This window comes from Musa acuminata, chromosome BXJ1-8 (assembly GCF_036884655.1).
Source record: "Musa acuminata AAA Group cultivar baxijiao chromosome BXJ1-8, Cavendish_Baxijiao_AAA, whole genome shotgun sequence".
In the NCBI taxonomy this organism is placed as follows: Eukaryota; Viridiplantae; Streptophyta; class Magnoliopsida; order Zingiberales; family Musaceae; genus Musa; species Musa acuminata.
Window position 1 is genome coordinate 37,400,400 of NC_088334.1, and position 72,089 is coordinate 37,472,488.

Here is a 72,089-nt window from a genome sequence, read left to right on the forward strand (position 1 = left end):
GATTTGAGGAGTATTATCGCAGCCCTACTATGTGGATCACCAGTAGAGAGGAGGGCACTTGACCTCCTTCACCCTCTTATAGAGATCTACAGGGATTCAAGGATATACGATCTCCCTAGGTAACACAATTTATCTTATACATAGTTTTAAGTTTCACGGATTTTTGCGCACTAATCTTCGCACGACGATGAACACATATTTAGGAATTTATTTTTCTGTCCTTCCGCTATGCATGTGATGTCGCCCCCAAAGATTTCTCTACACATGGTAACTGAGGACAGACATGTCCAATGGATTGGATTCCCCTGTATTGTCTAGGGATTGTGGCGTAGTGGCCTAGTACGTCCGTAGTCGATGAGTCGAGTGAATTATTATGGAGATAATAATTCACTGAGCTAGCTCGATATTGGGTATGTATGACTCATGACCAGCTCGATATTGGACCTAGAGGGTCATACACATATGATAGGTGTTGTGATGAGTTGAGGTTCGGATAGGAGATATCCGTCGGAACCCCTATCTTATTGGATATCCAATAAGCCCCTGAATTATTGAATCCTACGGATGAGATCCAATGAGATATTATTGGATAGAGATCCACTAATCTAAGAGGCTTGGGTAGTTGGATGGAGATCCAATACCCAATAGGGCAGGATCTATTAGGGTTAAGTTGACAAGGGACCTATATAAATAGGAGAGAACCAATAGTTCATGAGCTAGAGCCTTTTAGGTTACCTCTCATATTCTCCTCCTCAGATAGCAGGCTTGGAGTTTTGAGGAGGATCATCGTAGCCTTGTTGTATGGATCACCACTAAATGGAGGACACTTAACCTCCTTCACTCTCTCCTAGAGATCTGCAGGGATTCAGGGATATCGATCTTCCTAGGTAACACAATCTTTCATATACATAGTTTTAAGTTTCATGATTTTTGCGCACCAATATTTGCACAACGACAAATACATCTTTTGGGAAATTGAGGGTTTTATTTTTTTTTGTTCTTCCGTTATGCATGTAATGTCACCTTTTGTGTTTAAAGGCGAATCGATCTCATTATCATGATTTCATCATGATTCAATTTCCATTGTATAAGTCTATGAACATCACAATATATATACATATATGCAACAAGCAATATAAGGTGATAAAAATACTAAAATATAATAAGTAAAAAAGATTACGTATCATTTCATATGTGTCATCACTCACATGATTAGCTTGTAGGGCACCTATGACTAGCAATCTCCCACTTGACCTAAAGTCAATTACCTATATGTTTGATCCCTATTAGACCCCTGTGATGCTTAAAGATAATATGAGACAATGACTTTGTTAGTGGATCTGCGTTATTATCTTTGGATGGAACTCTTTCTACTACTACATCTCCTCGGGCCACGATCTCTCTAATAAGCTGGAACCTCATCAAACACTTCTGATGAGACCCAAGTTCTCTCATTTGAGCAATTGCCTCATAGTTGTCATAATATAAACGAATCAGCTCCTCGCTGTCCGGCACAACTCCTAAAATTTGTGATGAACTTTTTTATCTAAACTCCCTCCTTTACTACCTCTACTATAGCAATGTACTCTGCCTCTATGGTCTAGTCAGCAATAGTATCTTGCTTGGAACTCTTCCAACATATTGCTCCTCTATTCAGGGTGAACACATACCCCGAATTAGATTTGCCATCATCGACATTAGACTAGAAACTTGAGTCCATGTAGCCTTCAACCTTGAGGCTACTATCTCCATATACTAGTAAAAGATTCTTAGTCCTTCTCAAGTACTTAAGAATACACTTTACTGCTTTCCAATGCTCCTAGCCTGGATCCGCCTGATACCTACTCATGACACTCAGAGCATGTGCTATATCAGGCCTGGTACATAGCATAGTATACATGATAGACCCTATTGCTGAGGCATAGGGTATCCTATCCATGTTCGCTCTCTCTTCAAAAGTCTTTGGAGAAGTACTTCTAGAAAACGATATCCCATGCCAAACCTTTTGACATTGGTGTCTATATATCTGGACTAAGACAAGCCAAGCATCATCTTAGATCTATCTCTATAGATTCAAATCTCCAATATATAGGATGCTTCTCCTAAGTCTTTCATGAAGAAGTGTCTAGATAACCAAGTCTTTACTATGGATAGTATTTCTACATCATTCCCAATGATCAAGATGTTATTTACATATAACACCAAAAAGGTGATAGCACTCTCACTTATCTTTCTGTACACACAATGCTCATCTTCGTTCTTAACAAAGTCATAAGATCTGATTGCCTCATCAAATCTTATGTTCCAACTTCGGAAAGCTTGCTTTAGTCCATAAATCAACCTAAGCAACCTACATACCTTATCTGGGTAGTCCTTAAATACGAATCCCTCATGTTGTATCATATACACCTCCTTCTCGAGGTTGCCATTGAGGAATACAATTTTCACGTTCATCTAATAGATCTCATAATCATAGTGTGCTGCAATAGTCAATAGAATTCAGATGGATTTTGGCATGGCTACGAGTGAGAATGTTTCGTCATAGTCAACACCTTACATTTGACGATAACCCTTAGCCACTAGCCTTGCTTTATAGGTCTCTACCTTTCCATCTACTCCGATCTTCTTCTTGAAGATCTACTTACAACTAATTGGTATAATACCCTCAAGTATATCAACTATGTTCCAAACCTTGTTGGAGTACATAGAATACATCTTAGAATTCATGGCTTCTTGCCACTTCCCGGAGTCTATACTCATAATAGCCTCCTCGTAGGTTTGAGGATCAATATTCTCAACATCCTCTCCTCCAATATGCCCCACATATCTCTCAAAAGAATGAGATACTCTGCCGGACTTATGTAAAGTCAAAACTTGTCTACTAGGTACCTGGATAAACTCGGGTTATGGAATGGTGCTTGAGCTAGGTTCTCCAACCTCGCTCAACTTTAACATGCTCCCACTGTCTTTGCCAAGAATATGTTCCTTCTGAAGGAACACAGCTCTCTTATCTACAAAGACATTTTCATCCTCGGGATAATAGAAATAATACTCATTAGTTTCCTTGGGGTATCCCATGAATATGCACTATTCCGTCTTGTATTCCAATTTATCAGGGTTGTGTCTTTCAATGTAGGCAGAGTAGCCCCAAATCTTAATAACCTTAATATCGGGCTTCTTACATTTCCATATCTTATATGGAGTAGACACTATCGACTTAGTTGAAATTCTGTTCCGAAGGTAAGATGCGATCTCTAGGGCATATCCCTAGAATGAGACGGGGTGGTCGGCAAAACTCATCATGGAGTGCATCATATCTAACAGTATGTGATTTCTCCTTTCGAATACACCATTGAGCTGAGGTATATAATGAGGTGTCCATTGGGACAGAATCACATGGTCCTTGAGGAACTGAGTGAACTCTGTACTCATGTACTCATATTCTCGATCTGATCGAAGAGTCTTGATACTATTTCCAGTTTGATTCTTCACTTCATTCTTATACTCCCTGAATTTCTCGAATGCCTTAGACTTGTAATTCATCAAGTACACATGTTCATACTTTGGGAAATCATCAGTAGAAGTAATGAAGTAGGAGTAACCACTTATGACATGAGTTAACATGGGACCACATACATCACTATATATGATTCCGGCAACGTAGTGACTCTCTCTCCAGTTTCACTAAATGGAGAGTTGGTCATCTTTCCACGAAGGTAAGGCTCATAAGTTGCATATAACTCATAGTCGAATGGATCTAAATATTCATCATTTATTAACTTTTGAATCCTTCCTTTATGGATATGACCCAACCTATAATACCACATGTATACATTATTCACCTCATCTTGTTTCCTCTTGGACACACTTACATTCCTGATAAATGGAGCAGTGTCTAGCATAAATAAATCAGTATGCAATGTTCCTCTCATGATGATTACATCATCTAATAATATTGAATAACCATTATTCTCAAAAACTAATTTATATCCACTAACTATCAAACATGAAATAGAAATAATATTTTTGATAATAGAAGGAATAAAATAGCATTCATTCAATGTAATAATAGCTTCACCAAGCAGATGTAGGGTGACCTCGCCAACAACAATTACAGTAACTTTTGCTTCATTGCCCATTTTGAGGTCTATCTCGCCTCTCGCCAATCTCTTAGGTCCTACTAGAATCTGTAACGAATTGCAAATGTGATAAGCACTACCGGTATCCAATACCCATGTGTTATCATAAGATTCTAACAAATGAAGACTGATTATGAATATACATGAAGCTTCTACAAGCTTTTGTTTCGCCCTCTCTGCAAGGTACCTTTTGCTAGTCATAGGTGTCCTATAAGCAAATCACGTGAGTGATGGCACATGTGACTTGATACATAATCTTTTTGCTTATTATATTTTGGTATTTATCACTTTATATTGCTTGTTGCATATATATATATATATATATATATATATATATATATATATATATATATATATATATATATATATATATATATATATATATATATATATATTGTGATGTCCTTGGATTTGTGCAATGAGAATCGAATTGTGATGATATCATGATAATGAGATCGATTCGCCTTTAAACACAGATCCTAAATAATCCCGATCATAAATAACTCGAAAGGGACATCAAGATAACCGGACAAACTAGTGTGTTGTATATCCATCCATATGATAGATGCAGTTGGTCTCATAGCTGCTCATATATGGATATTAGGGATACAATACAGGTGCTCATTGGGGAATGAGTTCACTGATTGATCCACTTACGGAATGCTGAATGGTTGATGATGCCTTATTATTAGACAACGATTTCGTAGTCCCAATGGTGTATCTGGTCCTTAAACTTGAGACACTAAGGATGTCCTGTATGAGTACTCTACTATTTTATACCGGACTTATAGGTTTGGATGTCTTAGATCTAACACAATCGGTAATTAGGAGTGGTAGTCAATCTTACGAGGGCTATTGAGTGTCAATAGAGGATCATCTACTCTCGGTGTCATGAGAGGAATGTCTCATATGTTATTGCTCAAACAAATCCCTTGCCAAGATCATTCGGACAGAGAGAGAAAGAGTTCTTCGGGAGAATTCGATTAGAGCGAGACCCGAGTAGAAACCGTATGAGTCTGATGGCACCATGCCCGGTATACGATCTCTGGAATATTAGATAGATGAGAGACTATAGGTATATGATAACTGAGGACAGACTGGTCCAATGAATTGGATTCCCTTGTATTGTCTGGGGATTACGGTGTAGTGGTCTAGTACGTCTACAATCGATGAGTCGATTGAATTATAATTGAGATAATAATTCATTGAGCTAGAAGGAGTTCTAATAGGTATGACTCACGTCAAGCTCGATATTGAGCTTAGAGGGTTACACACATATGGTAGGCATTATAATGAGTAGAGGTTCAGATATGATATATTCGTCGGAGCCCCTATCTTATTGGATATCCAATAAGCCCTTGAATTATTGGATCCTATGGATGAGATCCAATAAGAGCCCATAAGAGATTATTGGATAGAGATCCACTAATCTAAGAGGCTTGGGCAGTTGGATAGAGATCCAATACCCAATAGGGGAGGATCAATTAGGGTTAAGTTGATAGGGGACCTCTATAAATAGGAGGGTTTCAATAGTTTATAGGCCATAGCTTTTTGCTTCCTCTCCTATTCTCCTCCCCCTCTCCACCTCAGAGGTGGCCTGGAGTTTTGAGGAGTGTCATCATAGCCCTATTGTGTAGATCACCGCTAGAGAGGAGGGCTCTTGACCTCCTTCACTCTCTCCTAGAGATCTACAGGGATTCAAGGATATACGATCTTCCTAGGTAACACAATCTATCTCACACATTGTTTTCTATTTCGTGGATTTTTGTGCACCAATCTTCGCACGACGACGAGCATATCTTTGGGAATTGGGGATTTTGTTTACTATTCTTCCGCTACACATGTGATGCCTCCCCTAAGATTTCCCAACACCTTTTGCAGTTCCCCTTCTAGTGCCCATCTTTGCCATAGTGGAAGCACTATCCTTTGTCCTTTACTGGGTCTTTATTAGCAATCTTTGTTTTACCTGATTTGCCCTTGCCCTTACTCTTCTTAAAGGACTTTTCTATCTTTCTTTTCTTTCTGGTCTCACTAGCATAGAGAATTGACTTCTTTTTCTTGATAATGCTCTCTACTTCCCTCAACATATTGAGGAGCTTAAGGAGAGTCACCTCAAGCTTGTTCATATTAAAATTCATTATGAATTGAGAAAAAGAATCTGGTAAGGACTGATGTACAAGGTTTACACGCTGGTCATCCTCTAGGACCATTCCTAGACCTGTGAGTTTCTCGATCCACTCAATGATCTTAAGGATATGGTTATGAACTAGTGTCCCATCAGTCATCCTAGCACGGAAGAAACTCTGGGATATCTCATATCGTTGAGTTCTTCCCTATTCCTTAAATAATTTTCAGAGATGTAGGAAAATGGATCTGATATCCATCTTTGCATGCTATCTCTATAATTTAGGAGTCATGGAGCCTAATATGTAACACTTATCAAGAGTGGAGTCATCTATGTACTTCATATAGCAAGCAATCTCATCCTCGCTTGCCCCTTTCTCGGGCATAGGCATCATTGTATCAAGGGCATACGCGATTGTTTTCGTCGTGAGAACGATTCTCATGTTGCGGAGCTAATCGATGTAATTTAGACCAGTGAGACGGTTGACATCAAGTATGTCACGTAAGGGATTTGAATACGATATATTTCTGAAAATGAAGATGTAGTAGAAATAAATAACATGCATATTTTGTGAAAAATAAATAATTAAGATAAGGACTTTTATCTTAATCTACTCCCACTATTTTCTCGCGAATCACACAACTCCCTCCAGTATGTGAATTAGAGTCTCTCGGCAGATCTCTAGTGGGAATCAGGATCCAATCGATGTCTTAACATAACCTCGAGTGACTCAACCAATTACACTAAACCCGTAAAGGTAGGCAACTCTTGCAAATCATAACTCCTTGTGATTCCCGTCCTGTTCGACCTTCGAACCACCATGACCTCGAGTGACTCGACCAACTATAGTGTTCGGTTAAATCATCACCATCATTACAAGATTAGTTTGATTCAACAATATACTCTCGAGTGACTCAACCAAGCATACCATATCCTCAGGTCACCGGTGACATCTCTATATCGTAGGCAAGATAGCGAATCACAAAATAGGTAAGCCTCGAGTGACTCGACCAACTCAACCTACGTCGGGAATCAGTCCCAACATAAGATTATAAAGAGAGGGGATTTTTTTTATTTGGTCTCCTAATATGATGTGTCACATATATACATATTTAATATATATCTACATCGCATACAAATATGTATACATATCTAGTAGGTGTAAAAGTAATCATACATCACATGAGTAATCACACCTAGATGATCATGGACCACACCCTATTTGATTAAGCCCAAGCCAAAGGGCCTAATCACTCACATCAAGATCTATGTGTGCGGTGGCGTATCTCCATGTCTTGTGATCATCCATCTCATCATCGTCGGTTCCGTCAGCATTTCGACACATTTTCATGCATTGCGATCGTCCATCTCAGCCTCATGGATCTCGCTATCGCTTCCATGCTCCCGTTGTATCTCCTCGTGTAATTACAACTTAATCATAGACACACAGACTCGACAATAAACAAGAAATAAATTAGAGGCTCACAGGCCCCAATAATAATAATAATCACATGTACACACACATCACACAGTCCATTATCATCCGTCCACATCATACATCACATGTAAATATCATCATCATATAGAACTACTAGATAATAAAAATAGTTAATTAAACTATTTAATTAACTAATATTTTTTTAATTTAGAACATGTAGGGAATTTCTTGAATTATGAAGGATATTTTGGTAATTCAGACAGAAAGGACAGACTCAGAATTTTTAAAATTCTGAGGGGCAAATCTATCTTTTGGTAATTCACTCGTAAGCGTTGTGGCTGCGGGCGGTGCTGCCCTTGTGATCGGGCGCCCCCGTGGGCATTTCTGCCTGCGGGCGGTTCTGCCCACAAGCGGACGCCCCTACGGGCGCTGTACCCGTAGGCAATGCCCGTGGGTGCCGCTGCTTGCGCTGCAGGTGAAGTGCCTGCACATAGGCGGCTTTGCCTACGTCTGCAACTACGCACAGGTGGCATGCTTGTGGGCACCGTCCTTGTAACTACCGCTGCAGGTGGCCTACCTACACATAGATGGCAATAAGGCTACCATCTTCGAGGGCATCAATAGTTGCTGCCCTTTCTTACTTTTATGTCAATGATTTTGATGTCAAAAACTTTTCTAAAATACAACACACACAATTCAAAACCAATTTTTCGCATGAATAATCTAGCTCTGATACCACTATAGAGAAATGTAGGGGCGATATCACATGTACAACGGAAGAACATAAAACAAAATTCCTAAATTTTTCAATACGTGTTCGTCGTCATGCGTATATTGGTGCACAAAACCCGTGAAATAGAAAATCACGTGTGAGATAGTTATATTACCTAGGGAGATCGTATATCCCTAAATCCCTACAGATCTATAGGATTGGATGAAGGAGGTTAAGCGTCCTCCTTTCTAGCGGTGATCCACATAGCAGGGTTGCAACGACGCTCCTCAAATCTCCACGCTTGCTATCTGAGGAGGAGAAATGGAGAGGAGAATAGGAGGTAGCAACTAAGAAGCCCCAACATATGGGCATTTAATTCCCTCCTATTTATAGAGGCCCTTAGTTAACCTTAATGGATCCTGCCCTATTGAGTATTGGATCTCCATCCAATTACCTAACCTTATTAAATTAGTGGGTCTCTACTCAATAATCTCTTATTAGCTCTTATTAGATCTCATCCATGGGATCCAATAATTTATGAGCTTATTAGATATCCAATAAGATAGGGGCTCCAACAGATATCTCATATCTGAACCTCTACTCATCGCAACACATACCATATGTGTGTGACCTTTTAGGCCCAATATTGATCTAGCCATGAGTTATACCTATCAGAACTTCTTTTGGCTTAGTGAATTATTATCTCTATAATAATTTACTCGACTCATCGACTATGAATGTACTAAGCCACTACGTCATAGTCCCTAGACGATATAGGGGAATCCAATCCTCTGGACCTATCTGTCCTTAGTTACCATGTACCTATAGTCCCTCATCCATCTAATATCCCAGAGATCATATAGCGGGTATGGTGCTATCAAGCCCATACAGTTTCTCCTCGAGTCTCACTCTAATCGAATTCTCTTAGACTCTTTCTCTCTCAATTTGAATGACCTTGGCTAAGGATTTGTTTGAGCAAGAACGCATAGGATATTCCTCTTATGATACCAAGAGCGGATGATCCTCTATCGACACTCAATAGACCTCGTAAGGTTGGCTGCCACTCCTAATAACCGATTGTACTAGATTTGGAACTTCCAAACCTATAAGTCTAGTATTAAAGAGTGGAGTACTCATATAGGACATCCTTGGTGTCTCAAGTCTAAGGACCAAATACACTACTGGGACTACGGAATCGCTGTTTGATAATAAGACATCATCAACCATCCAGTATTCTGTGAGCAGATCAATCAATGAACTCATTCTCTAATGAGCACCTGCATTGTATTCTTCGTGTCCCCACATGAGTAGTTATGAGACTAGTTGCCTTCATCATATGGACAAGTATACAACACACCAATCTATCTAGTTATCTCGATATCCCTCTCGAGTAACCTATGACCAGGATTATTTAGGGTCTGTGTTTAAAGGCGAATCAATCTCATTATCATGATCTCATCACGATCCGATTCCTATTACACAAATCCACGGACATCACAATATATATGCATATATGCAACAAGCAATATAAAGTAATAAAAATATCAAAATATAATAAGAAAAAATAATGTGTATCATGTTACACGTGCCATCACTCACGTGTTTGACTTGCAGGGTACTTATGAATGGCAGAATTACAGTTATCTTTGGATCCCAACCTTTTGGAAGAGAACTTAAAATTTTATTAACCAATTCAAGATTAGTATAATATTTACCAAGAGCTTTCAAAGCATTGACAATATCTATAAAACGAGTATACATATCACCAATAGTTTCACTAGGCTTTATTCTAAATAATTCATAACTATGTATCAAAAGATTAATTTTAGATTCTTTTACTCTATTTGTGCCTCCATGAGTTGTTAGGAACAAGTCGGAACTAAGAGGGGGGGGTGAATTAGTATAGCGGTAAAATACGTCGTGGCGAAAAACCTTTTCATACGATAAAAACCGAACTCGGAAAGATAGCTTGAAATCTCATTCGTATATGAAGTGAATGCAGTAGGCAAGTAAAGATTCAGTTTGCAGTAATGTAAATTGCTCAAATATAGAAATGCAAACCAGAGAAGAACACACCAATTTTATAGTAGTTTAGTCGTCGTGACCTACATCCACTCCTCTTATTCCTCTTCCATTGAGGTCACCAGCATCCACTATCGATCTTCCTTTAATAAGCAAAGATCAACCTCCTTCTTACACCCCTCTTCTCCTTTTACCGGGTTTAGGAGATAACCCTTACAAGCACGCACACTCCTCTCTAAATAGAATTTTAATACTTAGACTAGAGGAGGATTCTCACAAGAGATTTCTGTAGCGTTTTTCCCTTTTTAAATTCTCTGTGCTGGTGTTTGTTAACCAGGGATGAGAGGGGTATTTATAGGCTTTAAGTTGATTCAAATTTAGAGCCTAAAAAGTCTCATCCCAGGTTTCTTGGGTACTGGCGGTACCACCACCGTTCCTGGGTGGTACTACCGTCGTAGGATCTGGTACTGGGCAATACCTCCGCCGAACAGGGGTGGTACCACTGCCCAGGAATCCTAGGGTGCTATTCCCCAGGCGGTGCCACCGCCGGCCAGGTTTTCAGCACCCTGGTTGGGCCTTGAATCCGGCCCAAACCAGGCCAACTTTGGGCCCAGTTGGCCCTTAACAGAGTTGATGGGATTACCTCTCAATCCCAACTCTAATTATGTGTTAACTACGATTCCTAAGACATATTCTAAGCAGGATAAGTCCGATTTCTTTCGGCGATCTTTTCGGTGAACTTCCGACGATCTCTCGGTAATGTTTCGGCGGACTTCCGGTAAGCTCCTGGACTTCTCGGTTGGTTCCGGCAGAACTTTCGACGAACGTCCGAACTTCCGACGAACTCTTGAACTCCTAACAAAATCACGTTCTTAACTCCGGGACTTCATTTTATTTTATGCCTTGCTATCGTAGTTAATCCTGCACACACAAAAATACACTTCAATCTAGACAATTATTACTAAGCATGAATCATGTTGTCCGGCATGTCATTGGTCCATCGACGCTTCGTCTGATTCTTCGGTGCATCATCCTCTCTTGTGGCCTATTGCCTAATCAGTCAGTTGACCTCCGCAACTCTGATATTCTTGGCGTAATATCTACTCTTCTTGACCTGATGCCCAAATCCATGGCCTGAAGCCTTCTGTCGATACGTCGACCGATCCTCCGGCCCGACGTCCAATCTTCTGACACGTTTTCCTCCGGCCCAACATGATTCTTCTTGCTTTAATTGTCTCTCCCTGATCAAAGCATCCTGCATCACTCAAAACACAGATTAAATCATAAACACTTATCAATTGGTTTCATCATCAAAATTCGAGATTCAACATGAGTAACTTCAAGCGTATGCCAAATATCATATACATTTTTATATATAGAAACACGATTAAACTCATTTTTGTCTAAAACACAAAATATAGTGTTCATAGTTTTAGCATTTAAATAAAATATTTTCTTCTTAAGATCGTTCCATTCATTCATTGGTTTAAAGGATTTTTGAAAACCAAACTCAATAATATTCCATAAACAAATCTATAAAAAGTAAGAAAATTTGCATTCATGTTTTTCAATACGTATAGTTCGTCTCATTAAACATAGGAGGACGAGTGATAGAGTAACCCTCTTGATTGTTAGAAAAAGTCATTAAATCTCTCTTGGGTGTTAATCCAAATGAGAGAACTAGGCTCTGATATCAATTGTTAGGATCATAAAGGCACTAAGATGGGGTGCGGGTGAATTAGTGCTTTCGAAATAAAGTTTCGATTTGTAAAATTTTGATAAAAAAACACGTATCGAAAATGCATTTAACTTAGAATGTGAGTAGAGGTAATAAGTAACTAAATTAGTTACTAATAGTAAGGAAAAGCATAAAGAGAAATGCAAACTAGATTTACAGTGGTTCGTCATGTCGACCTACATCTACTCCCGATTCCTCTTCCCTCGAGACCACCATCTTTTATTACCGATCTTTTTTTCAATGGGTGAAGATCAACTACCCTTGTTATAACTCTTTCTCATTTGCATAAACTTAGGAGAAAACCTTCACACTTCCCTTTTACAAGAAAACCTCACACCTCCCTTAGAGTGACCTATAAACTTAAGGAGGAAGAGACTTAATACTTTTTAAGAGAGTTTATACACTTCAAATCATAAGATTTTCATACTTTCACTAAGTAAGCATGAGTGGGGTATTTATAGACCCCAAATGGCTTAAAAAATAAAGCCAAGAATTTAAATCCCCAGGTTTTTAGGTACTAGCAGTACTACCGTTTACATCGGGCAATACTACTATCATACAGAGCCTGGGAACCTAGGCTCTAGTGGTACCACCACCTGCTAGGTGGTACTACTGCTAACACTAGTGGTACTACCATCAGGATTCCTGAAAAAGAACAATCAGTACTTTCCAGCTCACAAGTGGTACCATCACTTGGCCCTAGTGGTACCACCACCCAGCCGAACTCTAGGTCACTGAATTGGCCTTCCAACATGTCCAATTTGACTCTAGTTCAGGCCTAATAGACTCCTAATTAAGTTGGCATAGTTACACCCCAAAACTAACTTAATTAGATTCTAAACGTCTTCGATCAAGACTCAATAACTATAATGACAATCATGAAGCTTTCAGCATATTGTCCGACATGTCTTCTGTTCATATGGCATATTGTCTGAACCTTTGGTACATCATCATTTCCTTTGGTGTATTGTCTGATCCATCGACATGTTGACCTCCTATAGGGAAATCTAGGGGCGATATCACATGCGCAGCAGAAAAATAGAAAAATAAAATTCCTAGATTTTTCAAAAAAGGTATTCATTGTCGTGCAAAAATTGGTATGCAAAATCTATAAAACTAAAAACTACGTATATGAAAGTTTGTGTTTTACCTAGGGAGATCGTATATCTATGAATCCCTACAAATCTATAGGAGAGGATGAAGGAGGTTAAGCGTCCTCATCTCTAGTGGTGATCCACACAGTAGGACTACGACATCGCTCCTCAAATCACTGCTCAAAACTCCATACCTACTATTTGAGGAGGAGAAGAGGAGAGGAGAATAGGCGGTGATAACTAAAAACCTCTGCTTATGGGTGTTCGGTTCCCTCCTATTTATAGAACCCCCTTGTCAACTTAACCCTAATGGATCCTACCATATTGGGTATTGGATCTTCATCTAACTACCCAAACCTCTTAGATTAATGGATCTCTATCCAATAATCACTCATTGGCTCTTATTGGATCTCATCCGTAAGATCCAATAATTCATGTGCTTATTGGATATCAAATAAGATAGGGGCTCTGACGGATATCTCATATCCGAATCTCTACTCGTCATAACGCTTGCCATATATGTGTGACTCTCGAGGCCCAATATTGAGCTGGACATGAGTCATACCTGTCAGAACTCCTTCTAGCTTAGTGAATTATTATCTCCATAATAATTTACTCGACTCATCGATTGCGGACGTACTAGGCTACTACACCATAGTCCCTATATGATATAGGAGAATTTAATCTTTTAGACCTATATGTCCTTAGTTATCATGTATATATAGTCTCTTATCCATCTAACATCCCAGAGATTATATACAAGGTATGGTACTATCAGACCCATACGATTTCTACTCGAGTCTCGCTCTAATCGGATTCTCTCGGCGAACTCTTTCTCTCTCAATGCGAATGACCTTGGCTAGGGATTTGTCTGAGTAAGAATACATGAGATACTCCTCTCATGACACCGAGAGTGGATGATCCTCTATCGATACTGAATAGTCCTCATAAGATTGGCTGCCACTTTCGATAACTGACTATGCTAGATCTAAAACTTCCAGACCTATAAGTCTGGTATTAAAGAGTAGAGTACTCATACAGGACATCCTTGGTGTCTCAAGTCTAAGGACCAAGTACACCAATATGACAACAGAATCGTTATCTGACAATGAGGTATAATTAACCATCCAACATTCTGTGAGTAGATCAATCAGTGAACTTATTCTCCAATGAGCACCTGCATTGTAGCCCTAGTGTCCCCACACAAGCAGTTATGAGACCAGCTATCTCCATCATATGGATAAATATATAGTACACAAGTATGTCCGATTATCTCGATATCCCTTTCGAGTAACCTATGACCAGGATTATTTAAGGTATATGTTTTAAAGTGAATCAGTCTCATTATCATGATCTCATCACGATCCGATTTCCATTACACAGATCAATGGACATCACAATATATATGCATATATGCAACAAGCAATAGAAAGTGATAAAATATCAAAATATAATAAGCAAAAAGAATGTAAATCATGTCATATGTGACATCACTCACGTGATTGGCTTGTAGGGCACCTATGACTAGCACCTCTCATAACATCTGATCTTCTTGGCACAATACTCGATCCTTTTGGCCCAATGCCCAAACTCATGGTACAAAGCCCATCCTCCGACACGTCAACTAATCCTTCGACTTGACATCCAATCTTTGACATTTTGCTCTCCAGCCCAACGTTTGATTCTCCTACTTCAACAATTTGCCTTTCGAAGGTTTAAGTTGTTGAATCTTGAATTTTAATGATGAAACCAATTAATAGTATTTAAGATATAATGTGTGTTTAAGTGACGCAGGACTAGCTTCGATCAGAAAAGGTAAATTGATTAAAGTAGGAGAAATCAGACGTTGGGCCGGAGCAAACATGTCAAAAGATTGGGCGTTAGGCTAGAGGATCGATCGACATGTTGGTAGAAGGCTTCTGTCCGTGAATTCGGGCATTGAGCTAAGAAGATTGGACATTACGCTAAGGAGATTGGATGTTGCGAGAAGACAACATGCTGATTGGGCAATACGCCAAAGGAGAGGACGATGCGCCGAAAGATTAGATGAAGTGCCGGAAGATCGAACGAAGCGTCGAAAAAACCAATGACAAGTTGGACAACATAAGATTCGCTTGTAATCGATTATGTCTAGATTGAGTTAGTTTAGAGTCTAATTAAATCAGTTTAGAATATAATTAGGCCAACTCAATTAGGGGCCAATTGGGCCCAAGTTTAGGCTATGTTGGGCCAAATAAAAAGGCCCAATCAATGACCAAATAAGTAGAACCGTCATGGCATAGTCTCCGAGATTGTGTCTAGCGATGGTACCGCCCAAACACATTCTTCTAGGTAGTGGTACCACTAGAATTAGGCGGTGGTACTACTAGAACTGGGTGGTGGTACCACCCAGTGTCATGCTGTAGGTGGTGGTACCACCCAGTGTCATGCTGTAGGTGGTGGTACCGTCCAATGCAGGTAGTGGTATTGCCCGTACCCCAAAATCACGGGGATTTGAATTTTGGCTCTAAGTTTTGAAGTCATTTGGGGTCTATAAATACCCCAGCCATTTCTACATGGAGTAACAAGAAAATTAAGCAAAACTTTGTGATGCTAAAATTATAAACCCTATTAGAAAGTTGAGTTCCCTCCTTCTAAAGGTTAGTGAGAGTTCTAAGAGAGGTGTGTGAGGGAAACATTGTAAAAGAGATGTGTAAAGGTTATCTCAACCTATGAAAAGAAAAAGGTGTAAAATAGTAGTTGATCTTCGCCTAATTGAAAGAAGATCGCTAGTGGACGTCGGTGGCCTCGACGGAAGGGGAATCAGCAGAGTAGATATAGGTCACAACGATCGAACCACTATAAAATGATTTACATTTATGTTTTGTTGTTTACCTTTACTACAAATCATTTTTCTTGCTTACTACTCTAGTTCCTCATTATATGCTTACAAAAGTGTTTTTAAGTTGACATCTTTCCGATCGATTTTCAATAAATGAAGATTTTTAAAATAGACGTTTTTACCACTACACTAATTCAACACCCCCCCCCCCCCTATCTTAGTGCCACTCTTGATCCTAATAGTTGATATCAGAGCCACGTTATTTCTCCTTTGGTTTAACACTTAAGAGAAATGGCTCTTTTCTGCTTTCAAGAGGGCTTTTATATCGTTCGTCCTCCCATGTTCAATGGGACGAACTACACTTATTGAAAAACTCGAATGAGAGTTTTCTTGCTTTCAATGGATTTGAATTTATGGAATATTATCAAAAGCGATTTTTAAAAGTCTTCTACTCTAATGAATGAATGGAATAATTCGGAGAAGAAAACTTTTTCTTTGAATGCTAGAGCTATAAACGCTTTATTTTGTGCTTTGAGCAAAAATGAGTTTAATCGTATTTTTATTTGTGAAATGACTTTCGATATTTGGTATACACTTGAAATGACACATGAAGGCACTAGTAAAGTTAAAGATTTGAAAATCAATGTTTTGATAAATGATTTTGAATTATTTCTGATGGAACCAAGTAAGACTATTGGATGCATATACACCTGTTTTATGGATGTCGTCAATAGTCTAAAAGCTCTTGGTAAAAGTTTTTCAAATCTTGAACTTGTGAATAAAGTTTTACGATCGCTTTCTAAAAATTAGGATTCAAAAATAACGGTAATACAAGAATCAAAGAACTTAAACCATTTTCCGATCGAAGAACTTATTGGATCTTTGATGACCTACAAAATGACTAATGTGGCACATGACAAACTTGAGAACAACCTTCCAAAGAACATGAAGGATTTTGCACTTAGAACAAAAGAAGACCACTCGAGTGAAAGCTCAAGTGATGGTGAACTTGAACTTCTCATAATAAAGATTAAAAAGTTTTTAAAACAAGAATCAAAAATTAAAAGTAAACTTAAAAAGAATGCAACTATTTGCTATGAACGCAATAAGAAGAAAGCACTTTGGGACGAAACGAGTACCTCCGAAGACGAGGAACAAACCAACAAAGGTGATGTGACAAATTACGTCTTAACGACTTTCGACGATGAGGTAACCAAAACCCCCTTAGTTTATTTTGAAATAACTTGATACTTTTCATGAGTTATTTTTTAATTAGTTAGTAAAAAATAATAAATAAACAAATATAAGGGGATCATGCTTTCCTTATGCTAGTAATTTTAAAAATATTAATTTTATGTATGTTTTAAGAAGCAATAATGTATATCTTAATGATTTTCATATTGCCTTCCAATTATAAATGATGATGCATGGCTTTTGTATGGAAAACTAAGTATGAAAAGTTATATTCACCTAAAAAGAAAAATGCATGACTACAACAAACAAAATGATTTTGATGGAAAATGCTTTATGTTTGATGAAATCAATTTTGATGATTTAATGATGCATAATGATGTAATTATGTAATGCAAATATTAAAAGTTTTGGTACCATGCTTAGTGATTTTATACATGAGATTTAGAAATGATGTATGATGATTTTTGTGATTTATGCCTTATTGATCTTTGTCATAATAAATATTGCACTTTCAGTTTTAAATATTGATGCATGTTTTTATTTGGTATAAATGAAATAAATCACATGAATTGAAACAACTAAAGAGAGGAAAGCATTTTTCTTGAAAATATCTTTTTATCTATCTTATCGATTTTTCACTAAGAGATTGATAAAGTTATTTATGTCATTTTGAATCTCTTGAAAGTGATTTTGATTATTTGTTGATTTGAATTTGAATAAGTTTCATCTAACCATGATTTTTATCTTGATTTCTCGATATTTATAACTTGAGATTTACCCTATATGAATCGAAATCTTTTATCCTCAATATTTCTTTTTGCTATCTACTATCCAAATGAATCATGATTTTTTATAATTATAATTTTATGATTCATAATGAATTAAGAGATATTATACATAAATCGAGATCCTTTATGTGTTCTCTCATGACACCTTTTGCTATATGAATGTCTTTATCATGATCTTGAATTCTCGATATTGATACTTGAAATTTTTCTATGAATCAAGATCTTATTTTTGAACTCCCATGTTTCTTTTTGTTATTTACTAAAAGGGAGAGTTGTCAAGATAAATCATGTCATTTAGTATTCATGACTTAATCATTCATGATTTTTGATATTTTATCTTTCATAATATGATTTTTATGTATAATTTCTTGTGTTCGTGAAGTGTTTATCTCATCACCCAATTAATTTTTTTTGATATTCTTCATGTGATGATATGAAATTATGCATGAAATACTCATGATATTATGTTACTGCATACAAATGAGAATTTATGATCATCATGTAATGAAATTTGACATTTTGATACCATCATGATGTGAAATATTTATGATTTGAAATGATGCATACAATACTATGATTTCTTTTGATAAAATGATATATCATAAATGGTATCATGTATGATATTCTCATAGTGATGATTTATTTTTAGTATCATGCATGAAGTAAGGATGAAATGTAAGGTTTTGAAATTGTGCATGTTTTAATTTGAAATTATAATGATGCACAAACATATTGAAATAAAATTAATACTTTACCTTTGTTATGATTTGAAAATTATTGTAAAGGGAAAAATAATTACAAAATTATATTCTTCTCTTCTTTTTATGACAAAGGGAGAGATAAATTCATTAGCTTGCACATTTTCAAGATAGAAAAACTTATTTGCTTGCACATCTAAAGAGAAGCAAAAATTGCAAACGTACACATCGCAAAGAGAGGCAAAACTTATTAGTTTGCTCGTCTCAAAAGATAAGCAAGAAATGCTATCTTGCAATCTCAAGAGAAGCAAAAGTGTTATCTTGCCTATCTCAATAAGCAAAAATACAAACATACAAAATTTACAATCTTGCACATCTTTAAAATTAATGATGATTTAGTGATTATGTATGCTATAAAGTGATGAAAAAATTTGTTAGCATATATTTTCTAAAATGATGTAAAAATTTACTAGTTTGTATGATGTAAAACTTGCTAGAATTGCTAGCTTAAACATTGTTAAGGAAGCAAAAATTGCACTTCTCAAAAGAGAAGAAAGAACTCATTAACTTGCATGTTACATTTCTTTTTATTGATGATAAAGTGGGAGAAGTATGATGATATTATGCATGATTTTATGATGATATGTTGCTTGAATTTTTGAATCTAAGAGTTTCTATCAATATGACATATTGATAGAGGGAGTTAAGGTTAACTCCGTCGTCAATTGGTTGTCATCATCAAAAAGGGGGAGATTGTTGAATCTTGGATTTTGATGATGAAACCAATTGATAGTGTTTATGATTTAATGTGTGTTTAAGTGATGCAGGACTAGCTTATATCATAAAAGATAAATTGATTACAGCAGGAGGAATCAGATGTTGGGACGGAGCAAACATGTCAGAAGATTGGACGTCGAGCCGGATGATCGGTCAACATATCGGTAGAAGACTTCCATCCATGAATTCGGGCATCGGGCCAAGAAGATCGGATATTATACTAAGGAGATCGGATTTTATAAGAAGATAATATACTGATTGGGTAATACGCCGAAGGAGAGGATGATGCACCGAAAGATTGGATGAAGCGTCGGAAGATCAAACGAAGCGCCGGAAGAACCAATGACATGCCGAACAACATAGGATTCACTTATAATCGATTATGTCTAGATCGAGTTAGTTTAGAGTCAAATTGAGTCAGTTTAGAATGTAATTAGGCCAACTCAATTAGGGACCAACTAGACCCAAGTTTGGGTTGTGTTGGGCCAAGTAAAAAAACCCAAATAGTGACCAAACAAGTGGAACCATCATGGCACAATCTCTGAGACTATGTTAGGCGGTGGTACACCCCAAACATAGTCTTCGAGAGATTGTTAAGCGGTAGTACCGTTAGTCTAGGCGATGGTACCACCCAGACATAGTCTTCTAGGAGGTGGTATCACCCAATATCAAGTTGTAGGTGGTGATACCACTTGTACCCTGACATCTCGGGGATTTGAATTTTAGCTTCAAGTTTTGAAGTCATTTGAGGTCTATAAATACCCCAGCTATTCCTGCATGGAGTAGCAAAAAAATTGAGCAAAACTTTGTAATGCTAAAATTGTAAACCTTACTAAAAAGTTGAGTTTTCTCCTCCTAAAGCTTAGTGAGAGTTCTAAGAGAGGTATGCGAGAGAAATCTTGTAAAAGTGGGGTATAAATGTTGTCTCCTAAACCTGTGAAAAGGAGGTGTAAAATGATAGTTGATTTTCGTCCGATTGAAAGAAGATCGTTAGTGGATGTCGGTGACCTCGACGGAAGGGGAATCGACGGAGTGGATATAGGTCACGACAACCGAACCACTATAAAATAGTTTGCATTTATGTTTTGCTGTTTACCTTTGCTGCAAATCATTTTACTTGTTCACTGCTCTACTTCCTCATTACACACTTACAAAAGTATTTTTAAGTGAACATCTTTCCGATCGGTTTTTAACAAACGAAGATTTTCAAAATCGACATTTTTACCGCTGCACTAATTCACCCCCCTCTTAGTGCCGCTCTTGATCCTAACATAAGTCTTTGATCGAAGTTTCTCTTGTGTCACTTATCTCAAACTCTTATTAGTTTATAAATTCATTAATTGATTTTATCATCAAAATCCGGGATTCAACAATGCTAACCTCCTCATGCAATTACCTTTTACTCCAAAGATCCAAGACAAGCTAATACGATTTATTTTTTGTCTTCCTAGAGATATTTGATGGAATTGTTGTTGTGATCGAGCATGATGATCTTCTTGTTAAATATTTTATTCTAAACAAATCCTAAAATTTAATTAATTAATTAATTTTTTTTTAATTATGTTTATTATTTCTTTAATTATATCTATTACTTTTAAATGATTTAATTATAATTTTAATTAAATTATATTGGCTATGATTACATATAACTGTTATGATTATTAATACTCCTATCAACTCCTCGATATAAAGAGGATTTGTTGTTTGGTTTTATACTATGAAAAATCTTTTGTCTTCGCCTTTGAGATTGTTTTCTCTAGGAAAATCTGTTTTCCTACCAAAAAAAAAGAAAATCTGTTTTAGGATTTTTCACAAAGATCTTCTTTGATTTTTGTGCTCTTTCTTGCGCTAGTGATACTGTATCTCACAAAGGAGGAGATGCAACCTCCATGCAGTTAGAATGTCCTCGTGACAATTGATTGCGACATGAGAAATTTCGATCTTATACTTTATTCTTTGGGAATAAATTCTGCACTAAGTGATGAAATCATTTATTATAACAACTGATCGCGATTTGTATGACATTTAATTATTATTATTTATTTTATTAATCAAATCATATTAATCTTTATTGCTAAGGTTTTACCCCCAACACTTTTTGGACCTAGATGATCATGTATAATTGTACAGCTCCTTTCCAACCACCCTCCACGAATGGTACTTTCATCGGCTCCAACTATCCTCGATCTCTTCTTCACTACTTCACTAATAGTTGTCGATCGATCGAAGCTTCCATTTAATAAGGAAAGAATGTACAGCATGGTCAAATATCAACGCGTGTCTACCTCGCTCTCCGGTTGTGACATCACTATCTCCTTCCTATATATTAGAACGTGCCATGATATCTTAGTAAGGCTGAGCCTTTATTTCTATAGTTCATGTCACGTGACTTCATTACCAATGCGACCATACAATTACATGCAGCGTAGCCCTTAATGTCATACGAATGAGATTTTTATCGTAGGTCACCTCCACGACACATGTTATGAGAAGATATATGCTAACATTGCATGATCTATGCAGATAATGTGCTTTCTGATGTTCCAAGTAAAATCACTTTCATATAAAACGCTCATGTCCACTCCAAAAGAGGAAGCTATCTTCTTTTGTTTTTTTACTTTCTCATCTGGACCTTCTTCTTTTCACGATAAAAGATTCACTCATCTAAACCCCAAAGACCCAAAAACTCACCGGTGAGGGCCAAAAGACATTAACTATCGAAGAAGAATTGATAGTTAATGTCGACAAGCCTTCTTTATCGATCTTGTAGAAAAAGGTTATGAGAATCCGAACGCGGGTGCAAAGCAGTAAGGTACGGAGAATGGTGTGATCGACATTGAGATTAAGGTCATAGAAGCGTTCCTTCTCGGGCGTCACAGGGATCGAAGGAGCTACCGAGCAGTGAAACGGGCCTTGCCGACTCTATCCGCAATCCAATGGATGCGTATCGTATACTTAGCGTGCAGAATCTGACACCTGTTACTGTTTTTGTTGTTACTAATATTGTTTTTGGTTATTATTGTCAATCGAAGTAGGCTACTACAAATCAAACGAGGATGGTTGGGCTGGCCGGTTATCAAACGGCTCAAATGGTGGAGATCACCCAATCAGACCCAGTCGATGAACGGCCAAGATCCACCGCCTCCAGCTTCGTATGCCCGACCTCATCTCTATAAGCCCCACTGGAAGTCCGCGACGCCAAACCCTAGCGCCGGTTCGCCTCGAGAAAGCATCTTTCGCGCTCTCCTCTCGCTCTCTGCTTTGCCGAGGCAAGATAGTCTTTGACCCAAGATGAAGGTACCTCTCCTAACTCCTGATGCATCTCTTAGATATCTTCCTCGATTCCTTTGATTCCTGCCTTGAGGTCGTCCGTGTGGCCTTTGTGTGATATTTCGCAGTTCAATATTGCGAATCCGACCACTGGGTGCCAGAAGAAGCTGGAGATCGATGACGACCAGAAGCTGTAAGTTCTTGTGGATTGTTTAGTCTTGTGTTTGATGTACGACGTTTTGTTCTTGGATCCGATTGCTTTTTGTTTGTAAGATTGTACTTCTATTCCACTATATCGTTCTTTTTCCGATCAACATATTCATCATCATCATCATCATTCTTCGTTCCACGGTTCTGTTATGTTCTTCCTTACCGTTTTATCCTGAGCAAATGGCTACGGCAGGATCTTTCTTTTGACCCCTATCTTGAGGGTGGATGTTGAATTAATCGTACGGCTACTAGTGTTTCTCGGAGCATTGTTGAGTGATTTGGATGCTTCAATTTTTGGTGGTATGAAATGAATGCATTATTTGCCGAGAGTATGCTGTTCTCGTCAAGCTCGGTCATTTGTGTCCATAGGATCGTTTATCAATTTGACTTCTCATGTTGCTAAATCTTGGATATCTCTATTCTTTCTTGGTGTTTAGCCTTTTTAGGGAATCAAGCATGATGCATTCAACTTGGTCATTGATCATCTGATTAAGATTATATATTCACGTAACGGGATAGAGCCAAAATTATCTAGATGTTATCTTTTCTCCATGAATGTGTAGGTCGTAGATGCTGATTATTACAAGTTGATAGTGAAGTACGCAGTGGTGTTAATTGGTACTGTTTGTTGTAGACTTATGCAACTTTTATTGTTTCTCTATTATGGCCTTTTTTTGGCTGTTTGTTACCCAAGGTTTTTTCCTTTGATTTTACTATGTTTCATCTGTCGTTTGCCTTCATTTTCATCATAAAAAAATTGTAGATTTAAAGAAACTAGTGTACAAGATCATTATAAAGTTTACATAACATCACTACATGTGATGAATGTTCCTCTAAAAATGGTACAACGATATAAGCTCCTAACATTGTGAATGTTTTGTTGATAAATAAATACCAGAGTGACAATGTTAGAGAGAAATTCTTTCCTTAGTCAATTTGGGATTGGGATTGCATGAACACTAAAAATTCTCTCTCAAAAACCATGGTAGTACTAGTTAAATGTAATACTGAAGTAGTGTTAGAAAATCCATATGAAGCAAAATGAAAGTTGAGAAATTTATATATAATAACTATTTCCTTGAGGCATGTGGAATTTTGAGTGTGTAAAGCTTGCCATGAACGTGGAATTCTTAGTAATGACTTTGGACTTGACTAATGTTTTATGATCTAATAAATAGAATATTTTAGTTACTCTTGGATGACTGTAGCTTTTATGGATCTAATGAATAGAATATTTTAGTCACTCTTGGATGACTGTGTAATTGTATTCATTGATGATATATTAGTGTATTCAAGGAGTAACCAGGAGTATAAAGAATAATTTTCAATGTTAAGAGAAAAAGTTGTCTACAAAATTCAACAAATGTGAATTTTGGTTGAATGAAGTTGCCTTCTTAGGCCACGTGAATTTAGAAAAATATATCTTTATCTAACTCTTGATTTGGTTTTAGCAGTAATTATTTTTACTCTAAAGATTTAGAGATATTATTTATTTGGGCAAACATATATATTGATGAAATAATAAGATTTTATTGTGTTCTAAAGGAAATCATTTTCGATAGAGATTTTAGATTTTTTTTTAGATTATGGAGAAGATTACAAGAATCTATAGGCATTAAAGTTAAGTCTATTACTACTTATCACCCTCAAATCTGTCACGCCCCTCAAAATATCGATAATATTAAAATTTTCATCACAAACCAATCCAGGATCCTAACTAACATTTGAGTACACTGAAAAACATTATATCAAATTCACATTTATAAAACCTGAGCGGTTTATAATCATCTATCACATCATTCGATAATTCACATTTATGGCAACCCAAGCCAATTTAACAAACATGAACAATATTTATAAATTCATAAGCTAAGTAATTTATACAATCAGAACTCCAACCATTTACCATAATTTCATAGCATCGTAAACTAGACTTACCATTTCAAAATTCCAAATAAGAGAGATCTTCTAACACTTTTACACGGTATATCCATTTTGATTCATCGACAACATTTCATTATATACAAAATATGCTATACAACAAAAACATATATACTAATAAAGATCTGCCCAAAATCTTCTAGCTTTCCACTGCCTCAGCCCAATTTTAACATTTAAGCAAGCGACAAGCTATCCTAAAAAAATTATATAGCAATGGAGTGAGCATATAAAACTCAGCAAGTGACTAACATATCCATGGCAAAAGAGGATAATTTCCAAATAAATAAGGTTTCAAAAGGCAGAATATAAAGAATTCATAGACGTAATCTCATTAGGTGCAGAATCACAAATGTCATTTCAATCAAACATATTTGGTTCATAACAGATGGAGCATAGAGTAATTGAAGTATATCAATAGCGTATGAAATGTTTCGGAGCACATCAATGACATATGGAACATTTCGAAGCGTAACAATAACAGATGAAACATTTTGGAGTATATCAATAACATATGGAACATTTTGGAGCATAACAATAGCAAATGAAACATTTCAGAACATATCAATGGCATTTGAAACATTTCAAAGCATATCAATGGTATATGAACCATTTCGGAGCATATCACGGAACAAATATGAAACAGAAGCTCAAACGTCGAATTTGACGTTGCATTCATATCATTCTTATCCAAACCATGTATAGAAATACATAACCGAAGCTCTGGATATCATATCAAACATACAGAAGTGGGAGCTCCATCCACCCACGTCTAGGTGAAGTCAGAGGCGACCGGCAAAGCATCGCAGGCTCTATGCATAATTCCCTTTACTATTTCTGGCAAAGGTTCACATTATCCCACAACATCAGAGTACAAAGGGCAGTATGAACAATAAATAGCACATATCGGAAGCACACGCGGAACAACAAAACGTACATGTGCCTTTACGAGTCAATACAAAGTAAGCAATAATCTTTCATAATTGTATTCAGATTTGAAAGGAACTGAAAGCAAGAGCACACACGGATTTCAAGCAATCACATATAACTCAATTCAAATAAGAAGGTTAGATGAATTCGATATCCAAAGGAATGAAACTGGAATAGGCACATATCGAAAGCAAATGCGGAACAATAGGATATACATGTGCCTATATGAGTCAATGTGATATAGCATAAACGTTACACAATATGTTTTAAGAATGTAAATAATTTATAGACAAGAGCAAATCAAAATTCAAGCATTAATATAAGTCTCAATTGAGTGAAGGGAACTGAATGAAATCTATTTCCAAACGAATGAAAATAGATTATGCGAAATCGACCAAAGCTCGATTTTTGACAGAATTCGAGAGGCACATTGAACAAATGATTTAAACCATTAATCGTGCTCCAATTTACTTAGAAAATATATCATTGGAAAGATATTTCAATTTAGTTTCTGATGAAACAAGTTTCTTACGAATCAAGGTTTCCAACAAGGAGTTACTATTGATTTAGTAACTAAAGGTCAAAAACAAAATCACTGTTTTGCAGAACTCATAGGGTCGGTTTCAACAGATAGCAGGATAGACATTTGAATTCCAAATTTTTCAATCTATATATCAAAATAAAGGTCTACAAGTCTAGTTTCAAATGAAGTCAGTTTGGTACAAATCAGGATTTCCAACAGGGACTTATAGGCATTTTAGTATCGAAAGGTCAAAAATTTTGATCCCTGTTTTGCAGCATCCATAGGCTCATTTGAAACAGAAGTTTGGGTAAGTATTCGGTGTCCAAAATTTTCAATATCAGTGTCAAAAGAAAGGTATAAGAGTCTAGTTTCAAACGAACAAGGTCCTGCCTAAATCCACGTTTGGTGCTAAAAATTATGGCTGAAACAATCTACAACGGTCAGTTTACCGAAAAATTCTAGATCCATGGTTTTGTGTCTAACAAGAGAAAGATCAGGTTCTAAGCAGAAATCTTTCAGATTATTCAGAATTAATATGAGAACAGAGACTAATATTTCTGTAGGATGGGATTAGAACACTTGTCTTTGAGAATTTTGATCCCAAATGGGAAGATTTGAGCAAGAAACCTCAAAGCCCCAAATTTCTCTTCTTCTTCCTCCCCTCCCCTTTTTTTTTTCTTCTTTTTTCTCTCTTCTCTTCTTCCACGCAGCTGCCTTCTCAGGTTTCTTGAGAACGAAGGTAGAGAGGCTTAAGCGGTGGGTTTTGTAATTTTGTGCATTTTTTAAATTAGTCCTTGTATTATTATATTTACGATTAGGTCCTCAGGGTTTACATATAGGTCCTCAGGTTTTTTTTTTTTGAACAGATCCTTAAATCTTATGAATAAGTTTTCAGATTTATACTTTGGCTCTTTTATCGAATTTAAAATAGATACTTACATTACAACTAGAAACTTATACGAAAATTTTGAAATGAGGAATGTTATACTCTCCCCTCCTTAAAAGAAAAAATTAGTCTAAATTTATCATACCTCTATCGATGAAAAGTCGAGAATAAATTTTTTTCATTTCCTCCTCTAGCTCTCAGGTTGTTTCCTCTCCGGAATGATGTCTCCAAATTACTTGAACCAGGGATGATCCGATTCCTTAGGATCTTTTCTTTCTTATCAACAATCTGAGTGGGCTCTTCCACATAAGATAAATCTTTATCGATCTCCATCAGCTCATACTTAATGATATGAGAAGGATCAGGTATATACTTTCTAATCATCGAAACATGAAATATATTATGTATATGGCACAACGATGGTGGCAAGACAATCCTGTAAGCGACAAAACCAACCCTCTCAAGGACCTCAAAAGGTCCAATAAATCTTGGGCTTAACTTTCCTTTCTTCCCAAACCTTATAATGCCTTTGGAATGGGAGACCTTTAAGAACACAAAATCTCCGATTTTGAACTCAATATCTCGTCTTCTATTGTCAGCATAACTATTTTGACGACTCTGAACAGTTTTTAACCTTTTCCTTATAACTTGAATTTTCTCGGTAGTTTCTTGTACTTTGTTCGATGCTAACAACTTTCTGTCACCAACTTCCTCCCAACATATAGGTGTTATGCACTTTCGCCCATATAAAGCTTCATAAGGAGCTATCTGAATACTTGAATGATAACTATTATTATAAGTGAACTCAATAAGTGAAATAACTTTATCCCATTCATCTTTCCAATCCATAACATAGGCTCTAAGCAAATCCTCAAAGTGTTTGAATTGTTCTTTGACCATCAGTCTGAGGATGATATGCAGTACTAAGCTTGACTTTAATGCCTATAGATTCTTGTAATCTTCTCTAGAATCTAGAGAGAAATTTGGAGTCTTTATCAGAGATGATCTCCTTTGGAATACCATGAAGTCTTACTATTTCATTGACATATAAATCTACAAGTCTATCAAGCGAATAAGTCATATTAATCAGTAGGAAATGTGCAGATTTTGTTAATCTATCAATGATAACCCAAATAGCATCATGCTTTCTAGAGGTTCTGGGTAGTCCTGAAACAAAATCCATGGTAACACATTCCCATTTCCATTTAGGAATATCTAAAGGTTGTAACAACCCTCCAGATCTTTGGTGTTCTACTTTGATTTGCTGACAAGTCAAACATTTTGAAACATACATTGTAATTTCCTTCTTCATGCCTTCCCACCAATAATGATTTTGGAGATCTCTATACATTTTAGTGCTCCCAGGATGCATGGTGTACTTTGAAGTATGACTTTCCTTTAGGATTTGGTTCTTGATATCTGGTTCATTTAGTACACATACTCTATCCCTAAATCTCAATAGGCCATCCTTTGAAACTTGAAATTTTGGCTTCAATTCCTTTTCTACTTCATTCCTCAAGTAGATTAAACGTGGATCTCGTAATTGTCCTTCCTTAATTTGTTGAATAAGATCAGATTGCACTTGAATGGAGGCCATCAATATCTTTGAGTCTTGCTCTTTCCTCATAGCATTCAAATTCAAATTTTCTTCTAATAACTTCCATTGTTTCACGACCAGACTAGCCATAAAACTTGTAGATTTTCTACTAAGTGCATCAGCTACAACATTGGCTTTGCCCGGGTGATAACGGATGGCACAATCATAATCCTTTAGAAGTTCTATCCATCTTTGCTGCCTCATGTTTAACTTTTTTTGAGTGAAAATATATTTTAAACTCTTGTGATCGGTAAAGATTTCAAATTGTCGACCATACAAATAATGTCTCCAAATCTTTAGAGCAAAAATAATTATTGCCAATTCCAAATCATGAGTTGGATAATTCGGTTCATAACCTTTTAGTTGTCTAGAAGCTTAAGCTTTCTTGCATCATAACACATCTAAGGCCCTTTCTTGAAGCATCAATATAAACTACAAATCCCTCACTACCACTAGGAATAGTGAGAATAGGGGCACTAGTCAATCTTTTTTTTAACTCTTGAAAACTTTGTTCACAATCATCATCCTATATAAATTTCATATTCTTTTTAGTGAGTTTGGTGAGAGGTTGAGCGATTCGAGAAAATCCCTCCACAAATCTCCTGTAATAACCTGCCATGCCCAAGAAGCTTCTAACTTCTTTTACATTTGTTGGTATTTCTCATTTAACTACAGCTTCTACTTTCTTTAGATCAACAGATATGCCCTTCCCTGAAATCACATGGCCTAAGAAAGCAACTTCATTCAACCAAAATTCACATTTGTTGAACTTTACATACAACTTCTTTCCTATTAGTATGGACAATATATTTCTCAAGTGTTCCTCATGCTCCTGATTACTTCTTAAATACACCAATATGTCATCAATGAATACAATTACACAGTCATCTAAGAGTGATCGAAATATCCTCCTCCTTGATCCTTAATAGATGGTAACCCGACCTTCGATCAATTTTTGAAAATACTTATGCATCCTGCCGTTGATCAAACAAGTCGTCACTTTAGAGAATACTCGTTTTTTTTTATAGTCATCTGATTTAATTGTCTAAAATTAATGTAAAGTCTCAATGTTCCATCCATCTTTTTAACTAACACCGGAGCACCTCATGATGAAATATTAAGCTAAATAAAATCCTTATTTAATAGTCCTTGTAGTTGCTTTTCCAATTCTACTTACTCAAATAATGTCATTCTGTAGAGAAGCTTAGATATTGGGATTGTCCCAAAGATCACATCAAAAGCAAAGTCACGTTTGGAGGTAATTCGGGCAAGTCATCCTGGGATACATTAGGCAAGGAGATAAATCATGTCCAATACTCTCAAATAAAAGATAGGCTGATCTAATATGCAAAAAGTGATCATTTGTTATATAACAATCCCTACTGGTATGATAAGAAAATAGCCAATCCATACCAAGTATAATATCAAAACTTTAAATCTCTAGGAGAACTAAATCAGCAAAAGTTTAAGTTCTTCAATAAAAATCAGACAAGAGGATCAGATTCAAGTTCGTTATCAAAGAATCTCCAATGATCGTATTTACATATAGCACATAATGCATTGGTCTAGGTTAAATACCCAAGTGATAAGTAAAATATTCCGAATCAAATCATAGATGAGACCCATGGTCAAACAAATATTTGCATTTTTTCATAAACATGAATAATACCTTCGATCACTAATTCAAAAGTTTCAGAATCATATTCAGTGATAGCATACACTCTGACATGGGTTGATTATTTAGGAGGCAGTGATTGTTTCTTCTTGTTCAAAGGGCAGTCTTTTATTTTACGATCTAACTTTCCATAAGTAAAATAGACTCTAGTCACCTACAAACACAAACTTATTTCATAATTTAACTCGTATCTTTCACAGCATTAAATCTTTTGTGGTGACTTCCATTTTTAAATCCAGATGTCTTACCTCTTTTGTTATCATTTTTTGATTCATTTGCAATCATATTTTTATTGGTAAACTTGTCCTAGCTATTCTTGTCCTTGATCTCCAGAAATTCTTTTCATTGTTCCCATTAATAATAAGCCTCTACTTCCAATATAAGGTGGTAAAAGAAATCTTTTGATCATCAGAACAATTTTGTATATTAAATATCTTCTCCGTTTGCATCATCCATTTTTCTACCACCAATGAAATTAGGTTCACCATGCTTTTATTGTGCTACTTTAATTTAGTATCTTGGATCAACCCTTCCATCCCCATTAATTAATCAAAAACAAATGAAATAGGAGGACCAAATGTCCTCATCATCCTAGATTCCTAAGATGCATCAAAGAATATTTCCACCAATCACTATAGTTCACTAGACCTCAATATATTTTGCACGTTAACATATCAAATATTTCAGAGATCCTCTAACATCCCTCATTTCAAAATTTTTGTATAAGTTTCTAGTTGTAATGTAAGTATCTATTTTAAATTCGATAAAAGAGCCAAAGTATAAATCTGAGAACTTATTTATAAGATTTAGGGATCTGTTCAAAAAAAAAAAAAACCTGAGGACCTATATGTAAACCCTGAGGACCTAATCGTAAATATAATAATGCAAGGACTAATCTGCAAAATACACAAAATTACAAAACCCACCGCTTAAGCCTCTCTACCTTCGTTCTCAAGAAACCTGAGAAGGCAACTGCGTGGAAGAAGAGAAGAGAGAAAGAAGAAGAAAAAAGGGGGGGGGGGGAGAAGAAGAGAAATTTGGGGCTTTGAGGTTTCTTGCTTAAATCTTCCCATTTGAGGTCATAATTCTTAAAGGCAAGTGTTCTAATCCCATCCTACAGAAATATTAGTTTCTGTTCTCATATTGATTCTGAATAATCTGAAAGATTTCTACGTAGAACCTGATCTTTCTCTTGTTAGACACAAAACCATAGATCTGGAATTTTTCGGTAAACTGACCCTTGTAGATTGTTTCAGCCATAATTTTTAGCATCAAACGTGGATTTAGGCAGGATCTTCTTCGTTTGAAACTAGACTCTTATACCTTTCTTTTGACACTGATATTGAAAATTTTGGACACCGAATACTTACCCAAACTTCTATTTCAAATGAGCCTATGGATGCTGCAAAACAGGGATCGAAATTTTTGACATTTCGATACTAAAATGCCTATAAGTCCCTGTTGGAAATTTTGATTTGTACCAAACTGACTTCATTTGAAACTAGACTTGTAGACCTTTCTTTTGATATATAAATTGAAAAATTTGGAATTCAAATGCCAATCCTGCTATCTGTTGAAACCGACCCTATGAGTTCTGCAAAACAGTGATTTTGTTTTTGACCTTTGGTTACTAAATCAATGGTAACTCCTTGTTGGAAACCTTGATTCGTACGAAACTTGTTTCATCAGAAACTAGATTGAAATATCTTTCCAATGATATATTTTTTGAGTAAATTTGAACACGATTGATGGTTTAAATCATTTGTTCAATGTGCCTCTCGAATTCTGTCAAAAATTGAGATTTGGTCGATTTCGCATAATCTGTTTTCATTCGTTTGGAAATAGATTTCATTCAATTCCCTTTACTCAATTGAGGCTTATATTAATGCTTGAATTCTGGTTTGCTCTTGTCTATAAATTATTTACATTCTTGAAACATATTGTGTAACGTTTATGTTATATCACATTGACTCATATAGGCACATGTATATCCCATTGTTCCGTATTTGCTTTCGATATGTGTCTATTCTAGTTTCATTCTTTTGGACATTGAAATCATCTAACAATGTCACGACCCGAGTCTGATGAGCCAATTGGCCAATAACTCCATTTTGGTCCTTCAACCACGGACCAAAATGCTTAAGTGGGAGTTAACGTAGTATACTCATCAGACCCATATAAGCCAATCATACATATTGCCCACTTCCGATATGGGACTAATGGGATGTTACAATATCCCCAACTCAATTAGCTTGATGTCCTCGTCAAGGCCCAACATAACCCAGATCGAATCCTAGCATAATGCATGTGAGGTTTAACTCAGTGGTGGCTCTACGTCGTGATGTGTTCTCGACTCTATCCACAGGTAGCCCTTTCCTACTCGAGCCCTCTCACCCTGCCCAAATGCTAGGTCGGCTCTGATACCAAATGTCACGACCCGAGTCTGATGAGCCAACTGGCCAATAACTTCATTTTGGTCCTTCAACCACGGACTAAAATGCTTAAGCGGGAGTTAACATAGTATACTCATTAGACCCATATAAGCCAATCATACACATTGTCCACTTCCAATGTGGGACTAATGGGATGTTATAAAATCGATGGTTAATAAAAAAAAATAGTTCAAACGTTTGAGGATTTGCTTAGAGCCTATGTTATAGAGTGAAAAAGTGAATGAGATAAAGATATTTCTTTTATTGAGTTCACTTATAGTAATAATTATCATCGACACATTTTGATGACTTATTATAAAGCTTTATATGGGTGAAAGTGCAGAACGTTTGTATGTTGCGAAGAGGTTGGCAACAGAAAGTTATTAGCACCATAAAGTATAAGAGACTATTGAAAAAATTCAAGTTATAAGAAAAAGATTAAAGACTGCTCCTATCAACTTAACCTTAATGGATCTTTCCCTATTGAGTAGTGAATCTTCATCCAATTACTCAAGTCTCTTAGATTAGTGGATCTCTATCCAATAATCTCTCATCGGCTTTTATTAGATCTCATCCATAGGATCTAATAATTTAGGAGCTTATTGGATATCTAATAACATAGGGGCTCCGACATATATCTTATATTCGAACCTTTACTCGTTGTAACGCCTATCATATATGTGTGACCCTCTAATCCTAATATCGAGCTGGCCGTGAGTCATACCTATCAGAACTTTTTCTGACTCAGTGAATTATTATCTTCATAATAATTCACTTGAATCATTAACTGTGGATCTACTAGGCTACTATGTTGCAGCTCTCAAACGATATAAGAGAATCCAATCTATTAGATTTGTCTTTCCTCAATTACCGTGTACCTATAGTCCCTCATATATCTAATATCTTCGTATAGCGGGCATTGATACTGTTAGGTCCATACAGTTTCTACTCGAGTCTCGCTCTAATCGGATTTTTTCGAAGAATTTTTTCTCTCAATCTAAATGATCCTGGCTAGGGATTTGTCTGAGCAAGAATACATATGATATTTCTCTCATGATACCGAGAGCGGATGATCCTCTATCGATACTCAATAGCTCTTGTAAGGTTGGCTACCACTTCCGATGATCGATTGTATTAGATCTGAAATTTCCAAACCTATAAGTTCGATATCAAAGAGTGGAGTACTCATACATGATATCCTTGGTTGGTGTCTCAAGATTAAGGACCAGATACACTACTGCAATCAGTGAACTCATTCTTCAATAAGTATCTATACTGTATCCCTAGTGTTCCCATACGAGCAGTTACGAGACCAGCTGCATCCATCACAGGAACGGGTATAAAGCACACTAGTCTATTCAGTTATCTCGATGTCTCTCTCGAGTAATTTATGACTAGGATTATTTAGGGTTTGCGTTTAAAGGTGAATCGATGTTATTATCATGATCTTATCACGATCCGATTTTCATTTCACATATCCATGAATATCACAATATATATTCATGTAATAAACAATATAAAGTGATAAAATGTCAAATAATATAATAAGCAGAAAGAATGCATGGCATGGTACACATGTCATCACTCATGTGATTGGCTTGTAGGGCACCTATGACCAGCACATCTTTGTCGTAGTTGAAGCACTGACCTTTGTCCTTTGTTGGGTCCTTTTTAGCAACCTTTGCTTTATCCGGTCTACCCTTGCCCTTGCCCTTATTAAGGGACTTTTTTGCCTTTTTTTTTCTGGTCTCATCGGTATAGAGAACTGGCTTCTCTTTCTTGATAGTGCTCTCTGCCTTCCTCAATATATTGAGGATCTCATGGAGAGTCACCTCAAGCATGTTCATATTAAAATTCATTATGAACTGTGAAAAGAAATCTGGTAGGGATTGAAGCATAAGATCCACACATAGGTTATCCTCTAGGATCATTCTTAGACCTGTGAGTTTCTCTATACACTCAATCATCTTTAGGACATGGTTTTGAACCGGTGTCCCCTTAGTCGTCCTAGCGCGGAAGAGGTTCTTGTATATCTCATGTCGTTGAGTTCTTCCCTGTTCCTTAAATAGTTTGTGGACATATAGGCGAATGGATCTGACATTCATCTTTTTATGTTGTCTCTGTAACTTAAGAGTCATGAAGCTTAACATGTAACACTGAGCAAGAGTGGAGTCATTTATGTACTTCACGTAGCGAGCGATCTCATCCTCGCTTGCCCCTTTCTCGGGCATAGACATCATTGTATCAAGGACGTATGCGATTTTTTTTCGTCGTGAGAACAATTCTAAAGTTGCGGAGCCAATTCGTATAATTCGGACCTGTGAGGTGGTTCATCAAGTATGCCACGTAAGGGATTTGAAAATGATATTTTCTGAAAATAAAGATGCAATAGAAATAAATAATATACAGATTTTGTAGGAAAATAAATAAATAAGATATGAATTTTTATCTTAATCTACTCCCATTTTTTTTCTAGCGAGTCACGCGACACCCTCAACACGTGAAATGAAAGTCTCCGACAGACCTCTAGTGGGGATCGGGATCCAATCAGCGTTTTAGTGTAACATCGAGGGACTTACTAATCACATTAAGCCCAAAAAGTAGGTAACTTTTGTCGATCATAATTCCTTGTGATTCTCGTTCTATTCGGGCTCCAAACCACCATGGTCTCGAGAGACTCAACCAACCATACCATGCTCTCAAGTCACCGGTGACATCTTTATGTCGTAGGCAAGATAGCGAATCACGATATAGGTGAGCTTGGAGGGCTCGACCAACTCAATCTACGTCGAGAATCGGTCCCTACCTATAACGATGGAAGGTCACGTGGGTCAATCTAATTGCCTCACGTTTACTGACTTAATATTATCGAGAGAGAGGATTTTGATTTGATCTCCTAATATGACGTCACACACATACATATTTAATATATATCTACATCGCATACAAATATATATATATATATATATATATATATATATATCTAGTAGGTGTACAAGCAATCACACATCACATGAGCAATCACACTAGATGATCATGGACCACAATTTAATGTGATCAGGCCCGAGCCAATGGGCCTAAGTACTCACATCAAGATCTATGTGTGCAGTAGTGCATCTTCATACCCTATGATCTTCTATCTCATCCTTGTTGATTCTGTCGGCATCTTGATGCATCTCCATACATCGCGATCGTCCGTCTCGTGGGTCTAGCTATCGCTTCCATGCTCCTACCGTGCCTTTTTGTGTGATTACAACTTAATCATAGGCACGCACGCCCGACAATAAACGAGAAAAATAGAGACACGTAGGCCTTAATAATAATAATAATCACATCACATATACACACATCACACGGTCCATGATCATTCGTTCATATCATACATCACATGTACACATCATCATCATGTAGAACTACTAAATAATAATAATAATTAATTAAAATTTTTAATTAATTAATAATTTATGTGGGAAACTTTGATTTGTATGAAATTTGATTCATCTTAAAATAGATTTATATATCTTTCTAATGATATCTTTCTTGAGTAAATTAGAGCATAATTGATTATCCTAATAATTTGTGTAATATCCCTCATTGAATCTGCTAGAACATAATTATTCAAGGTTCGTAATTTTGTATCGTATCGGAGTTTCGAACTTAGCTCCGTACGGTACGGTATAACTATACCGAATGGTACATTTCGATATATCGCACAGTGTGTATATATATATAAATTAAAAAAAACTGCGTTGCCTCGATACTCACGTTTTGCTCATGTGAGGAAGAGGTTTCCTTACACGAAAAAAAAAGAAAGGCAACATCTCAGCAACGTCGGTCAGTTTCTGCCCGCGTGTGGAGAAGAAACCAAGGGTTCCTTCTCCTCGCACAGAAAAAAAAAAGAGAGGCAACGGCGCTCAATTTCTGCCTGCGTGGGGAGAAGAAACCGAGGGTTCCTTCTCCCTACGCAAAAAAGTAAAAAAAAAAAACCTCGTTTCTTTTGCCTGCGTGGGGAGAAGAAACCGCTTCTCCTCGTGACGTCGTCGAGACATCATCGAGGCTTCTTCTCTCCCCTCGCTGATGAGGAGAAGTTGTCGATGACGTCGAGGCCTCGTCGCCTCAAACGAGGAGACGACATCATCTGCAGCATCCGGTGAGGGAGGGCAACGATGGATCAAGATCGTTGAGGGAGCGGCGTTGGATCTTCAGGTTTTCTCTTTTCTTCTCACTCTTCTTTCTTCTCCCTCTACTAATACCATTCAGTAGCGGGTGGTGACGGTCGATATAGGGTGATAACGAAGTGGAAACAACCCCAATCAACGTTACCGCCCGAAAGTGGGCGGTTCGCGTACTGGTCTGTTGACGGATCGATACGTACCGCTTGGTGCGGGCAATATTATTTGAAATTAAAATTCTTGGAATTATTATCAATTCTACGTATTCTTATTTTTATCTCTTTGAATTTGAATTTATTTAGAATTTTTCCCTCAATTGAGCCTTATGTGATTGTTTTAAACCCTTGTAGCTCTTGTAATTGATTCATATTATATTTGAATGTATTTTGCAAAAGTTTATGTTTGTATCATATTGCTTTATATATACACATGAAAGTTCTTGTTGTTTCACATATGCTTTATATACATGCTAAATTTCTTGCTCACAATGTCCTTTTATACTCCAATGTTTGTGGGATAATATGAACATTTGCTAGACATAGAAAAGAAAGTTATGTATAGAGCCTACGATACTCTTGTCGGCCCCTTATACTTCAATCATCAAAGACTTACCAAAATCTTTTAGTATTTCACTACCTTAGTCTTAATCCTAACATTTTAGTGAGTAAAGAGCTAACATAAAAAATTTATATAACAACAAGGTGAGCTATAAACTCAATAAGCGACCAACATATCTACGACGAGAGATGGTAGTTCATATGACCTTAATGTCAAGGTGCAAGGCAGGAATATAAGAATTCATAAATGTCATTTCATTAGAAACATATTTTATTCATAATAATGGAGTAAAAAGAATTTAGGAGCATATCAATGATATAAAAATATTTAGGGGCTGATAGTCATAAGGGGCCGACAATAGTATTGTAGGCTCTATACATAAGTATCTTTCATATTTCTGGCAAAGGTTCACATTAATCCACAAACATCAGAGTACAAAAAGATATTGTGAGTAAGAAATTTAGCAATGTATGGGAAGCACATGTGAAACAACAAAAACATACATACGTTAAAATTGAAAAAGTTTGATTATTAAAAATAATTGATATTGATTAGTCATAAATCAATTTAATTTTGTTATGCCATTAAGGAAACGCAACAATTTGAGATACAAATTGAAGAACCTTTTACTAATTTAAAACAACATAACAAATAGTTAATGGTTTTAATTTGCCCTGAATTTTTCAGTCGTTAACCAGAAATCTATTTTTTATCTTATTTGGATCGAATTTGGTTTGGCGACATGGCCAAGTGGTAAGGCGGGGGACTACAATTCCTTTATCCCCAGTTCAAATCTGGCTGTCGCCTTATCAACAAAAAACTTAGGATTTCTTATTCTACTGATTTAACTTGATGAATTCTATCCCCGAAGAAGGAGAGGCATATATGAAATAATATGAGGCAATATAAACTTTTGCATAATGCATTCAGATATGATAAGAATCAATGACAAGAGATACCAGTATTCAAAGCAATCACATAAGGCTCAATTGAGGGAAAAATTATAGATGAATTCAATTTCAAAGAAATAGAAATAAGAATAGATAAAATTAGCAATAATTTTATTCTGGTAGTTTCTGTGAGGAAGAAAGATATCATTTAAAAAATATATCAGTTTACTTTCAGATGAATCAACTTTTTGTAGAAATTAGAGTTTTCAATAGGGAGTTGTAAGCAATTTAGTATAGAGAGGTCAAAAAGTATTGTCCTTGTTTTACAGAATTCGAAGGGTCAATTAAAACATATGTTTATGCAGACATTTGTATTCCAAATCTTTCAAGGTACAAAAAGAAATATATACGAGTCTAGTTTTAGATGAAGCAAGTTTTGTATATATTTGGACAAGGATTTGAACTCTAAATATTTTAAGTAAGGTATTGAAAGAAAGATATACGAGCCTAGTTTCCAAAAAGATCAAGTTTTACCCAAATCAGAATTCAGTACAAAAAGTTATAGTTAAAACAGGATAGATAGGTCAGAATCTCGACCATTCCAAATTAACAATTTTATAGCTCAACGAGGTCGATGTCATTTGCAAGGATAAAACCCTTCAAAATACTCATAATCTAGATAAAATCCGAGATAAAAATTACTTTAGGAAAGGGCTAGAACACTTACCTGAGAAGAATATGATCCCGAATAAGAGGAATTGATCTAAAAACTTCAAGCCAAATCAACTTTCTATTTTTTTCCTTCTTCTCCCTTCTCCCTTCTCTTCCACCAAACACAGCCTCCTTTGGTTCCTTCATGTAGAAGGTAGGTATCTAAGAGGTAGTGGGAAGAAACCCCTTTTTATTATTATTAATTTTGTTACCTTTCGCAATTTAATCATTGTTATTATCTGTATTTACAAATAGGTCTTTATAAACAATTAAAAAATAAGGGATATTACACTCTCCTCTCTTTAAAAGAAAATTTTAGTCCTTTAAATTGTTATATCGTAATCGATGAACTTTTTGGAAACTAAAAGAAAATAAAGGATAAACTTTTTTCATTTCCTTCTCTATCTCCCAAGTAGTTTCATTAATATAATGATGCTTCCAAATTAGCTTAACTAGATGTACGATTCTATTTTTTAGGATTTTTTCTTTCTTATCAATAATCTGAGTGTGCTTTAAATTGTTATATCGTAATCGATGAAAAGATGAGAATAAACTTTTTTTATTTCTTCTCTATCTCCCAAGTAGTTTCATTAATATAATGATGCTTCTAAATTAGCTTAACTAGAGGTACGATTCTATTTTTTAGGATCTTTTATTTCTTATCAATAATTTGAGTGTGCTCTTCTACATAAGACAAGTTCTTATCGATCACAATTGACTTATACTTAATAATATGAGAGGGATTCGATATATACTTTTTAATAATTGAAACATGAAATATATCATGAATATGACATAAGGATAAGGATGGTGGTAAAGCAATCCTATAAGTAACGGAACCAATTCTCTTGCTGACCTCAAAAGGTCCAACAAATCTAAGACTTAATTTTCCTTTCTTCGTAAATCTTTACACTCCCTTAGAAGGAGAGACCTACGAGAATACAAAATCTCCTACTTGGAACTTAATATTTCTTCTTTTGTTGTCAGCATAGTTCTTTTGACAACTCTGAGTAGCTTTTAATCTTTTTCTTATAACTTGAATTTTCTCGACAGTCTTTTGTATTGTCTAGTGCTGCCCATTTGTTAATTTGAATTTTGAAAGTATTTAAAGTTCTTTGTAAGTGAAAATATCATGGGGTTTGGACGGAATTATGAAAGTCTTGCTTGGCCTTTCTTTGATTTGATATATGATAATGATCTTATCTTCACTTTCACTATTTCTCTACTATCTTGGCATTGTTTATTTTTGATAGAAGACTAGCAGTCACTAATGTTACCTAGTTTCCTTTGATCAAGGTTACAAATAGTTGTGTTATTACTTGATGGGCATATGATAGAGACTATTTCCTAATATTGTTGTAGATGCTATTATAAAAATGTACTCACAGTTTTTATAAAACTTATTGTCCAGCCGAGCTTTCTTTGACAAGAGAATTTCTCAGGAAGTCAGTGGCGATGCACTTGGTGAGGTATGTTCCAGCCACAAAATTTCTTGATGAATGTTGGCAAACACTCTATTCCTACCAAATTTAACATCATAGGGAATGTTCTGAGATACAAAAAAAAATGAGCTTATTCATTTTTTATTTTCAGGAATTCAAAGGCTATGTTTTCAAAATTATGGGAGGATGTGACAAACAAGGTTTTCCCATGAAGCAGGGAGTGCTAACTCCTGGACGCGTCCGCCTGCTTCTGCACAGAGGTAACAAAATGTTGTTTTGATCTGTATGCTGTCGCTTGAATTATTCTATATCTTGTTTTCTGATTTTGGTTATCTCGTCACAGGCACACCTTGCTTCCGTGGGTATGGCAGGCGCAATGGAGAGCGCAGGAGGAAGTCTGTTCGTGGTTGCATTGTTAGCCCTGATCTCTCGGTCTTGAACTTGGTTATTGTTAAGAAGGGTGAAAATGATCTTCCAGGGCTGACCGACATTGAGAAGCCTAGGATGAGGGGGCCTAAGAGAGCCTCTAAAATCCGCAAGCTATTCAACCTTTCCAAGGAGGATGATGTCCGCAAGTATGTCAACACATACCGCCGAACCTTCACAACAAAATCAGGTGCAGTTTAATATCCCAGTCTCTATGACATATAGATGATACATATGTTAAGCGGATGTTTTGTTGTTAGCACATTTCTAATTCAGGTTTCGGATGCTGTTTGCAGGCAAAAAGTGCAGCAAGGCACCCAAGATTCAGAGACTTGTGACTCCATTAACGTTGCAGAGGAAGCGCTCAAGGATTGCAGAGAAGAAGAAGAGAATTACAAAGGCCAAGTCAGAAGCAGCTGAGTACCAGAAGCTCCTTGCTACCAGACTCAAGGAGCAGAGGGAGCGCAGGAGCGAGAGTGTGGCCAAGAGGAGGTCTAAGCTTTCCGCGGCCTCAAAGCCATCTGTTGCAGCTTAAATCATATTTTGTCGCTAAAGAACTATCTTAAGTTCATCTTACTGTTTTAGACAATAGACTGATTGTTTAATTTCTTTGATTTAGTTAGACTTTTCTCGAACAATTCCCTAGATGATTGTTGCAATTTTGGATAAGGCCTTGAAATATTTTATTTTTTCACCTGCCTTGTTGACAATGTTGAAGATCAAGGTTTGAAAACAATTTAGATGACATAGATCGAATTGACGCTTCAAAGTTTATAAAGCTGTTGCCCTACAAAACATTTTGCCACTAAAAGAAACATTGTTATTACTGTGACACAGCTCAAATGACTCGAGACCGAAGGCGAGCAAGGCTTAGGAAGTCTTACAGCATGTCTTACTCTTTGGTATCTCCTGAGCTGGGCCAGGGATGATGACCTTCTTCCCAGGCAGTGCTGGTGCACTGTTATTGCTCTGGGGATCAGAAGTCAGGTTCTTCTTGTTGACAATGTTGAAGATCTCGGTGAGCACCATTTGGAACGCGTTCTCCACATTGGTGGCCTCCAGTGCTGATGTTTCCAGGAAGAATAGGTTTTCCTTTTGAGCAAACTCGCGGGCGTCTTCGGTGGTCACTGCTCTCTGGTCCTCGAGATCAGTCTTGTTGCCTACCAACATGATCACAATGTTCCTGTCGGCATGGCTCCGCAGCTCCTCGAGCCACCGAGAAATGTGGTCGAAGCTTTGACGTCTCGTGATATCGTAAACCATTAACGCCCCAACTGCACCTCTATAGTATGCACTGGTGACGGCTCTGTACCTGTACTCGTAAATATCATCAGCAAAAAATTCATCAGATTGGAAACACAGAACATGAGATCATCTGGTGATAAGCAAAACTATTTAAAGAATTGCACAAATAGCAGATGCAGCAAGCAAGGTTGCAAACGTTAGCACGGTTAAAATAGAAAAGAAAGAATGAATAATACTAATTTGTAATGAGATTAATGTGCTTTAATAATATCATCACACAGAAGACATAACAAACATAAAGAGTCCCCATCATGCTGAATGAAACATGTACCTCCCTATGCGGCATAAGGTGGATATCTCATGAGGCAAGCAGTCAATGATCAAACAAGATTTTACGATATTCTCAAGAACTTCAAATGTTCCAGTCTATTTCGACAGTAACATTTTAAGCATCACGACCATGTACTAGCAGTACATATCCAACTGATAAGCGAACATACTTCAAACTCCATAAAATGACAAGAAAATTATTTACATCTCTCCATAATTTGACCACAAGAAATTCAAGTTTTATTTGGAACATCATAAATCCGATACGAACTTGTGTGTCTTGCAGCCAAAGAGATTGCTTCAGCTAGTAGTCTATTTCTCTAATATGAACTAATGACAATTTTTATGTCACCATAAGACTTATGGCTGCATTAAGATGAAGCCAGCTTGTTGATCTGAGTTCACTTGGAATACAAAAATTTTGATGATTCATAGTGTTCAATTCTCAATTACAGCAGATATTTTTAAAATTATAAAAGAACTATTACTATTTCAAATTTGATCCATAGCTCAATACCATAAAAAGGTTAAAATATAACATCCGAATATATGATTAGTAAAGTTTTAACAGGGACTGCATCTTAATATCTAGTTCTTAAAACACAAGTTACTATGATCTAGTTCTTAAAACACATGTTACCATGAAAAGGGTCTTTTTGACATTGGATAACAACCATCAACATCCAACATATAAAGCCACCAGTTGCAGCTCAGATTAGACCCAAAGGGACAAAATCCAAGATGTCGGTAAGTTATATATTCTTAGAATTTGAGGAACAAGAAAAATATACTGCAAGGAGATATTTCTATGTACGCAAACTGTAGCTCAATCCCTTTTCCATCCGACATTTTCATGGTCACTCTCAAACTCCGCCACAAATCCACTGTTTCCAGAAGAATGTGGTTAAATTCACTAGATGTTAACCCACTATAGGCAATGCCAGAACAAAAATTACAAGCAGAAGCTAAGAATTGTGAACAGTAAATTACCAACAGAGTTATCAAATTCCAATTAGAATGCGTCAAATAAGATTGTATAGGATGAATAAAGTAATGAGATCTTTAACCATTTACTCGCCCATTAGTGACGTACTGAGATCTAAAACTGCAACCATATGCTTTGTTCGAAGCATGACCAGTGATGAGGCATATTTTGGATTCCAGCCACGTCATGGTCTGCATCGCATCACGCACTTACCAAGTCAGCATCGCATCCAAGACCCGTACAGGGAGGCACTCCCTCGGCAAGTCCCGTCCCGGAAAGCTCGAGACGGCGCCGTATTGTCACGAACGGTCGTCGCGCACCCGCAACAACTCCGTTCAACGAACCGTTTGTCGCTCACACCTGCATGTACAGCTGCTTGACAGCATGTTTTCTCTTGGTTTTGGGTCATTTTGCTTGTAAATATGTAAGTTCGAACAAGCTGCAGCGTTACAAAGCGACCGCTCACCGAAACGAGCAAAACAGCCCCAAAACAGCCCAAAACAGCTCCGTTTTCGCGTGCCGCGGGAGGGTAGCGGAGAACTGCCTCCGCTCACCAAAACGTCAGCCATCTCAGACCCCTGGAATCCCCCGGGTGGCACAGGGTTGGATGGGGCTTTGGTTATATACCGGGCGTTGAACTCTCTTTCGCAAGTTCGCACGTGACCTTTACGGGAACTTGTCTTCGCGCCCGGGACCAGGTGAGCGGCTGTTTGTAGGCTTGCAGCTGTTCGTTCATCCTTCTAAAGCCTTGTTTTCTCCCTCTCCCTCTTTTCTCTTGTGCACACAAGGTGTTCGTCGAATTGCTTGTAAAGCTTCCCCTTTTCGCGAGACTTCCGTTGCTCGTTCTTTCGAACAAACCAACTTTCTCTTTTACAGGTCCTTCGGGACCTGCGAGAGGTTACAAAGTGGGCTGATCCTTGCGGAGCAATATCGCAAGGGCGAAGCGCGACTTAGGCAACGCAAGCTAAGTTCGCGTCTTTGCCACAAAGGTAACTCGCGACTTAGGCAACACAAGCTAAGTTCATATCTTTGGCCGCAAGGGTGCCTCACGCTTTAGGCAATTCCAGCTAAGGTCGTGACATTGTGGTATCAGAGCGGGTAAGCACTTCGAGCGAACAACGAACGAACTTCGCAACTTCGCTATGGCAAAGCATCGTGGCGAATCAAGCAAGACGGGGCAAGCCGGACCCTTGCCCCAAGCAGCCGTAGGTGGGCTGCATGTGCACACTCGCTCTCATGCTGTTGGAGCCGCTCAAGAGGAGCGCGGCAGCGAACAGGATGAGCGAGAAGTTGGCTACTCTCCGCGAGCGGAGGAAGCGCAATCTGGTGTGCTAACTGGGTAAAAGAGTCACAAGGAGAGACTCACAACGGCGGAAACCCGCCTGGATGTTCTGGAAGCGAGCATGGAGGAACTCTACCATGGCCAACAAAGGCTTGTTGGGGTAGAGAGCTCGCAAGAGGAAGCGGAGTCCAGGATCGACAAGGTCGAGGCCCTAGTCGACCGACTGTCTGATGACACCAAAGACTCCGTGCAACACTTACAGGATGTTGTGGCGGAACTCACTGCAAAGGTGGCCATGCTCACAAGAACACTAAATGCGGGAGGAAGCAACACCCGCGTTTCATTGCCATAAAATTTGAGGGCACCTGAGCCTCATGGATATGGAGGGGCCAAAGATGCCAAAGAGCTCGAGAACTTTCTATTCGACATGGAGCAATACTTCCAAGCTACGAGGCCCGATTCTGAAGATACCAAAGTTTCTATACCAACAATGTATCTGAACGGAGATGCGAAACTTTGGTGGCGAACTCGTTGGGAGGAGATCCAACAAGGTCGGTGTCGAGTCGACACATGGGAGGACTTGAAGCGGGAGTTGAGAACTCAGTTCCCACCGGAGAACACAGAGTTCGTCGCAAGAAGGAAGTTGAGACAACTCCGCCAAAGTACCACCATCCGAGACTATGTGAAACAATTTTCTGCACTAATGCTGGACATACAGGACATGTCCGAGAAGGATAAGTTGTTCAGTTTCCTCGATGGTTTGAAACCATGGGCTCAATAGGAGCTCAATCGAAGGAATGTTACCGATGTGGTCGGGGCAATTGCTGCTGCAGAAAGGCTCACCGACTTTGTTTCCTCTGAAGACCCAGCAAGAAGAAAACAATCTTCAGGCAATCGCCCTCCAAAACATTCTCGAGGGAAGGAGCTTGGGCGCGAACAAAAGAAGAAGAGCTCCCACAAAGGGCCAAACCCGAAAGGCAAGGCCTCAAAACCTGGAGGATGCTTCTTGTGCGGAGGACCGCACATGGTAAGGGAGTGCCCACAAAAATAGACACTCAATGCTTTGACGGCTTCCATCCACCCCCCCCCCCCCCCCCCCCGATCGGACAAGGGCAAAGCTGTTGCTCTTAGTTCAAGCAGTTCTGAATCCAGCAGCGACGATGAGGAGTCGCAAGGACCCCGAATGGGAGCAATGCGTTTGTTGAACACTATGCGGGGTCAAGTGGGGGAGAACATGAAGACAAAGGCACAAAAAGCAGGAAGTAGTGAGCTGATGTATGTGGACATCAAGCTAAATGGCCAAACGACCCGTGCAATGGTGGACACGGGCGCTACCCACAACTTCATAGCCGATCGTGAAGCACAACGACTTGGGTTGATCTTGGAGAAGAGCCCAAGCCGAATGAAGGCGGTGAACTCGGAGGCTAGGCGAATCTCCGGGTTGGCGAAGGGAGTTCCCATCAAAATCGGGACTTGGAGCGGAAACACCAACATGATGGCTGTACCACTGGACGACTTCCAAGTGATTCTTGGAATGGAGTTTATGCACGCGGCGAAGTTGGTGCCGATGCCGTTCTTGAACTCCCTATGTATGATGGGAGGCGATGACCCCTGCGTGGTTCCCGTCTCTCGGAGAGGAACTAAGGAGCCCCAAAACATTTCGACATTACAACTGAAGAAAGGGGTGCGAAAAGGCGAATTGACATTCGTGGCTGCTATGAAGCTAGAGCCACTCAACGAGGAGGCCATTCAAGAACCTGCTATGGTGGCGAACGTCCTAAAAGAGTTCAAAGATGTTATGCCACCCGAGTTGCCGAAGACTCTTCCACCACGCAGAGGCGTGGATCACAGCATCGAGCTGGAGCCAGGAGTGAAGCCTCCAGCGAGACCACCCTACCGCATGCCCCCGCCAGAGTTGGCAGAACTCCGGAAGTAGTTAGGTGAACTACTAAGCGGTGGTCTCATCCGCAGCTCTAAAGCACCTTTCGGAGCTCCAGTTCTCTTCCAGAAGAAACAAGATGGGAGCCTCCGATTATACGTCGACTATCGAGCGCTCAACAAAGTAACAGTGAAGAACAAGTATCTCATCCCGCTCATCGCGGACTTGTTCGACCAATTGGGCAAGGCTAAGTATTTCTCAAAACTCGACCTTCGGTCGGGGTATTGGCAGGTGCGCATTGCTGAAGGCGACGAAGCGAAGACTACCTGTGTGACCAGGTATGGAGCGTTTGAGTTCTTGGTGATGCATTTCGGCTTAACCAACGCTCCGGCCACATTCTGTACTCTCATGAACCAGCTATTCAAGGAGTATTTGGATAAGTTCGTGGTCGTCTACCTGGACAATATCGTCGTCTACAGTCAAACGCTCGAGGAGCACGTCAAGCACCTTCGGACGATTTTCAAGGTTCTTAGGGAGAACACTTTGTTCGTGAAAAGGGAGAAATGCTACTTTGCTCAAACTGAGATCTTATTCTTGGGGCATTGAATCGGTGATGGCTCCATTCGGATGAATAAGTCGAAGGTGCAAGCAGTTGCGGAATGGCGAACTCCAAAGAAGGTGCCAGAGTTGAGATCCTTCCTTGGTTTCGTCAATTACTATCGACGCTTCATAGCGGGATATTCGAAGCGAGCAACCCCACTGACGGAGTTGCTAAAGAAGGAACAACCCTGGAAGTGGTCTGACAAATGTGAGGTAGCATTCCAAGATCTGAAGGCTGCTGTTCTGGAAGAACCGGTGCTCAAATTGCCAAACTATGGAGTGCCCTTTGAAGTCCATACAGACGCTTCGGACTTCGCTATTGGGGGAGTACTCATGCAGGAGGGTCATCCGGTGGCCTACGAGAGCCGCGAACTCAACGAGACCGAGCGGCGGTATCCAGTGCATGAGAAGGAGATGACAGCAGTGATCCACTGTCTACGAGTTTGGCGACACTACCTCCTTGGGTCTCGGTTTGTGCTGAGGACGGACAACATCGCCCTGTGCTATTTCCAAACTCAGAAGAAGCTCTCCCCAAAGCAGGCGCGATGGCAGGACTTCCTGGCTGAATTTGATATGGCAATGGAGTACAAGCCCGGGAAGGCGAATGTCGTGGCCGATGCGCTGAGTCGGAAGGTGGAATGCGTGAATGCCGTACAACTGGAGGGCAGAGGCCAAGCAAGTCAGTTGCACTCCAACTTCCTTTCCCGAATCAGGGATGGGCTGTATAGTGATCCCCAGGCAGTTATCCTGATGCAGCTCATCAAAGAAGGCAAGACACGACGATTTTGGGTCCAGGAGGGACTTGTTTACACAAAAGGGAATAGAGTTTATGTTCCCCGAGTGGACAGTTTAAGGTGTGAGCTCTTAAAAGAGTGTCACGATTCCCTTTGGGCTGGACACCCAGGCATTCATAGAACGTTGGCTCTCGTGGAGAGGGCCTTCTACTGGCCAAAAATGGGGATTGATGTGGAGGAATATGTTCGAACATGCCTTACTTGCCAACAAGAGAAGGTGGAGCAGCGGAAGCCGGTGGGACTTTTGGAGCCGTTGCCCGTACCAGAAAGGCCGTGGGAGAGCATTTCCTTGGATTTCATATTAAGCTTGCCACCTGTAGGGGGACTCGGATCGATACTCGTGGTGGTCGATCGGTTTTCAAAGTATACAACTTTCATTGTTGCTCTCCTACACTGTTCAGCAGAGGAGGCGGCCAAGCTGTTGATGAAGGATGTAGTGAAGTATTGGGGAGTCCCGCACAATATCATTAGCGATGAGACGCTCGGTTCTTGGGACGATTTTGGACTGAGCTGTTCAAATTGTTGGGGTCAAAGTTATACTTCTCTACAAGCCTCCACCCCCAAACGGATGGCCAGACTGAAAGAATAAACTCGCTCTTGGAGCAATATCTCCGGCACTACGTGAGTGCCAATCAACGAGATTGGGTGAAGCTATTGGACATTGCCCAATTCTCTTACAACTTGCAGCGGAGCTCTGCATCCAACAAGAGCCCCTTCGAGATCATCATAGGACAACAACCATCGACTCCGCACACCATGGCAATTGGGTATACTGGGAGCAGTCCATCAGCCTATCATTTCGCAAAGGAGTGGCATCGAAATGCCGATATTGCGCGGGCTTACTTGGAGAAGGCGGCAAAGAGAATGAAGAAGTGGGCAGACTTGGGAAGACGACCGCAAGAGTTCAAAGTTGGCGATTTGGTGTTGGTAAAGCTCCAACCAGCATCACTCCAATTCTTTAGGAACAAAGTCCACAAAGGATTGGTGCGCAAGTATGAAGGGCCCTTCCCAATTATCAGCAGGGTAGGCAACGTCTCTTACAAGTTGCAACTGCCGACGTGGTTCAAAATTCACAACGTTCTTCACGCCAGCAACCTAAAAGCCTACCACTCGGATCCGCAAGATGCTTCCCGAAGTGTTCCAACTCGGCTACCTCCCATCACAGCCTCCTACGAGAAGCGAGTGGAAACCATTCTGGCGGACCGCAAGATAAAGCTACCCAACGGAGCTGAGCAGACAGAGTACTTGGTGAAGTGGTAGAGTACTTGGTGAAGTGGCGAAAGCTTCCCCGAACTGAAGCCAGTTGGGAGCCTGAAGATGCCCTGCGACATGAAGAAGTCATCAACAATTACCAACAAGCGTCGACGAGGGCGTCGACAGTTTAAGTAGGGGAGAATGTCACGAACGGTCGTCGCGCACCCGCAACAACTCTGTTCAACGAACCGTTCGTCGCTCACACCTGCATGTACAGCTGCTTGACAGCATGTTTTCTCTTGGTTTTGAGTTATTTTGCTTGTAAATATGTAAGTTCGAACAAGCTGCAGCGTTACAAAGCGACCGCTCACCGAACCGAGCAAAAAAGCCCCAAAACAGCCCAATACAGGTGTCGCGGGAGGGTAGCGGAGAACTACCTCCGCTCACCAAAACATCAGCCATCTCAGACCCCTGGAACCCCCCGGGTGGCACAGGGCTGGATGGGGCTTCGGTTATATACCGGGCGTTGAACTCTCTTTCGCAAGTTCGCACGTGACCTTTACGGGAACTTGTCTTCGTGCCCGGGACCAGGTGAGCGGCTGTTTGTGGGCTTGCAGCTGTTCGTTCATCCTTCTAAAGCCTTGTTTTCTCCCTCTCCCTCTTTTCTCTTGTGCACACAAGGTGTTCGTCGAATTGCTTTTAAAGTTTCCCCTTTTCGCGAGACTTCGGGACTTGTCCGTTGCTCGTTCTTTCGAACTAACCAACTTTCTCTTTTACAGGTCCTTCAGGACCTGCGAGAGGTTACAAAGTGGGCTGATCCTTGCGGAGCAATATCGCAAGGGTGAAGCGCGACTTAGGCAACGCAAGCTAAGTTCGCGTCTTTGCCACAAGGGTAACTCGCGACTTAGGCAACGCAAGCTAAGTTCGCATCTTTAGCCGCAAGGGTGCCTCATGCCTTAGGCAATTCCAGCTAAAGTCGTGACAGTATGGCGTCGTTCCGTGCATACCGGGCGGTGACCGAACAACGGTACCATCTCGCCGTGCGAGGATCGGCCGCCACGCCAAATCCGCGTACGATTGATCCCCGCGCAAATATAAAAGCCTCTGACCTGTTGAGATTTGATTCATAGTTATCTATCTAGATTGTTATCATGATCTAGTGGTTACATGATGATTTTAATAACCACTTCAATCATAATCTAGTAGTTATAAGGTGGTTTCAATAACTACCTTATGATCTAGTAGTTATAGGGTGGTTGTCACTAGGTCCTATAAATAGGACCGCAGTTCATGAAGCAAATAGAGAAAATTATAGATAGAGAGTCTGTATGCATTTGATATCTTGTAAGTGTTCTTATCAATCCTCCTGTTTTTTAATACTACATCAGTTTTCTTGAGTCGAAAGGCTTCTTTTTACTTGCATCGTAGTATTCTGTTTTTTCCTTGCTCCTCCATTCCCAACATTTGTGGTATCAGAGCCTAGTTTCAATCTGAACTGGGCATTATGGCTTTTAACGACAATTCCATGTCTCAACCCCTTATCCTAATTTTCTCAGGCAAAAGCTATAAATTTTGGAATATCAAGATGAAGACTCTATTCAAGTCTCAAGATCTTTGGGACTTAATAAAAAATGGATATGCAGATCCAGATGACGAAATCAGGTTGAGGGAGAATATAAAGAAGGACTCAAAGGCATTGTTCTTCATTCAACAAACTGTACATGAGATGATCTTCTCAAGAATTGCAGCAGCGACAACCTCAAAGCAAGCCTGGTTGATACTTCAAAATGAATTTCAAGGCTCATCAAGGGTGATTACGGTAAAATCTCAAACCCTTCGTCGTGAGTTTGAAATTTTATTCATGAAAAGCAATGAATCGGTGCAAGATTTTCTTTCTCGAGTGACTGAAATTGTTAGTCAAATGAAATCTTATGGTGAACATCTTCCTGATCATATAATTGTTGCAAAAGTTTTGAGAAGTTTAACTCCGAAATTTGATCATGTTGTGCAATTGAGGAATCAAAAGATTTATCTACTTATTCATTTGATGAACTAATTGGTTCCTTGCAAGCACATGAAGTAAGGTTGAACAGGTCATTTGAAAAAAGTGAAGAAAAAGCATTTCAGGTTAAGGGAGAGTCTTCTACTTCAAAAGAAGAAAAAAAATCAGCAGGAAGAGGACGTGGCAGAGGAGGATTTCGTGGTAGAGGAAATGGAAGAGGAAGAGGATACTTTGATGAGTATGATGAACAAGGGCAATCAAATTATGATAAAAAAAATTACAAGAGTGAAATTTAATGTCACTATTGTAAAAAGTTTGGTCACATGAAGGCAGATTGCTGGAAAAGAGAAAAGCAAGCAAGCTATGTGGAGAAAAATGAAGAAAATAGTAAGTTGTTTATGACTCATTCACAAGTTCATAATATCTCAAATGATATTTGGTTTCTGGATAGTGGATGTTCTAATCATATGTCAGGCAGAAAATCAATATTTAGAGATATTGATGAAACTCACAAGTTGAAAGTTAGACTTGGAGATAGCAAGCAAATCCGAGTGGAAGGGAAAAGAACAATTGAGGTGAAGACAAATCAAGGGAAGGTAAAATACCTTGATAATGTTTTCTTTGTTCCTACTTTATCACATAACTTGTTGAGTGTTGGACAATTAGTAAATGATGGATATTCAGTAATATTTGATGATGGTTCATGCACTATTAGAGATAAAAAATCTAGTTTGATTATAGTAAATGTTTGCATGACACAAAATAAGGTGTTTCCACTTGATGTGTCAAATATTGAAAGGCATGCGCTTATCACAACTCAAAAGAATGAGTCTAGTTTATGGCATTTAAGATATGGACACCTTAACATTAAAGGTTTAAGGTTGTTAAGTAAAAAAGGAATGGTTTTCGGATTGCCCAAGATTAATACACTTGATGTATGTGAAGGATGTATTTATGGGAAACAAAGTAAAAAATCATTTCCTATTGGAAAAGCATGGAGAGCATCTAATTGTCTTGAATTAATTCATGCTGACTTATGTGGACCTATGAATACAAAATCATTTGGTGAAAGTCAATATTTTTTATTGTTTACGGATGATTATAGTCGCATGAGTTTGGTATATTTTTTGAAATTAAAATCTGAAATATTTGATAATTTTCGAAAGTTTAAGGCACTTGTAGAAAGACAAAGTGGTAGATATATAAAGACACTTCGGACAGATAGAGGTGGTAAATTTTTATCTAATGAGTTTAGTTCTTTTTGTGAAGAAAATGGTATTCACAGAGAATTGACAGCACCATATACACCGGAGCAAAATGGTGTAGTTGAACTTAAGAATCGGACTGTCGTTGAAATGGTAAGAAGTTTGCTTTAAGGAAAACATCTTCCAAATCAGTTTTGGGCAGAAGCAGTTGCAACAGCAGTTTATTTGTTGAATATTTCACCAACAAAGGCTGCTATGAATCGAACTCCTTTTGAGGCTTGGTATGGTATGAAACCAAGTGTTAGACATCTAAGAATTTTTGGTTGTATTGCTTATGTTTTGGTGAATTCACAAAATCATCACAAGCTTGATGAAAAATCAGAGAAATACATTTTAATTGGTTATTCTTTACAATCGAAAGCATATCGATTATATAACCCTATTAGTGGCAAAGTTATTATTAACAGAAATGTTATGTTTGATGAAAGGGCAAGTTGGAATTGGGAGACCAATAAAGGTGAAACACAAATGCAGATTCCAGCAGAACTAGACACTCCGCAGAATCAAGTGACAGATCCTGCTCCAACAAGTTCATCGTCAACCTCACCCAATAGCAGTTCAAATTCGGATTCCTCAGATGAAACCCCTCTAAGAAATTTCAGATCACTGACAAAAATTTATAACTCAACATTTGCTTTGTTTATTTCAGATCCGACAACTTTTGAGGAAGCAGTTAAAAAAGAGGAATGGAGAAAAGCAATGAAGGAGGAAATCAAGTCAATTGAGAAGAATGAAACTTGGGAGCTAATGGATCTACCGAAAGAAAAGAAAGCGATTGGGTTAAAATGATTGTTCAAAACAAAATTTAAATGTAAATTATTTGGTTTCACTGATAATGATTGTGCAGGAGCTTTAGATGATCGAAAAAGTACTTCAGGCAAGTGGAGCCATAACAATGAAGTATTATGGAACGGATTAACAAGTTGCGGATATCCTCACCAAATCACTTCCAGTTCGAAAGAATGTTTATTTTATGTCGCAAATTGGTGTATGCAACTATGAATCAATGGGGAGTGTTGATATTTGATTCATAGTTATCTATCTAGATTGTTATCATGATCTAGTGGTTACATGATTTCAATAACCACTTCAATCATGATCTAGTAGTTATAAGGTGGTTTCAATAACTATCTCATGATCTAGTAGTTATAGGGTGGTTGTCACTAGGTCCTATAAATAGGACCGCAGTTCATGAAGCAAATAGAGAAAAACATAGATAGAGAATCTGTGTGCATTTGGTATCTTATAAGTGTTCTTATCAATCCTCCTGTTTTTTAATACTATATCAGTTTTCTTGAGTTGAAAGGCTTCTTTTTACTTGCATCGTAGTATTCTGTTTTTTCCTTGCTTCTCCATCCCCTGATTGACATCTAGCCAGGGGACTAAAGAAAAAAGAGAAAAAAGCTACCACTAACTTAATCTACGAGGGGCCAAAGTCAGGAATCCCCCGACGAAGGCCTTTGTGCAGGAGCTCTGCCACCCCCGAGGCGCGATCGTCCCAACCGAGAGACACCTCGCCAGAAGGCGACGCCATCATCCCGACCTCCTGATATGGTCGGCCTCAGCACCTTAGCCAACCAGTCGAGAGACGCCTCAGCACCTTAGCCAACCAGCCGACTGAGAACGCTGGACATCGACCCGTGGACCAAGCCATGCCGACTCCTCGGCCACGGCGCATTAGTTCACCAACAACCAGTTCCAAGATTAACGCCACAAAAGAACTCAACAAGTGTAGCTATGACCTCAATCAATTGCAATAAACTCATTCATTTCCACCGCCACTTCAACACGTAGTTTATCTCGGATCGATGGACGGCAATCAACTCGAATTCAAGAACTCAAAGACAGCGTCAGGCCCCAATCAACAGTGTCAGATCCAGACGATTCTAATGGCATAGAAGAAATAATCTAAAGAACCAGTTAGTCCTAATGCGCTGCATAAACATCAAGCTAAATCACTAGTACCCAACAAGAATCGAACCATTTGAAGCAAAATCACCAAGATCAAAGCACCAGAACCAATCAGAATTGCACGGCAACTCATAGATCTTCTTTTCCAAGGGAGGTACTAGGACTTAGTGCGGGGGACAGAGGGTGGTACCTCTCTTGGCCGGCGGTGTCCCAGATCTGGGCCTTGACGCTCTTGTGCTGGATGACGAGGGTCCGCGTCTGGAACTCCACCCCGATGGTAGCCTTGGAGTCGAGGCTGAACTCGTTGCGCGCGAACCGCGCCAGGATCTGAGACTTCCCCACTGCCGAGTCCCCGATCAGCACCACCTTGAACACGTAGTCGATCTTGTCGCTCCCGCCCGCCATTCCCGCCGCTGCTCCGACCACTACCGACACCGCGCTCGACGGGCCTCTTCCGTTCCGTCGGCTAGAGTAGAGCTAGAAGCAAACACTGGCGAGTGACCCGATCCCTCAAAGCGGTCTCAATTAATAAGTAGGTTGCCATTTTTCCGAGTCCGCTCACCGTCTATAAGGGGTAAGCTACGCGGTACACGTCCCGTTGAGAGCAATAGTTTATCTACCCATCGACGACGCACTCGTCCCAGCTACCTGCATTATGGCTGGAGCAAGCTGTCGGAGACTCGGGCAGCCCAACGGTTCTCAAGATTGGTACGTTATGGGTACTGAGTTATTCAGGTAGGTAAAACACTTTAAGGCAGTTATCAGAGTCCGAGTGAGTTCGACCAGCAAGTGTTCCGGGGAGAGCAGAGGCAGTCTCATGTGTACTCGACATTGGACGAGGAAGTAACGGAATTAAATACCGTTATGAACTTTATATCGGCTGTAATTATGCCATCATTAAGAACCCGTAGGAAGTTTCCATGCGGGCGGCACCTCAGTTAGAAGAGCGATGGAGCCGAGGGAGGCGATAGCAACGCTCGCGTCGGAGAGGGCGAGTCCGACATGGACAGCCTCAGTGAGGACGCTACCGACGTCATTCCCGCTCCGGTCGTCACTCTCCGTTACGAGATCCCTCGAAACACCGAGCATAATCGCCTGATGATCCTTTATTTTTTAATGAGTTTTTGAATAATATTTATTGAGTCCGTTTATTTAATATTTATTTATTATTAAAAATTATGGATTCTAAGTAGAACCCTATAAATAATGATATAATCATTTTTTTAAAAAATCAATCAATCAGTTAATCAATAAAATATTATTCTATTTTGTTATGATAAACCTTAGGAGGTCGATCCCCTTGAAGCGATAAAGGAGGTCGATCCCCTCGAAGTGATCAAGGAGGTCGATTCCCTCGAAGTGATCAAGGAGGCCAATCCCCTCGAAGCGATCATTCCCTTTTCTTCCATTTCTTTCATTTCTTTTACGATAAGATTTAAGGTCTTATCATTTGGTTTTAGAGCCTTATCATTTCTTTCATTTCTTTTACGATAAGACTTTAGGGTCTTATCATTTGGTATCAAAGCACAAAAAAAGGAAACTAAGAAGAAGAAGAAGAAGCCACAGCAGCCACCTGTGCTTCCCCTGCTTCCGATCAGCCCACCCATCGCCGTTGTTTCTCAGCCGACGGACCACCACCGCTGTCGTTGTTGCCCAGCTAGTAACCACCACCACCGCCACTGCACCCCCCCCGGGCCAACAACCTCACCTCCTCGCTGCCCGTATCTTGCTTGAGCCAGAAGGGCCGCGACCGCCATTTCCCAATCAGCAGACCACCCATCGCCGCTTCTATCATCGGTGACGCTACCCCAACTGTGCCACCATCGCTGCCTTCCCTTGGGTCGCAGTTGCAATCACTCGACCATCCCTACTCGCGGCAATCAAACCAAGGCAACCACGACCACTGTAGCCACCGTCGTTTCCTCAACCAAATACAATCCCTCGGCATCACCAGTGCCTCCTTCCGCAGTGCGATAGAGACAAAGCAACGCTGCCTTCCATCCGCGCCGTCGCAGCCACTTTGTTGGGGATGGAGGAGCAAGGAGAAACAGAATACTACGATACGAGTAAAAAGAATCCTTTCGACTCAAGAAAACTGATGTAGTATTAAAAACAAGAGAATTGATAAGACACTTACAAGATACCAAATGCACACAGATTCTCTATCTTTCTCTGCTTGCTATCTCAATCTCACTCTCTATCTCTTTACCTTGCTACATGAACTACGATCCTACTTATAAGACCTAATGACAACCACCCTAACTACTAGATCACGAGGTGGTTAATGAAACCACCTTATAACTACTAGATCATGATTCAAGTGGTTATTGAAATCATCATGTAACCACTAGATCATGATAATAATCTAGATAGATAACTAGAATCAAATCTCAACACTCCCCCTTGATTCATAGTTTGCATACACCAATGCTTTCGAACTAGAAATGATTTGGTGAGGGTATCCGAATATCCGCAACTTGTTCATCCGTTCCACAATACTTCCTTGTTATGGCTCCACTTGCCTGAAGTACTCTTCCGATCATCTAAAGCTCCTGCACAATCACTATTAGTGAAACTAAATAATTTACATTTAAATTTTGTTTTGAACACCCGTTTTAACCCAATCGCTTTCTTTTCTTTCGGTAGATCCATTAGCTCCCAAGTTTCATTTTTCTTAATTGACTTGATTTCCTCCATTGCTTTTCTCCATTCCTCTTTTTTAACTGCTTCCTCAAAAGTTGTCGGATCTGAAATAAACAAAGCAAATGTTGAGTTATAAATTTCTATCAGTGATATGAAATTTCTTGGAGGGGTTTCATCTGAGGAATCCGAATTTGAACTGCTATTAGGTGAGGCTGACGATGAACTTATTGGAGCAGGATCTGTCACTTGATTCTGCGGAGTGTCTAGTTCTGCTGGAATCTGCATTTATGTTTCACCTTTATTGGTCTCCCAATTCCAACTTGCCCTTTCATCAAACATAACATTTCTGTTAATAATAACTTTGCCACTAACAGGGTTATATAATCGATATGCTTTAGATTGTAAAGAATAACCAATTAAAATGCATTTCTCTGATTTTTCATCAAGCTTGTGATGATTTTGTGAATTCACTAAAGCATAAGCAATACAACCAAAAATTCTTAGATGTCTAACACTTGGTTTCATACCATACCAAGCCTCAAAAGGAGTTCGATTCATAACAGCCTTTGTTGGTGAAATATTCAACAAATAAACTGCTGTTGCAACTGCTTCTGCCCAAAACTGATTTGGAAGATGTTTTCCTTTAAATAAACTTCTTGCCATTTCAACGACAGTCCGATTCTTATGCTCAGCTACACCATTTTGCTCCGGTGTATATGGTGCTGTCAATTCTCTGTGAATACCATTTTCTTCACAAAAAGAACTAAACTCATTAGATAAAAATTCACCACCTCTATCTGTCCGAAGTGTCTTAATATATCTATCACTTTGCCTTTCTACAAGTGCCTTGAATTTTCGAAAATTATCAAATGTTTCAGATTTCAATTTCAAAAAATATACCCAACTCATGCGACTATAATCATCCGTAAACAATAAAAAATATTGACTTCCACCGAATGATTTTGTATTCATAGGTCCACATAAATCAGCATGAATTAATTCAAGACAGTAAGATGCTCTCCATGCTTTTCCAATAGGAAATGGTTTTCTACTTTGTTTGCCATAAATACATCCTTCACATACATCAAGTGTATTAATCTTAGGCAATCCAAAAACCATTCCTTTTTGACTTAACAACCTTAAACCTTTAATGTTAAGGTGTCCATATCTTAAATGCCATAAACTAGACTCATTCTTTTGAGTTGTGATAAGTGCATGTCTTTCAATATTTGACACATCAAGTGGAAACATCTTATTTTGTGTCATGCAAACATTTACTATAATCAAACCAGATTTCTTATCTCTAATAGTGCATGAACCATCATCAAATATTACTGAATATCCATCATTTACTAATTGTCCAACACTCAACAAATTATGTGATAAAGTAGGAACAAAGAAAACATTATCAAGGTATTTTACCTTCCCTTGATTTGTCTTCACCTCAATTGTTCCTTTCCCTTCCACTTGGATTTGCTTGTTATCTCCAAGTCTAACATTCAACTTGTGAGTCTCATCAATATCTCTAAATATTGATTTTATGCCTGACATATGATTAGAACATCCACTATCCAAAAACCAAATATCATTTGAGATGTTATGAATTTGTGAATGAGTCATAAACAACTTACTACTTTCTTCATTTTTCTCCACATTGCTTGCTTGCTTTTCTCTTTTCCAGCAATCTGCCTTCATATGACCAAACTTTTTACAATAGTGACATTGAATTCCACTTTTATAATTTTGATCATAATTTGATTGCCCTTGTTCATCAAAGTGTCCTCTTCCTCTTCCATTTCCTCTACCATGAAATCCTCCTCTGCCACGTTCTCTTTCTGTTGATTTTTTGTCTTCTTTTGAAGTAGAAGACTCCTCCTTAATCTGAAATACTTTTTCTTCACTTTTTTCAAGTGATCTGTTTAACCTTACTTCATGTGCTTGCAAGGAACCCATTAGTTCATCAAATGAATAAGTAGATAAATCTTTTGATTCCTCAATTGCGGCAACAACATGATCAAATTTCGGAGTTAAACTTCTCAAAACTTTTGCAACAATTATATGATCAGGAAGATGTTCACCATAAGATTTCATTTGACTAACAATTTCAGTCACTCGAGAAAGAAAATCTTGCACCGATTCATTAATTTTCATGAACAAAATTTCAAACTCACGACGAAAGGTTTGAAGTTTTACTGTAATCACCCTTGATGAGCCTTGAAATTCATTTTGAAGTATCAACCAAGCTTGCTTTGAGGTTGTCGCTGCTGTAATTCTTGAGAAGATCGTCTCATGTACAGCTTGTTGAATGAAGAACAATGCTTTTGAGTCCTTCTTTCTATTCTCCCTCAGCCTGATTTCGTCATCTGGATCTGCATATTCATTCTCTATTAAGTCCCAAAGATCTTGAGACTTGAATAGAGTCTTCATCTTGATACTCCAAAATTCATAACTTTTGCCCGAGAAGATTGGGATAAGGGGTTGAGACATAGAATTACCGTTAAAAGCCATAATGCCCAGTTCAGATTGAAACTAGGCTCTGATACCACAAATGTTGGGGATGGAGGAGCAAGGAGAAACAGAATACTACGATACGAGTAAAAAGAATCCTTTCGACTCAAGAAAACTGATGTAGTATTAAAAACAGGAGAATTGATAAGACACTTACAAGATACCAAATGCACACAGATTCTCTATCTTTCTCTACTTGCTATCTCAATCTCACTCTCTATCTCTATACCTTGCTACATGAACTACGGTCCTATTTATAAGACCTAATGACAACCACCCTAACTACTAGATCACGAGGTGGTTAATGAAACCACCTTATAACTACTAGATCATGATTCAAGTGGTTATTGAAATCATCATGTAACCACTAGATCATGATAATAATCTAGATAGATAACTAGAATCAAATCTCAACACACTTGCAACGGTGAACCCTTGGCGACGTTGCCCCAACTGCACCATCACCGCAGCCTCAACCCCGCTACTCGATGATCACCCCTTGGGCCGCAGTAGCTGCAGCCACATCGACGTAGTCGCCTTCCAGCCCCGGCGCTCTCACCCCACACAACGATAGAAATAGGGTAGCAACTCTTCCTCCAACACAGTGACCGCAACACTACCCTCGGCGTCCACCTCCTCGGCAGCTTCGCATTGATAGTGCTGATGCCCTTGACCGATATAAAAAACAGGAGTTGAAAACCCAGATTTGTTGTCTTGCGCAATGGTCACCGATAACTCAGTGAAAGCACAAATGGAAGCATGGAAAATCAGAATTAAGAACCGATTGCAAGAAACACTTAATGATTTCAAAAAGAGCCTATTGGAGAGCCTCAACAAATTTCAACATGATGGGAGCTCAAGTTCTACGTTGAACAGATTGGGAGGTATAGGAAAAGGGCCCCAGGATGGTGACACACACTACTCACGCATTAGGGTAGAATTTTCACGATGGGAAGATTGGGATCCGACTAGTTGGATCTCTAAGGCGAAAAAAATTTTTCGTTTTCACATAACCCTAAAAGAATCTAAAGTAGAAGTGGCCTCAATCCAGCTCGATGAAGATGCAATCCAGTGATCGATTGGTATGAAACTTTCCACGGAGTTCCTTCATGGGAGTAGTTTAAAAGAGGGTTTCTTGTTTGTTTTGGCCCATCCAAATATGAGAATGTTGATTGCCAGCTCGCCAACATTTGTCAGACTTCTACAGTATTAGAATATCATAGTAGGTTTGAAAGATTATTAAATCAAGCTAGAGATTAATCATACTGCTAACTTCTGGGTACATTTATTGAAGGGCTTATTCTAGAGATCCGGTGTGAAGTTAAGGCTCGTCAACCCCACACTATGATAGTTGCGATCTCATCTGCATATCTACATGAGAAAAAAATTAGTAAGGAAAGATCAGCAAAGGGTTTGTACTATGATGAAAAGTGGAGTATGGAGCACCGATGTAAACAAAGGCAATTTCTGATGATTGAACCAATCGGAAAGGAACCAAAAACTAAGAATGTGGACTCCGATCATGAAGGTATAAATTCTAATGAAGATGTTGGACCTACCATATATACAATGCATGCATTAGCCGACTACTCTAACCCGCAAATTATGAAAGTTGGCAGAACTCTAGAACATCAACCTGTTATAGTATTGATTGATACTGGTAGCACTAATAATTTTATGGACAGTGAGACTATTGACCGATTGGCCCACCACATTGAAGGCTATGACATATTCGAAGTAAAGATCGCTGATGAATGAATTTTAACTTGTGATAGCAAATACTCAAAGATAAAATTGATTATACAAGGCCAAGAGTTTCTTGCAACAATTACTACACTAAAAAACTAACCTGTTGCTTACACTGTCAAAAAGTGGAGACCATACTTGATCAACGGATTGTGATGCATTGCAGATAGCCTATAACTGAAGTGCTCCTCGAGTTTAATGCTGCTCAGCCTTGAGGACAAGGCTAATTTGAAGAGGGAGGAATTGTTAGGACTCTTTTTATGAGCTTTTGAATAATGTTTATTGAGTCTGTTTAGTTCAATTAGAGGTAGAGGTTTATTTAATATTTATTTATTATTAAGAGTCCATGGTGGATTCTAGGTGGAACTTTATAAATAATGGTGTAACTATTTTTTTTGGGAATCAATCAATCAGTTAATAAATGAAATGTTAATTCCACTCTGTGGACAAACCCTAGGAGGTCGATCCCCTCGAAGCGATCAAGAAGGCTGATCCCCTCGAAACGATCAAGGAGGCCGATCCCCTCGAAGTGATCATTATCATTCCCTTTTCTCCCCTTTCTTTTACGATAAGGTTTTAGAGTCTTATTATTTGGTGTCAGAGCCTTATCATTTCTTTCATTTCTTTTACGATAAGACTTTTGGGTCTTATCAATTGGTATCAGAGCATTTTAGGGTCTTATCATTTGGTATCAAAATATTTTACGATAAGACTTTATGGTCTTATCAATCTTATCGATTTGGATTGTTAGCGGGAACTGAACGAGATGAAGGCGGTTCAATTCGTGAGATGTAGGCCAAGGTCGAGAAAGAGATGGGCGCCGTTCGAGATCCGATCTCCTCTTCGCTTTTAGGGTTTCACCCTTTTTCTTTTACTAGATGACTTCTAGGGTTTAGTTGATGATATGTTTGATCGACATTGTCATAAAGCGGGATTGATGGATCAGGCAGAAACCGAACTCTCTTGTAGGGAACTATAAGAATGTCGAAAGGGATTTACTGTCGTCTTCTTTGATCAGGTGATCTGATGCTTCTTATTTCTTGTTTCAGGTGATGAGATGCCTGATCGACATTATCATAAAGCATGCCCGGTGCATCAGGGTGCCTTCTATTGTAGGGTATGATGAACTATCCCCTTGAGTTCAAGGCACTTACCACATGTGGAGAACAATTTCCAGTTTTCTTCTCAAATACTTATTGGCACATCCTGGCCCAATGGGCTCACAGACCCAATGTGTTGGAAATTGTGAGCCTTAAATTACATGGCCTGAAAATTTTAAGCCAAATTACTATACAGACTCAGTAAAGCCTTATATACAATTCCAATTCATCCTATATGCGATCGATCTGGTGGCCATGCAAAATATTCGTATTTGTTAGCAGTTTGTTTGTTATTGTTCTTTATGGTGATTTTGCAAACTAACATTGTTTTGTTGTTTTGGCTATAAAATGATTTGGTACTAAGAGTTTTATGTTTAGGTATGATCAAAGACATGTTGATTTCTTTCTGCTTGGGTATTTGTTCCTGTATGAATTTTATGAACTTTGATCCATCGAGTCTGGAAGCTACTCTTTGTTTTGAAAAATGATAATGATTTGATGCTGCAGCATACTCGAAAGATGGTAAATTTTGATAGGCTGCTGGGGTTGGTAAAAACGATGTTGAATGACCATACAAACATGATATGGATCATGATTCCTTTCTGTTTGAGGTCAATTGGCTAGAATAAGTAATAAGCTGGACCAATAGTGAGTTGGATGGAAGAATGACTACCCTATGTGGTTTGGGATGGCGCCTAGCAGCTTTGGCACAAGTGTTCGTATCAAGGGCTGGATCAGTGAGACTTTAATGGGAAAAGGTTTCAGATAATTTCATCATTTTCTTCTTCATTACCCAAGAAGAATATATGGCTATAAAATCACTATTAAGGTTCAGATGGTCTTAAAGCCTGATACCCTGCACCCCCCTTCTATCCCCTCATACTTGTTTTTGTTCATCATCCAGAAGAGGGAAGATTTTGTTTTTCCAAATTAGTGTGTCACAAACTTCACTTGCCATTGGGCAAACCAGATTAAGAATATTTTTGGGGAGAAGAAAAATAAAGAGCTACTTGATAATCCTATTAGTTATCTTATTCTTTAGACAATATCACATGAGGATGAGATGAGGATGAGAGTTGAGAGGTTAATTGAACAATAATGGTGCCTCTGGAGAATTATTTAATGTTGGGATACAAGTTAAATGTCAAGTAAAATTAGTGGCAGTGGCATTTCTCTCACCTGTAAATAAATCAGGTAAAGAATTTTATTAGATGCGATGAAAGAAAATTTAAGACTGACTTTCTACGAGTCTTTCTCTTTCTTCAACTTATTTTTTTACCATATGATATACATTGTGTAAGAAATCACTGAAACCAATCTGTGTTTCTAAATTATTATAATAGAAACACAATAAAAACTAATGCGGAAACAAAATAGCGTACCTCCAGCCATTGTCGCCAAGAATTTCTACAGAGGTTTCTTCTTGAATTTTGGTACTTCTCGGTTCAGAACTCTCACTTTAAATGGTGTAGGAAAGCCTTTTGCTTCAAAGAGATGATTGAGCCCAGGGACCAAAATCCTCATATATATAGATATTCTCCCATCAAGAACATTTATTATCATCAATTCATAACGTTCAAGAATTAATTCAAATTTGTAACGTTTGGACCATAATGAAGAACTTTAATGATATTAAATATTTAATTTAATAATAACAGTTTCATGTATAAAGAATAAAAAACTGAAATCATTTAAACCATAGTTAATGAAGAAATTAATGATAATGAATTATGAATCTTAATGAGAATGATTATATTATTATTAAATATAATATTTAATAATAAGGGTTACATTCTTTCACTTGGTCCATACGTTTATCTTAATAATTTGAATTAATCTTTCTTGAACAACTTTTTTAAGAAATAAATACACGAATCATAGCGATAAGTCCTCTAAGAACGAGTATTATCATCCATGTATCACGATGTATTTAGTTTATTAATCTTAATATGGTAATATTACTTAATGAATAAACCTTATGTTTATTCTTGGTCCAGTAACAATATATTTTCTCAAAATAATGTGCACATGAAAAAATTTCATAATATATAAGAGTTTTAATATCATTACAAAGTGGAATCAAGTCTCATTTTCTTTACATGATCCTTGAATTTCAGAGGTGGCATGCCTTTAGTCAAAGGATCAGCAATCATCAATTCAGTGCTAATATGCTCAATGACCACTTTCTTTTCCTTTACACGTTCTCTTATGGCTAAATACTTAATGTCGATATGTTTACTTCGACTTCGACTTTTATTATTTTTAGCCATAAAGATAGCAGCTGAATTGTCATAGAAAATTCTTAATGGCTTAGAAATAGAATCCATGATTCTAAGCCCAGAAATGAAACTCTTAATCCATACACCATGTGAAGTAGCCTCAAAACAGGAGACAAACTCAACTTCCATAGTAGAAGTAGTAGTCAAGGTCTGCTTAGCGCTTCTCCAAGAAATAGCTCCACCGGCCATCATAAAAATATATCCTGATGTTGATTTATGAGAATCAACACAACCGGCGAAGTCTGAATCTGAGTAACCAATCACATCCAGATTGTCTGTATGTCTATATATAAGCATGTAATCTTTGGTTCCTTGTAGATACCTCATCACTTTCTTTGCAGCTCTCTAGTGGTTCATACTTGGATTACTCTGATATCGACCTAGCATCCCTACAATAAATGCAATATCAGGTCTAGTCCTGAGCATACATAAGGCTTCCTACGACAGAAGGATATGAGATGTTTTTCATTGATTCCCTTTCAAAGTTGTTCTTTGGGCATTGGTTCAAATTGAATCTATCACCTTTTACTATGGGAGCAACACTTTGTCACGGACTTAGCTGGTTTTGCCTAAGTCGTGCGACACCCTTGCGTGTCCGTCCGCAAAGGTCAGCCTCCCCGAAGCCTCCCATTGTCCCTTAGGACCAACAAAAGAGAGAACGGGTTAGAGAGAATGCCTCAATCGGGATCCACAAGCAAACATCTCTGAAAAACACTTCATAGACAATGCAAATTACAAACAGACTTTACAAGCTCTGAACAGTGGCACAACAAAGGGTAAAATGGTCTATTATAGACCAAAAATCTCTCGCACGTGTCCACATGACACAACCTTTATTTACAAGCCTAAAGAGGCCACCACCCAACTAAAATGGGACTATTAAGCCTTCGGCCGCCCCTCTACATGCTGTACAATGCATGAACATGCCAAAAGACATGGACATACATAAGCATTACATCAAACACCCTGTTTCGAAGTTTGTCCGTGACATTCTCCCCCACTTATTCCTTCGACGTCCTGGTTAAAGCCTTTGTCGACACTGCAACTCCTCGCCTTTGCTGAGTCTTCAATCTTCTGCTCCAGCTACAATGTGCCTCTTGGCTCCCAGCTGCTCTCCGTTGCTGTTTTTGAGTAGTCGAGCCTTTGATCCGCCATGCTGCTTCAATTCACCAATGACTCTGACTCTGGTGTGGGGTTGGTTGAGTTGTGTTTATCATTGTTGATTCCTGCGGATCCCCCAGATGAAGGAAAAGACCATCCTTACTGCGCTAGTCTCTCAAATTCCTCATGCTGCTTGAATTGGGTGGATGCTTGTTGGAGCTTTAACGAGCATCGTCTCGCAAACTTTTGAAGTTTTGGGTCCTTCCTCCATAAAATTTGCTCATTAACTCTTCTTTCACTTAGTTGTCACATCCAAGTAGGTTCGCATCACTTCCGCTTTCGATTGGCATTTCGTTGGGAAATGAAGCGGACAATCTACTCTCAGTAGCACTGATCACCGTTGGTGAGGATTTGACAACTATTGTCTTCCATTATCTCCGAAGGGTCTTTGAACTTGTGTAGAGCTCCTCTGCTGGATAACTAAGAGAATTGGGGTACTCGGTTTCGCCCATACTCTTAAGGGTTGAGAAGGCAAAGGTTATTTGACTTCGCCCGCCTCCTCGAGGTTGCACTCCATGCATCGAGCTGGTTACTAGCCTTCGCCTGCTCTTTGCTCACACTTCTGAAGCACTTGAAGTGTTTGCACTCCTTGCGTTGAGTTAGTTACTATGATTCACCTTCTCAATGCCATCGAACTCTTGGAATGCAGGAAGTTTTCACCCCAACTTGGAGTAGTTCTCTCATAGGTTTGGTCGCTTCTGGGATTGTACCATATTCTCCATCAACACTGCCGCCTACTCCACTGAGTAGCAAAGGTATAGCACCGCGTATTGCCTGCTTCGTTCCTTGGTTATGCACTCTTGCATGACCCGAAGTCCTTCACTTTCGGCTATCTTGATGAGAAGCACATTGACACCGGTCTTACTAAGTTCTTCGGCCTCTGCCCTTCAGCCTTGTCTCGGTACTTAGAGATTGTCTCTGCATTCTCCACCTCCTCGGCCCCTTTCACGACCAAGCGCTCTCCCTCATGAGAGCAAGGGATCAATGACTTTCACGGAAGTCCCGCCTCTGCGGTACCATGGCGCTGCCATGCCCATGGCCCTACTATCTGTCGCCTCGCGTCTGCATCCCTTTTCTTCATGATCAGTAGATATGTCTCCGTGGCACTCCTCTGAGTCCACTTCCATTCTAACCGATGCCTGATTTTGGGTAGTTAAGTCCCTCTAGACTTATCGTCGCTTCCTCGCCCCTTTTGACCCTTTGCTTCAACACCTCTGTGTTCTCCAAGCAGTCCATTTGGTCGATGGAAAGACAGATTGCAACTCCGAAGTCCTTCACTTTTGGCTATCTTGATGAGAAGCACATTGACACCGGTCTTACGAAGTTCTTCGACCTCTGCCCTTTAGCCTTGTCTCGGTACTTGGAGATTGCCTCTGCATTCTCCACCTCCTCGGCCCCTTTCACGACCAAGCGCTCTCCCTCATGAGAGCAAGGGATCAATGACTTTCACGGAAGTCCCGCCTCTACGGTACCATGGCGCTGCCATGCCCATGGCCCTACTATCCGTCGCCTCGCATCTGCATCCCTTTTCTTCACGATCAGTAGATATGTCTCCGTGGCACTCATCTGAGTCCACCTCCATTCTAACTGATGCCTGATTTTGGGTAGTTAAGTCCCTCTGGACTTGTTGTCGCTTCCTCGCCCCTTTCGACCCCCTACTTCAACACCTCTGTGTTCTCCAAGCAGTCCATTTGGTCGATGGAAAGACAGACTGCAACTCCCATGCATGGCCTCTGCCATCATGTTGTAGGGTTTGCACCGATTCTGTTCTCCTTAGCTTCCTTGGTAGCAACGTTCGCTTACTCGGCCTTGTCCTCTGACTTGCCGGGCTACCTTAAGCGAATATGAGTTTTGGAGTAGTCCAACTCTCCAGCTGCTTCGATCATACCTCTGCATGATCAAGTCCCTCCCATGGAACTCACTGGTACTTGCATTCGAACTTTTCCCTTGGTGGAACATAGCCCCCATATGCTGATGACCAAGGTTTTCATCCGATGCAAAATTCGATGCACGCCCGGAAGACCCGCCTCTGCGGTACCATAGCCTTCACTCATTGAATCCATAGCCCTTCTTGCCGTCGTGTTGTTCACTGAAGTGGAGCTTCCAGTAGCTCCCGATCATACCTCCATATGATCAAGTCCCTCCCGGGACTCAGTCGTGTGTGTCGCATTGCCACGAACTGTTCCACCACGATCCGCTACACCATGTCGCCTCCTGGTGACATCTCCATTACATTCTGATCATTGTGGAATAAACTCGAATTGTGAACCCTCCATGTGTGGCCTTTGACAATACATCGCAGGGTCTCTTCCACCTTCGATTTTGTTCGCTCCTTTGGCAATCGACCTTCATCCACCCACTCTTGGGTCACACCTAGATGAAGCACCGCTCTAGGACAGTCCGTCGCCTAGTAGCTCCCGAAGTCCACCGACTTCACTGTAATTTGTGCACCATTGTCTGGATCCTGGGCCTCTGCCCCTACTAGCACAATCTCCGCTGCTCACCGCTTCCTTCATGGCAACTTGAATGGCAACACTGTAGCATATTCTTCAAGAGTACCCGCCTCTGCGTCCTCTTGCCCCGTGCTAAGGCCTTCTGAACCCAACTTCGTCTCCACAAATTGAGTCGCCTTAGTTCCTCCATCAAATGCTTTTCCGAGATATGGTGCATGTGCCTAGAAGCTCCCTTCTTCTTCGACACCATGCAAGATGAGTCCGCTCCATCAGAATGAAGGACCCATGGAACAACATGATCCTACTCTTACCTCTGCAAGAGTTCATGTCCTTGACCTCTGTCTAAGGAAAGCACTGTGCCTCTTCTCCATGTTCCAACTTCTATGCTGGCTCCTTTCATGCGGCTTGAGTACTTCGCCAAGTTACACCCAAGTTGCTCCGCTCCTCGTTTTTGCATTGAGTCGATGGTGGCCCTCGCGCCCACCATTCCACGGGTCAGCCCTTCCTTGAGTCCGATCTCCATATCGACTCCAAGTGTGCCTTCATTTAAGTTGCTTTGGGTCGCTCCCCCACTTGATCTCGCAATGCATCCACCAATGCATTCTCTCAAGCGAGATCATGCAACGACTCCTCGCCGCTTGCTCAGTCCATCGAGCTTCGTGGAGTTGTTGTTTGTTGAGGTACTCCTCATCAACATGTGAGGTCCGTCTCACATGATTCTCCCTCTGGAGAGCTGAGACTTATCCCTCCTGGATAACTGTCCCATTGGAGCAACATCTCTCTTCGTTTCGGAGACCACCATCCCCTTGGACTACTCCGATCTGCTGAACAAACTGTGCATTGTTCTGCCTCCTGCAAACGCACTTGCTAGATTGCGACTCCCCGTCAATACAGTCCCCGCTGCACCCCTCAAGGCCTAGCAACATGCTGAACTCCTTGCACACTTCAGCCTCCTACGGACGTATCCTTCACATGCCGAAGAGAAAGTTTCAATGCTCCATGGCGCCGAGTTTTGGTCGCCTTGGGATGGCCACGAACATTCCATCGTCCGCATACAAACCCATGCATGAGTATCGAATTCTTTGAGTTAGCAATTCCCCTCACCTCTGTGAGCTTTGCACAACTCTTTCGATCGCTGAACAACTCATTCCACCTTGTATGGTCTTATCCTTTACCAAGCGCCTCGCTTGCCTTGAGCACCATCAAGTATAGTTGTCAACGTTGAGCCGCAGCTCAAACTCAGCCATCCCAACCTTTGTGCGCTCCAAATTCTTTCAAGCTTGCCTGTTCTCATGGTGCCTCTTGCGCGAAGGGTTGGCCATTCCTCTGAATTCCAATGTCAGATGCCCGCTCCTCCGAGCAACTCCTTTTCCCTACATCTCCATGCCCGTTTTCCCCTAAACGGTCACGCGTGTGCTGACTGCCCTCAACGCAGCCCCGCTAGGTCCCCCACGTTTGCATGCTAAGTGTTTCTATGAGTGCTTGTCCCGCTCTGATACCATCTGTCACGGACTTAGCTGGTTTTGCCTAAGTCGTGCGGCACCCTTGCGTGTCCGTCCGCAAAGGTCAGCCTCCCCGAAGCCTCCCATTGTCCCTTAGGACCAACAAAAGAGAGAACGGGTTAGAGAGAATGCCTCAATCGGGATCCACAAGCAAATATCTCTGAAAAACACTTCATAGACAATGCAAATTACAAACAGACTTTACAAGCTCTAAACAGTGGCACAACAAAGGGTAAAATGGTCCATTACAGACCAAAAATCTCTCGCACGTGTCCACATGATACAACCTTTATTTACAAGCCTAAAGAGGCCACCACCCAACTAAAATGGGACTATTAAGCCTTCGGCCGCCCCTCTACATGTTGTACAAGGCATGAACATGCCAAAAGACATGGACATACATAAGCATTACATCAAATACCCTGTTTCGAAGTTTGTCCGTGACAACTTGGTGAATAAACTTTCATCCGAAATCTTTCTAGAAGTTTATCAATATAGGTTTCTTGTGATAGACCTAAAATACCTCGAGGTCTATCTCTATGGATCTTAATGCCAATGACATAAGATGCATCACCCATATCCTTCATATCAAAATTTTTAGAAAGGAATTATTTCACCTCATGAAGCAAACCCTTATCGTTGGTTGCAAGCAAAATATCATCTACGTATAAAGCAAGGAAACATATTTTACTCCCACTAACCTTCTGGTATATGCATTAATCCATGGGATTTTCAACAAATTTGAATGAAGAAATCACTTCATGAAATTTAAAATACCATTGGCGGGAGGCTTGTTTTAAGCCGTATATAGACTTTCTAAGCTTGCAAACCAAGTGTTCACCAACACTAGAGGAGAAACCTTCAAGTTGTTTCATATAAACCTCTTCCTCTAGATCTCCATTAAGAAATACCGTTTTCACATCCATTTGTTGCAATTCAAGGTCAAAATGAGCAACTAATGCCAAAATTATACATAGAGAATCTTTCTTAGATACAGGAGAAAATGTCTCCGTATAATCGATTCCCTCTTTTTGAGTAAATCCCTTTGCAACAAGTCTTGCCTTATATATCTCAATGTTGCCTAACGAATCTTTCTTAGTTTTAAAGACCCATTTGCAACCAATAGCCTTTGCTTTATTAGGCAACTCTACAAGATCCCAGACTTCATTGCTCATTATGGAATTCATCTCTTCTTTCATGGTATCATGCCACAAATTTGACTCTTTGCAACTCATGGCTTGTGAAAATATTTCAGGATCATTTTTGGCTCCAATATTATAATCAGATTCTTATAGATATACAACATAATCGCTAGGAATTGTTGATCTTTTATTTCTAGTAGATCTTCTTAATGTTGTACCAATGGTTCCTTAAGGAACTTGTGGTTCAACTAGTTGTTCAGGAGCTTGTTGTAATTCCTGAACTGCTTAATCTATTAGAATACTATCAACAACTTGTGGAATTTCAATGATTAGTTGTTCAGCACTAGTTTGTACTTGAGGAGTGCTATGAACTATAACCAATCTGTCATTTGATGTGGAAGGTTAAGATTCTATATGACCATGTGAGGAAACTATATTCCTAAAATGATCACTCCTACTAATCACATCATCCTCAAGAAATTTAGCGTTTCTTGATTCCACAATCCTAGTTGTGTGAGATGGACAATAGAATCTGTAACCTTTGGACTTTTCGGCATATCCAATGAAATACCCACTAATAGTCCTCGGGTCCAATTTCTTCTCTTATAGATTATATATCCTGACTTCAGACAGACATCCCCAAACGCGTATATGTCGCAAACTCGGTTTCCAACCTTTCCATAATTCAAATGGCGTCTTTTGGATAGCCTTGGTTGGAACTCGGTTTAATATATACACAGCCGTCTTTAGTGCTTCAGTCCACAAGAACTTAGGAAGACTGGAGTTGCTAAGCATACTCCGCACCATGTCTAATAATGTTCAGTTTCTTCTTTTTGCAACACCATTCTAGTCTAGAGAACCA

General features: G+C 39.1%; 2 protein-coding genes and 1 non-coding gene across 3 annotated transcripts; 2 read left to right on the forward strand and 1 right to left on the reverse strand.

Moving 5' to 3' along the window:
• The first annotated feature begins 22,703 nt into the window (after positions 1-22,703).
• LOC135587771 (small ribosomal subunit protein eS6-like) lies at positions 22,704-41,900 on the forward strand. The gene is made up of 6 exons (XM_065079526.1): positions 22,704-22,843; positions 22,945-23,009; positions 40,750-40,807; positions 40,932-41,040; positions 41,124-41,396; positions 41,503-41,900. The coding sequence occupies exons 1-6, from the start codon at positions 22,838-22,840 to the stop codon at positions 41,739-41,741; spliced, it is 750 nt and encodes a 249-aa protein (XP_064935598.1). The 5' UTR covers positions 22,704-22,837; the 3' UTR covers positions 41,742-41,900.
• TRNAC-GCA (transfer RNA cysteine (anticodon GCA)) lies at positions 38,474-38,544 on the forward strand. The gene has a single exon. It is a non-coding gene; the product is annotated as a tRNA-Cys (tRNA).
• Positions 41,901-41,931: 31 nt separating the features above from the next.
• On the reverse strand, positions 41,932-55,214 carry LOC103994894 (ras-related protein Rab11D). The gene is made up of 2 exons (XM_009415352.3): positions 54,884-55,214; positions 41,932-42,518 (listed from the first exon to the last, which is right to left on the reverse strand). The coding sequence occupies exons 1-2, from the start codon at positions 55,096-55,098 to the stop codon at positions 42,077-42,079; spliced, it is 657 nt and encodes a 218-aa protein (XP_009413627.1). The 5' UTR covers positions 55,099-55,214; the 3' UTR covers positions 41,932-42,076.
• Between the last annotated feature and the right edge of the window lie 16,875 nt (positions 55,215-72,089).

Excerpts from the sequence above, each read along its gene's own strand:
- LOC135587771 (XM_065079526.1), top strand. Across the intron at positions 40,808-40,931 it reads GTGGCGATGCACTTGGTGAG|GAATTCAAAGGCTATGTTTT; the intron begins GTATGTTCCAGC and ends TTTTATTTTCAG. Across the intron at positions 41,041-41,123 it reads CCGCCTGCTTCTGCACAGAG|GCACACCTTGCTTCCGTGGG; the intron begins GTAACAAAATGT and ends ATCTCGTCACAG.
- LOC103994894 (XM_009415352.3), bottom strand. The coding sequence starts at position 55,098 with ATGGCGGGCGGGAGCGACAAGATCGACTACGTGTTCAAGGTGGTGCTG. Across the intron at positions 42,519-54,883 it reads GACACCGCCGGCCAAGAGAG|GTACAGAGCCGTCACCAGTG; the intron begins GTACCACCCTCT and ends TTACGAGTACAG.